Source organism: Ursus americanus, chromosome 10, assembly GCF_024610735.1.
Source record: "Ursus americanus isolate L20-20 chromosome 10, mUrsAme1.1.p, whole genome shotgun sequence".
In the NCBI taxonomy this organism is placed as follows: domain Eukaryota; kingdom Metazoa; phylum Chordata; class Mammalia; order Carnivora; family Ursidae; genus Ursus; species Ursus americanus.
This window is the reverse complement of record NC_142136.1, coordinates 7,048,384-7,120,472: the sequence shown is the minus strand read 5'-3', so window position 1 is coordinate 7,120,472 and position 72,089 is coordinate 7,048,384. Positions and strand designations below refer to the sequence as shown.

General features: G+C 36.9%; 1 long non-coding RNA gene across 1 annotated transcript; it reads right to left on the bottom strand.

Moving 5' to 3' along the window:
- Positions 1-31,109: 31,109 nt before the first annotated feature.
- On the bottom strand, positions 31,110-49,775 carry LOC123802235 (uncharacterized). Its single transcript, XR_006782465.2, has 3 exons — positions 49,468-49,775; positions 37,018-37,080; positions 31,110-34,845 (listed from the first exon to the last, which is right to left on the bottom strand). It is a non-coding gene; the product is annotated as an uncharacterized LOC123802235 (long non-coding RNA).
- Positions 49,776-72,089: the final 22,314 nt, after the last annotated feature.

The window sequence follows — 72,089 nt, the reverse complement described above, 5'->3', positions numbered from 1 at the left end:
TCAAGTTCAAGCTCAGTTGTTTCCTAACATGATGACTCAGCTTGCTTTCTTCCAGGACTACAGCACCCTTACATATGAAACTACTAATTACTTGATCACTGTTCACACCATTATGTCTGGTTTTCACAGTTAATCTACAGAGTAACTCAGGATTACTTAACCCTCCTGCTATTTTTTGTCTGTTTTCAATGGAGAACTTTTTGTTCTTTCAGATAGTTTTCTTTGTGTTTATTAGTAATTCAGGCCAATTCTCCTCTCAAGACAATCATTCACATTAAGTAAGAGATCTCTTTATCTACTAGAAGGAATGTCTCCAGTGGCAGTGTGACATACTCAGATCTGAGGAGACTGTCCTCCTCACTGACATACAGCTCCCATCCTGCCACCCCATTTCTCCCATTCGTGGGATTGTGCCACATGGCCCTGATTTTGCTGTCTTTTTTGAAATGCTCCCTTATCAGAATGAAGCATTTGTTCAGTAGATTTATGAGAGAGATTATAAGGTAAATATTTTGAGTTTTTGTAGGTCTGGACATATCTTTATTCTACCAATGTATTTGATTGATTGGCTGGATCTATAATTTTTTGGCTGGGAGTTATTTTCCTTCAGAATTTTTGTACTTGGCTTCTTTTTCTTCTAGCATTCAGAGATGCTGTTGAAAATCCAAAGCCATTTTGATAACCTGAGTCTTTCATGTAAATTCCCTTTTTTTCCTGTGGAAATTCTGTGGAAATGTCATTGGAGCAGGGGCCTGGATAATATGTTCTAGAGAGGATACGAGAGGTGGCTATATTCATCCCCTAAGGCTGCTTTAACTCATTACCTCAAACTTGGTAACCTAAAACAACACAACTTTATTATCTTACATAACAGGAAAAGAAAAGTCTGAAATGAATCTTAAAGGGCTAGAATCTAGGTGTTAACAGGGTTGGTCCCACCTGGAGGCTCTAGGGGACAATCCATTCCTTGTCTATTGCAGTTCCTGGTGGCTGCCAGCATTCTCTGGTTTGCAGCCACGTCACGCCAACCCCACTTCCATAGGCCCATGGCCGCCTCCTTTTCTGTGTCAGTCGCCCTAAACCACTCATTTAAAAGGACCTTGTGATTGCCTTGATTACGCTGGGACCGCATGGATGATCCAGGATGATGTTGGTACTTTAAAATCATTGATGGTATCTCCAAGGTCCTTTTTACCATGTAACCTATCAAATTCAGAGTTTCTGGGGAACCAGATGCTGACATAGTTGGAGGACAGTTATTCAGCCTAGCATACTGGCCAATCAGAAAACAGAGATAAATAAAGCAGACTTTTTCAGATGCATTGAATTCAGCTAGAATTTAACATGCCCCAGAAGGGTAGAACAGGGAACTAGAGCAAGAGGTTGGGGTTGACTTTGTGCATGGTGTTGAAATTTATTTAGAAGTTCATGAAAGGTGAATGAATGTTTTCTTTAAATTCAACAACAAAAGAATTATCTTTTTGGAAAAGGTGGGCAATGGCTAGTTTATGTCCCATGTATCCCTCTTAACATATATTATCATTAAAAATGAAGGACTCAAGGTTTTAAGGGAACAAACAATATTCATGATGATAATAACAATGAAAGCTGACATTTCTTGTTCCTTTCTCTATGAGAAACTCTGTGGGGACTGTTTTTCATAATTCTTTCATTCCGTTTTCTTGACAGTATCATTATTATCATCTCCACCCACCAGGTGATGGGTTACACAACTGGCCCAAGCTTATGCTTAGGTCCAAAGTCAGGGTTGGAATTCAGACTTCATTTCTTCTGAAGCCAGTTCTTTTCCTCATGGCTCCTTCCATTTGCTCTAGGGAATGTCTCAGAAATAAGGTGAGGATGAAAGTGTTGGTTCTACCAGATTTGAATCAAAAATACAATGCCGTTAACACAGAACGAAAGGCTTTTTAAAAAGAGTAAAACATAATTAAAATATACTAATTATAAATTTCACAATACCCGAGTTCTCCGTAAGCGTGTTTAATTGACAAAGGTCAAATATTACCACTCAGAGTGATTTCATCTTCAAATATTGAGAATTTTTGTGTGACCTCGGTCATTGTTTCCTAATTAGTGAAACTCCATATTTAAATTCCAGAGACTAGAATAACTTCTGTACTTTACAATTTCGAAAGGCTCTGCCAAAATGCATTTTGGCTGTGAAATGCAGCTTTGTTTTATTTCCCTTGGTGCAGGTAAGGAAAACACAAAAGCAATCCTCTTTACTCTATGATTATATGCTTCCCAATAGAAAATACATTAGGTTTTAATTATTCTTCTTCAACTATTCAAAGCAAGTTAATTAATTTGTGGAATTTAAAATTATAAATTCTAGAACAATACAAAGGCCTATAGCTTTGGTTGAGCTAAGAACAATGATGGGGTGGCTCCTAAGTTTAATTTTCTGTTTTATGATAAAGCAATCCTCACTTAGAGGGGAGGATAGTCTTTGCAGGACTGTTCAAATAAGTTCATCTGCTTTTGGTTTGGGGCCCCTTTTTTCTTTGCATTACTAATTCTCTCTTGTATGTAGTTCTGTATCCAAATGGCTGGATCAGATCACTGCATACTTGACAGAGACTCCTTCCTGAGCATAAAGCAGTGTGTTTCATGGTCTTTCTCCATGCACGTGAAGGATGGAGTGATTTCTCCCTCCACTCCCCCAGTCTGGTGTTACCCAGACTTGTGCCTTTATTTTCCTCTTATCATCACTCTACACATTTTTCTTGAGAGACTCCACCTTTTCCATGGCTTCAACTGTCACTTAAATCCTTTTTTTTAAATTTTAATGTTTTTTTTTATTATATTATGTTAGTCACCATACAATACATCCCTGGTTTCCGATGTAAAGTTCGATGATTCATTAGTTGCGTATAACAGCCAGTGCACCATGCAATACGTGCCCTCCTTACCACCCATCACCAGTCTATCCCATTCCCCGACCCCCCTCCCCTCTGAAGCCCTGTTTGTTTCCCAGAGTCCATAGTCTCTCATGCTTCATTCCCCCTTCTGATTACCCCCCTTTCTTTATTCTTAATCAATGCCTCCTTGCTGAGATTCGGGGCAATAGACCTGACTTCCTCTTGGGCATCATTACTAGGTGGTCCCTTTAGTATTTTAAATTCAACATCTTCACAAGCCAACAAGCCACTCTCTGCTCTTCACGCCAAACCTATGCATTCTCCTCTGTTCCCTTTCTCAGTAAATTGTCTCTCCACTTACCTGGGTCTCTAAGCCTCTTAGTGTTGGCCTAGAGGCCCATCTTTCTCAGGGATTCTCAATGTGGCTGCTCTTTAGAGTCACTTAGAGAGCTCTTAAATAATACTATAACCACACTCCCCAGCAGAGACTGACTTACTATTTCTGGGTGAGGCTAGGGTTTTCATGTTTCTTAAAGTTGATCAGGTAATTAATTGAAGTCAGGGTTAAGAGCCATTGCTCCCTCTCATCCAACTTTCATCAGTTGGACCTATCTATAGGTCCCAGGTTCACAGCTTTGACTGGGCCAGGCAGTTGTCTGGGACACCTGGAAAGTACTCACCTCTGAATCCCGCCTTTTTCCCACCCAAGGCTAAGAACTACCCCATTGACACTACCATGGATATTTGATCTCTGACAATTGTATTTTAACCCACATATGTTGCCTTGGTTCAGACACTTAGACATTCTCATACAGTTCCTGCAAGCAGGTCTCTCCAATCCTATATCCTCCCTGTTGCCAAAGAGATCTTCCTAAATCATCAGTCTGACTGTGGTCCTCCTTGTCCTAAAACCACCCAGAGAATCATTTGGCTTCTGTGACATCCCAGCAAGGTGTTTCTTATAAACCAATTTTACCAAAAAGAAAACTGATGCTCATAGATTTTTAATAACTTGCTCCTGATGGTAGAAGCAGAGAGCAGTAGGGCTGGTGTTTGAGCACAGGTGTAAATGACTCCAAATCCCACATTTCTTCTATAGTTGATATTGCTAATTAAACGCAATATCCCCACAAAGAAAATTTAAGTCTCTTGTGGCAAGAGCGTTTTCAATAAAATGGGTAGCTGGTAATAATAGAAAACAGAGTAACAATAATAATAACAGCAAAACACCAACCACCACAAAAGGCTTAATTGCATGCTTCTGTATAATTTAGATAAGTAATAAAACTATTAAGCATAAACTACTAACAAATGGCTTATACCACCTGGAGTAATTTTATTCAGCAGCATTCATCGTCGTCAGTTTAAGTGTTTCAACCAGACCAATTTTGCAAACAGTTCTTAGTGCTGTTGAACTGAAAGTGTTCAAAAAAAATATCTAGTCAATAAGATTAAGCGTCTCACACTCGAAGTGCACAAAAAAAGCAAACAAAGAAGTCAAACATCTGTGTCTCCAGATGACGAGAATTTAGAACCCTCCTCCTGTCTGGATTGCATAATGTTTAGAGTCTCAAATGACTTCAATATTGCTCTAAAGATTGTTATCATTATGCAGTAGTCTAATATAATGCTTCTGAATACAGAGCTTGAAAAGACTTTCTGAAGGAAACAGGGGTTATAAGGCCCTGTGTTGTAGGTCATAAAATTAAGATAAAGAATAATCTATCGCTGTCTATCTATCATCTATTTATCGCTCACCACGAAACCCCATACGGCATTTTTCATCCATTTAAAAACAACAAAAAAGAGAGAGAAAGAAGACGAAGAAAGAGAGAGAGATGTGATTCTTTATAACCCCAAATATGGCCACAGCAGCACCATAATATGCTTTCTTCCTGTGATCTCTTGAGCTGTGAACACTCAGAATCCATGTGGTGAACTTCTTCTGGGATTCACCACCACAGACCAGACACAGCTCTTGTGCCATTTAAAGGGGCTGGTTGTCCTGACTTGACCCCAGCCCTCTGGCCACAGTGGATTTCTCTAATAGTGTGCACCTGACACAAGCTAGGCCAGGGAAGGCTCTTCTCTTGGATGTGTTCAGGTGGATTTAAGAAAGAGCATTCATTTTTCTATGTGGCAAAGCCTTACATTGTGAGTCTTGGGAATCATCATTGTCAAGTTCCTCCACCTCCTCCCCGCCCCCCCCACTGAAGTACAGGAAGCCAGTCTACTATGAGAGAGAAGTTAGAGGTGCCCAGAAAAATCTGGCAGCTTTCTGATCTTTATTTTTTATTTTGTCTGACATACAACTGAATGCCTTTCTTCATTGATTTTGGTTGTTCAACACTCCTTGGATTTAATGAGGCAATATCCCCTATTTATCTATGTTAGTTTGACCCATATCTGTGTGAGAGAGATTTGTTCACTCACCCTGTTTAGTGGTTGCCTTGACTGTTGTGTATGGTTAGACTCTCTGGCCTAAAATCAAATTGTATGTACAGTAGATACAAACAGAAGTAAGAAGCCAAGTGTTTCCTGGCAAAATAATGGATTTGTGGTGATTTTCAAAACACTGAAAAGCCAGATAATAGCCTTGCAATCAAATGTCAGCTATAAGCATAGACTAACTGCACATGGGTCCTGGGACATGCTCTTAAAATCAAGAGAGCTCACATTTTCCTAGGAGAGGATGGAGTCATATGGCACAATGCATAATTTATGGAGAATGATAACTAAGAAACTAAAATGAAATTAGGTTTAAAATTAATAGATGGCTGGTGATCTATAAGAAAACTTGCCAAATTTTATCGACTTTCATATTTTTCTTTTACTTTTCTATTCTTCCTCTCTCAAAATTATAAAGGGGACAGCGTGCCCTGTTAGTTTTCTCTATGATCCCAGAGTCCTTTCCAACTTACCTCTTCTGTACCTCTCACCTAAATGCCACCACCTTCGTCACAGACTTGGCTTGTCCATTGAGCTTCACCGAACCCAGACCTGCTGTTCTCCCTACAAAGTGCCACGTCCCCAAGTCATCCTTCTTCCCTCTCAGTCAAAATGCTCATTACTTGAGACCCATTATATTTTTTATTAAACACACACATGCACACACATCCAAAGACAATGGCTTTTTAACCCAAATTAAAGGACCAATAATAAGGTCAGAAGTGCTGGTTGATTTAGCCTATCTACCATCCTCTTTCCCTCCTCAAATTCAAATAATATGACATGGACATTTTAAAAGAATGGCAAAATATAGCTTCATTAATGTATCCAAATCTTTTACCTTCACTTAATCAAAACAGTACTTAGTAGGGAGCATGTGAGAATGTAGTCTAGCCATGCCAAGGATTGGAAGATAAAAACTATCAATATTTCTTCTCCAAAATAATTCACAATTGTACAGGATCAAGAAGCAGAAAAGTCCTTCATGTAAGTCTTTTGAACATTTAGTGTGCTGTGTGCATGAAATTGTCCATGCAAGCATTTACCCAACAATACAAAAATGGTAAGCCCTTTAACAATAGATTAAGGAAGTTTGAGTGTGCTTCTATCTCCTGTGATAAATAGACTTTTAGGAGAGTTAACAGGTGCTAATTTTTGTAGATGTTATTTTTTCAGAGCAGTTTCTATTTATAGAAAAATTGAACCAACATCAGGGATTATCCATATGCCCCCTGACCTGAAGTCTGCACAGCTTCCCCCACTATACAGCATCTCCCAGCACAATGGCACATATGTTACAATTGATGAACCCACAGTGACACATCATTATCACCCAAGAGTACTTTACATTAGGCTTCACACTTGCTGGTGTACATTTTATGGGTTTCGACAAATGTATAGTGATATGAACCCACGGTGACAGTACCCACAACATCGTTTCACTGCCACCTCTGTGCCCTCCATTCATCCCTCCCCGCTGTCTAACCCCTGGAAACCAGTGACTTTTATTATTTCCATTTTTTTAACTTTTTCCAGAATGTCATAGAGTTGGAATCATGCAGAATGCAGGCTTTGCAGATTGGCTTTCTTTCATTAAGTGTTATGCATTTAAGGTTCTTCCCGTGTTTTGTCATGGCTTGATAGCTCATTTCTTTTTAGTGCTGAATAACTTTTCATCATGTGGCTGGACCACAGTTCATCTGTTCACCTATGGAAAGATCCTTAGTGGCTTCTAGTTTCGGTATCTATGAATGAAGCTGCCATATATATATACATGTATATATATATGTGCAGTTTTCTGTGGGAACACAAACTTTCAACTCATTTGGGTACCAGGGAGTGTGATTTCTGGATGGTATAGTAAGAGTATGTTGAGTTTTGTAAGAAATGGCCAAACGTCTCCCAATGTGCCGGCACCATTTTGCATTCCACCAGCCGTAAGCGAGAGTTCCTGTTGCTCCTTACGCTCTCCGGCATCTGGTATTTCGAGTGGTTGGAATTTGCCCATTCTGATAGGTATGAAGTAACTGATGCTGTTTTGCAGTAAATGATAAACATTTCATTTAACAACCGTTTATCGAATGACTATCATGTGCAACATGGCGGTGAAAAGTGTTAAATAAACACAAAATTCCATCTCTACTAATAAAAGCCTTGATTCCAGAACAGATGCTATATGGACAGAAAAAAATCCATTTGCAAGATGTTTTTGCTGTTGTTAAGGAACTTTTCTCTGAGTTGGAGAATTTATTTATGTGTTTGTTCATTTTGTTTATCTAGAGGACGCACGTCCGGGTGTGGGTGGATGTTTATACGTTAAGAATGATTTTATATGTTAAGAATGGGGAGATATTGAAGACCAAACTCCTTACTGGTAAATTATTATTTTTTGCTTTTCTCTTGGATGCTTCCGCCTCACATGAAGAAAGCAAATATACCAAAACTAACAGGCAGCCTAGCGACCCCAGCATCAAACCATAAAGCACAATACACCTCAGCTCAACATTACTTCTGTAATTAAACTGAAATAAATATCACTGCACCCTAATATAATTCAATTGAGTGTGATATTCACTTGTTGTTTGGGGTTTGCACAAGTCTGGAAAAGACACTATGTTTCCGCTAGGATTTCTTTATCTGGAGCTTCACTAAATGGGAACCTTTGAAAGAAAAAGTAGAAAATGCCTGCTTTCTGTCTTTATCATGTGCTACAATTTATGACAAAACACCCTCACCAAAAAAAAAAAAAAAATAGGTTACTCTGGATTCACCTTCATTTTGGACTATCAGACGCTATCTCAGCTCAGCACTGACTCTGTCCTTATGGCACAACGATGCTGCATCCAGCACCAGCGCGTCCAAAGAGTAGGGCAAAGGGCTTTGTTACTCATGGATGTTGTCAGTGCGCTGCCTCCGTCCTTGTCCTTCAGACTCCTTTGCCCTTCCTGCACCACCTGTCACCTCAGGCTCCTGGTATCTTTGCTGGGGTTCAGCTCTCTGACTCTGGAACCATTCTGCCTTTGTGCATGGCAAGGGCTGCTGAGGATTTTACATGGTCCCCAGGACTCCCCTTTACAGTGACTGACAACAGTAGGGGGAAGCTTCTCCAACTTCTTCATGTGCCCCAGCAGACCCTGCCCTGCAACACTAATGAGCAGGACTGAGCTAGATGACTCTCTGTGGCACATTTTCTTGACAAACTTTTTTGGCCTCCTCCCTTTTAAATTCCCATTTCCTCTCTCCCTTATCAGTTTTTCTTGGAATACTTCTGATTAAATCTTTCACATGGAAATCTTTCTCTCAGCGTGTGTTTCTGGGAAAGCCAACTTAAAATGGTTGCCCATAGGTTGGATCCTATGGCTGCATGTGAATTACACCTCTAACTGGTACAAATTAAGTAATAAAATTAACATTAATTCTTGTTATATTCCATTTATTAGCTCTAAATTATCATTCAAATCTTTCAATCTAATAACATTGCGTAGTCATATGTAGACCACTTGAAAATACCTTCGTTCTGGTCTTTCTGCTATCAGCCTTAAAGAGGTAAATAAAACATCTTTATTTGTACTTTGGATTTTTTTTGACTTATATACTTTAAAAATCTAACTGACTTCAATGCTGGTCTTATTTATTTATTCTAGAGGAACTTTAGAGCTAAGCAATCTCTAGGAGGATAGATATATAACCGTCAATATATATAATTTGAAAATTCAATCTGTCCAAACATACGATCAAAAATTGGTCATAAACTAGTAGTTCGTGCAATAAAAGTGAATAACTTGTGTGGAAAGGAATATTGCACATTGTAGTGGAGAAAACTAGCAAATACACTTTAATCATGTGCTCGAGGTTAATTAGTTCATAAATCATGTTGATATTATGGGTACTCTGATAAAATGTAGTGAAAAAAGCATTTTACCTTTGTGATTTTCTTTTAAAAACCTTATCTCCAGTATCATCATAGTAACAACAATTACCAGTTTCCTCCCAGAAAAAAGAAAAAAACCAAAAACAAATTGAGACACATTCTACAGACTACCTGATTAGTACCTTTGAGAACTTCAAGGTCACCAAAAACAAGACTAAGAAACTGTCTGTCACAGACCAGAGAAGCCCAAGGAGACATAATAACAGAATGTCATGTGGGATCCTGCAACAAAAATAGACATTAGTGGGAAAACTGGGGAGATCTGAAAATTAGCATTCAGTGTTATCGTTATCAGTGTTAATTTCTCAGTTTTGACAAATGTATCATTGTAATGGAAGATGATAACATTAGGAGAAATTGCTCACTTGTATCTGGGAATTCCATGAACTATATTTACAACTTTCTGTAAATCTAAAATGGCTCCAAGATAAGAAGCTATTTTAAAAATATGAGTAATGAATGCCACAGCTACACTATAAAAGGTCATTGCCATATTCTCCAATTGATCTTAACAAGAATAAAAATATAGGTTTATTTTAATGGGAATGTGAGCTGGAGAAAGGGGAAGATGTAGAGAAGGGTTGTGATAAATCCTAAATGAATAAGCAGCAGCCAGACTCTCGCCAGTTTGCCTAAATAAATGATGGTAGGAGACACAGCATGAGATGTTAGAAGGAAATTAAAATGGATGGCTACCAATTGTGAGGAATTGCGTATATTTGTTTCTGGAAAAAATTATGTTTAACTTTATGCTATAAGCAAGGTTAGAAATAAAACCCAAAGATAACCTAGAATTTACATTGAATTTCAACAGCATAAATATTTTAGTATCAGTGTGTTCCAAATATTGAATTTGTTATTTATCTGAAATTCAAATTTAACTGGGCATTCTTTATTTTATCTGGCAAACCTACATAGAGGGGACCCTCAGGGCTGGTGGCAGACTGCCTCTCTCAATACAATCATAACTAAAAGTAGTTTACCTTCTACTAGGAGAGAGAGCTATGTACTTAGTAACTTGAAAGCTTGATACAATGTCAAAGATTTCAACGTCGGAATTTAAAATACTGGGAAACCTTTCAGTGAGAACCTTTAATTAGAACCAAGGGAATTAAAAAGACCTTAATGGAATAAATGGTATTTGCACTGGGTTTCTAAAGGAAAGTAGAAGGAATGAAAATCGAGAGATAGGCATCTCAGGACATATCAACGATGTGGAAACATTACATAAATTCACACAAAATGTTTACTGATTATGAAGTAGGTAAAATTTTCTATTCTTGGGACTGGGAAAATTGCTTCTAGGAAAACAAAAAAAGAGAAGGAAAAGAAGAAAAAGAAGAAGGAAAAGAAGGAGAAAGCCCTATCTTCTAATGCTTAAATTCAAATAGGGTGAAGAGAACAAAAGAAACCCAAGAATTGATAAGTATAAAAAATGCAAAGTGTTTTACAAAGCATAAGAAAGGTAAGGAAGTTTCAGAACGATGGTTGACATAAAATGATCGCAGGTAAGGTAACATTCAAGCAGGCATTTGAAGGAAAAGGAGAGAAGTCATGGAGCTTTATCTAGAGAAGAAGGTCCAGACAGAGAAGAAAGCACAAGCAAGCGCTTGGGGGCAGGAGACCTGTGGGATGGATAGAGAGGTTGGTAGGGCTGGAGCAAGGTAAGTGAGGGGGAAGCAGGCAGGAGACAAGAAGAGTTAATGCATCAATCAGGTAAGTCCTTTCAATCCATCGCCTGGACCTCAGCTTTGTCTTTGAGAGGGAAAGTTCTGGGAGTTCACTGAACAGAGAAGTGGCATGATGCGATTCGGTTCGTAAAGAAATACTCATCACTCATAGAGTGATGAAAATGGAAGCTGAATAGCCAATGAGGAAACAACCCTGATATCTTCACTGTTGACAGCCAATAAGGATGCTGTTGTGATGTTTCCATGACAGTAGCCAACGAGAAATCTTCTGCCATGTTTCCACTGGGATCTCCCCATGAGGATGCAGTCCTGTTGTTTCCATGGAGAAGCAAGGGCTCAGATTGCGTGATTTAGGACCACCCAGCATTTGCTCATGGATCAGAAGTGAAAGGAGAAAACTAAAGAGATGACTTCAAAGCATGGAGTCATAAAATGGCAAGAGATGTGGGACATAATACATGATACCATGAAGGGAGTGAGTGACAGACCAGAGTGAGACAAAGGAGTGAAGGTTGTTACTGAATAATGGATGACTTTTACACAGTTGGGCTGAGAAGATTGGGGCTAGATTCTATAGGTCGTAGGGAATCACAGCAGATTCTCAACAGAGAGATGTCATGCTTATATATGACAGAATACATAAAAAATAATAAGATAAGTAACATAAGATAATGATATGATATAAATTGCCTCATCTTTTTTGGACTTAGTAGAAAAATTTGATTAAATCATGCTACTTTCTTCATGATATAATGATCTATACGTAGAACCCCTTGCTAATGTTATTTATCCATATGCACCACCCCCAGCCCACTTCCTCCCACCCCAAAACTCTCAGAAAAATTACCACATCCTTTTCTAAAACTTGGAGATGTCAAGATGACAGCATCCTTTCTCTCTCTTTCCCTGCCCCTCCCGTCTTCCTTTCTGTTGAGTATTCCATAGTATGACGTATAAAGGGGAATGTGTTCTTATACACTGGTTTGAGAATATTAAAATGTATGATTTTTGTGGAAGATAAAATGACATGATTTGCCAGAAAATAAAAATACACAGAAACTTTGGGGCGCTTGGGTGGCTCAGTTGGTTAAGCATGGCACTCTTGGTTTCAGGTTAGATCATGATCTCAGGGTCCTGAGATTGAGCCCCACTAAGGGCTCTGTGCTCAGGGGGAGTCTGCTTGAGATTTTTGCCCTTTTCCTCTGCCCCTCCCCTCTCTCTAAAATAAATAAATAAATAAATAAATAAATAAATAAATAAATAAATAAACAAACTCTTTTTTTTAAGTGCACATATACTTTGAATCAGAAAACTTAGTTTATAAGTGCATCTTATAGAAATAGGCTCAATTTTATATGAGTATATAAAAGAATGATTATTGCAGTATTATTTTTGATAACCAATAAAGTGAAACATGGAGGTGGTAGAAACTGGAGAGTGTTACTGATTTTAGTACAGGTTTAAATAAATGAGCTGAATCATTAACTACGTAGTGAGAGACTTGAATGGTTGCCCCAATACAATGATAAAAAATGTTAGTTGAGGGGCGCCTGAGTGGCTCAGTCGTTAAGCGTCTGCCTTCGGCTCAGGGTGTGATCCCGGCGTTCTGGGTTCGAGCCCCGCATCAGGCTCCTCCGCTGGAAGCCTGTTTCTTCCTCTCCCACTCCCCCTGTTTGTGTTCCCTCTCTCTCTGGCTGTCTCTATCTCTGTCAAATAAATAAATAATATCTTTTAAAAAAAAATGTTAGTTGAGAAGATAAGATCATTTTTTGTTAAAATAAAAAAAGAAAATATGCAAATACATGTTTGCCTGTGACATTTTTTCTTTATACAACTTTGTTTCTGTAATAGAGCGGTATGCTCAATTAGAAACAAAGAGATAATGCAATTAGGATAAGAGTGGATAATAGCAAAAACAAATAGTCAAAGTACTCTGATAATGAAAATAGGTATTTAACTGTGATCAAATTTATAAATTACTCATTACAAATACAACAAGCTAAAAATATTTTTGTCATGTTCAAAGAACTAAATGTGATTTTTTTCAATGTAAGGATTTAATCCCTTTGTGTATCAGAAGAAAGGAAAATGGCTGATACATTGAAAGAATCTTTCCTGTAATCTTTGCTTGTAGCAAACATTTTTAGGCATTGTGTTCACTAGTGATATTAGCTCTAGATAATAAATTATTACGGTTAAAGCAAATGCAGACGATTTTGCCAAAGGCAAAATACAATGTTTTCAACAAGAGTTATAGTTCCACACGGGCCATTGTGGTGAAACTTCATGGTATTACAAGAGCTGTTTTTAAAGTAATAACAAATATTAAGCACTTACAAAATGCTTACCCTTAATTGGAATGAGTTTTGCCTGAAGATAGAATATAATTTATGTAATGTTATTTTGCTTGTCACAATTAAATAAATACATAGCCTAAATATGTGATGATTAGAAATCACTTTGCTTCATAAGGTACATGATTTTGCAGGGGTTTCTTAAATATATATAACTGTCATTCTTGTCTCTTCTTAGAGAATTTGTATTTGGAGTATTTATAATGTTGACTGATAGTAAATAAATAAATAAATACGTACATAAGCAAATCTGTTAAAACAACATTGCCTTTTAAAAATCCAGTATGGGTTTCCATTTAAAATGTCTGTATCATCGAAGACCCTGTCTGTCATGCTACATAAAGCCAAAGAACAAATGTTCTGTCTCTTTTAGCAGTCTTTCCCTTTATTTTTACTGTTTTTTTCTGCCCCACATTTAATTTACTTTTGAGAGACGAGAAGAGAGTTTGCTTGTTTTCAGAGCCCCGTATTGGCGCTGGTTAATATCCTTTTATGTTGTAGTTACCATTTTTTGTTTACTCGTATGGGAAAAATAATCTCAGGGAAGCAGTAAGCTTGCCTTTCTCATAGTCAAAGTCTGCGGTATTTAAAGCTGTCCATGAGGGGCGCCTGGGTGGCACAGCGGTTAAGCGTCTGCCTTCGGCTCAGGGCGTGATCCCAGCATTTCGGGATCGAGCCCCACATCAGGCTCCTCCGCTATGAGCCTGCTTCTTCCTCTCCCACTCCCCCTGCTTGTGTTCCCTCTCTCGCTGGCTGTCTCTATCTCTGTCGAATAAATAAATAAAATAAAACTGTCCATGTAATACCAACCAAATTTGAACACAGAATAAAGAGGAATTGTACATATTTTTATAAAACAAGGCTTAAATACAAAACATGTAAATTATTTTAAAAAACAGTATGACGCTGGGAAGTATAATTCTATGGGCCTCTTGTTCTCCAAGAAGGGACTGGATAAGCTACTAGGAGGGCTTTTCAGTAAGGAATCAGCCTATGGTGACCTTCGTTCTGATCTGACATACTAGCTAAACGGATCCGTGCAATACATTCTCCTACTCATCTGTCTTAGCTATTGCTTCCAGACTAAAGAATTCAGTAAGAAATTAATTAGTAAGCAGAGAGCAGCTTTGTGTGTTATACTTAGTTTATACTAATCTTAAAATATATCCAGCTCCTTCCAAATTTACTGCTCTGCGTTAGTGGCAAATCACTAAATACTGTTATAAATCTTATAATGTCAATATATTTAAGAAAATGCTGTTTATGTATCTCATGTCTCCTGGAGGCAGCATCAATAATTATTCATGTATCAGATGGAGAGAAAGAGTAACGGGACTTTAAAATATTAATAGAAATACAGGAATAATCAAGAAAAAAGGAGGAAAATAAAAGTCACGTATCTGAACGCAGGGTTAGGCTGTGTCTACAGGCATGGTCTTTGCTGGTATCAACATAGGCTTAGATTTCAAATAGGAATGGGCCCTTGAAAACATTGAGACTGCATATCGGAGACTACTTCCCAACAATATTTTTTAAAAGGAAATACATCAGCTTAAAAATTAATACAATTGGATTTTAAAGTTCATAAATGTAATCAGGATTTGTTGAGATTCTTTATTTTTATTTATTAGTTTGAATATTAGGGGGGAAAAGAGCCTTAATGTATTTTGAATTCCAGCATGTCTTTTCATGAACTAAAAGTTAAACTGTAGATCTTTTCAATTTCTTTTTCCTTATTTTAGAACAGGCTGAACGGAAACAACTTTTGTCTTCTTTCGCGAAACCCCACAAAATTAATTCTCTGGCCTTGAGATTAGAGTGGCATCATTACAACCTTAAACCAATCAGGATTGTAGAAGGAGAAATTCTCCTCTCAATTTTTCACATTGTCTATTCAAATTTTTGATAGGTACTATAATAATATCTCATTAAGTAGCTTGATCACTGATTTACGATTTTCATTTACACACCATAGTGCATATTGCCTTATGTACTGAGAACATGGAAGTCTCCCGTCCTCGAGGAAGTCCTAATCAGAAGAGGAACATAAATCATCAGTCATGTTGTAGGCAACAGGCTGGAGTTAAGATGCAATATTTCTTGAAATGCTAGAGCATTCAGTGGCACTCTACTTGGCACTGTGATGTTAATCAACTCAAAATGTTTGCAGGTCTATGTTTTTCTCAGAGTGATATATAAATAGTAGTCCTTTTAATATTTCATTTGTAAATGAGGAAATGAAGACATAGACATACAACATAAATATATTTATAAATAAATATATAAATATCGTATAAATATATAAATATAAAAATAAACATAAAATATAAAAATATGTTGTATATTGTTTAAATACATGCTACTCACTTGTCCCCAAGTAGCACAGTTTCTAAATGACAGCAATGCAACCAAAGCTAAAGTCCTTCAAACACTAAAGTAACACTTTTATGTTTTAGGAAACACATAAAAATTGCAGAATCTCCTGCATTTTGAATGGCTTACTCTAGTCAATTGTATTGATTTCACTAAAGTAAAGAAGGAAAAATGTATTGTTTTAATCCCTTGAATCCTTCAAGTTTCTGTTTCTATTCTAGGTATTTTTCTCATATTTCTCTCCAGTGTAATTTTAAAAAATATTTTTTCGGGGCCAAGTGGTTATTATTTTGGAATCCGTGCCTCTATTTATGTTGGCAGATAAAGCAGAGGACACACGGACTTTTTCACTGAGTGACTTTGAGAGACTATGGTGCTTATTTCTACAGATGTAAAAACAGAAGGAATTGAATGAAGAACTATTCCGATTCTTCGTTAGTATGTCACAGTCAGCCTGTCCCTGGTGTAGATGGTGTGTGTTAAGAACTTGATATTTTCAAAATCTTCCCAGAAATGGTCTTTAGTCATTGACCATTATGATCTGAAGGCATCTCACACAGAGAAGACATGATCTTCAATGTGGCGAGTCAGAGAGAATGTGGAGATCTTTTATTAAATTTCAGACAAGTTGTGTGTGTGGGTGTGGGTGTGTTTAGTGTATAAGTGAAAACAGATGTCTGGTGAATACCTTTAGCAAGAAAGGGGGCCAGATAGATAGATAAAATAGATAGATAAGTCTTTTTCTTTCCTTTTTTGAAAATAAAATCACCTCAGATTTTTATTAAAAAAGAAAAAAAATACATGTTTCAAAACAGACGAAAGATAGGTCCAGTGAAGCACAAAGCACAGCTTTTCTTGGGCTGAGAGAGATAGGTATTTAAGAATATAAATTCAGGGGGAAGATGTATCTTTTCTATTTTGCCAGCACAATGGGAAAAGAAAAGAATCCTGATGGTGACATCATTTTATTTTCCTGTGACTCTTCCCTTGGCAAGCCCCGCCTCTCAGTACCTAGCCATCCGGGTGACTGAGCAGGCTGCTGGCATGAAGGTGACCTAGGTTCTGGAGGAATTTCAAGGCTCTGTTTCATGGGCAACTGGAGACTAGGAAGATTGCCGTGTTAACGTAATTGATATTCAAGAGAGTAGGTATATTCATGGCTTTTAGAAGGGTATTACTTGCTGTTAGACTGGGGGAGAATTCAACCTGAGAGCAGAATGTTGTCATCAGGAAGTACAGGCAGCCTTGATCGAAATAAGATCCAAAACAACCCAGATTGCTAAAGCCAATGCATATGTTCTTGTCGTATATTTTTTTGTAGAATATATTTTATGTTTCAACACTCTCAGCAAACATCGCGTGCAAGCCGCATACATTGATTCTGATTTTCCTTGCTGATTATATCTCCTCTTGGTAGTAAGTCAGACACTCAGGGAGATACTTGTTTTTCACATGAGGCTATAGCGTACTGAAATGACTACGACTATCAAGTCACATCCGGAACAAATCAATGGTAAATAGAGGCTTTGGGAGTAAAGGTGAAATGTGGAAAACATCAGACTGTGCTCCTTTCTAATCCTATATTTTCACTCCATCCTTCTCTGTGCCTGGCATGGTGTCCTGCTCAAGATTAAGGTTAAAGATATATATTTTGAACTGACTGAATAGGTATTCAATAAATTCATATAGAATGAAGGAATGAATGAATACATGAATAACTCTTTCCTTCTGTGTGGATCCAACCCTGGAAGTGAATATTTTGCTGCATAAGAAACGAAAGAAGATAGACACAAGGAACATTCTGTTGGAAAGATTTTATAAGGGCTAAGATGGCTTCATAGGTAAGAGGTATGAAATAGAACAATTTCCTTTCATGTCATTCACCCTTTATTCCACGCCATGGAAGTCTGATTAACAAAATAAGAAATTACCAATGTATCTGTTGTTATGTTGATAAACAAGATTATCAAAGTATGTCCTGAGAAATATTCTAATAAATATTCTTACCAATGACTTCTAAGAAATAGTTGATTGTTTGTCAAAAAACAGTATTACCGTATGACATGAGAAAAATAAAAAAATAAAAATAATTTTCAAAATGACTTTTAGAAATTAGAACTATTCCCCTGAAGAATTAATTGAAGACAGTACTGGAAAAAAAAATGGAAATGTGTTTGAGAATTGAAAAAAGTATGTCCCCATTGACAATCTATAGAGAAAATGGTTAGCAAGAAATATAAGGACCCTAGGTCATACAATTTTATGAGTCACTAAAATACTCCATCTATGGAAATCAAACAAAAATAATAGCAGATGATAGCAAAATGGAATATGGGATGAGAGTATCCATATTCTCTGTTTGGGTAGGGAATTTTCTGTCCTTGTTAGAAGAGATTGCAGAGGGCATTGAGGGTGGGGAAACTCGGAGGCCATGCCCTCGCCTCATTCCCTTCTCCAACCTTTAACTATGTCATCTTGGCTTTGCTGAAAGTTTCTATGCCTCAGTTTTCCCTTATGGACAATAGAAGTACATTAGCACTTATAATACATGGTTATAATATAGGTTTATTATTTATTCCCAGTAATAGAAATGTTTAGCACTGTGACTATGTTCGATGAGTAATTAAATGTCTATATTTTTACCATTTTGAAAAAACATAAGAAGATATTGATTAGGGAAACAAATGTTTTTTGAGAACACAGCAAATAGGATTAGACAAGTTAAATTAAGCTTTGAATTTATATTGAGGAATTGCAAAAATGTAACTCTGAAGCCAATAATTATGGTGATTATTTTTTCAAGAGTATAATATATGACTAAGATAATAGTGTTTTCTCTCTGTATCTACTCTAGAACAAACAATAAATAATCTTAAATATGAATCAGGGCAAATAGGTATTGAACACAAAGACTATTTTGATGACAGGTTGGTAGACATTATATAAACTTCATACTAAATTTTTAGAATATTTGTAATTATGGAAGTTAGATTTCTACATTTCTAAGAAAAAACATAGCAATAGCAGGTTAACAATAATATCTAACACTTAATCAGCAATGACTATATACCATAGATTCTTCTAAGCCCCTTACTTATATTGTCTGAAAGACAAGGGATGATCCAAAAGTTCTCTCTCTTGGGCTCATAACTCAGTTCACAGATTGTAATTCTCAGTGCTCTTCAGACAGTTCTGCAGTTCAAGGGAAATTGAAGAGAATTAAACATGGCTTACAGGAAAAGCACAGATATGTTTTCAGGTATGCACTCATAACAAGACAATGCAAGGAAATTCAAGACTGGGTAAAAATTACCAGTCTCAATTAACCAGCGAGACTGTGGATTATATGGCTGGAGAACCCAACTGGCTCCTTTCAAGTGAAATCCTGTGGTAATTTGCACAGTTTGCTTCAAAGAGGAATTCATTGAACATGGAGCAGTACGGTTCGGAGCTAAAGTAATAGTTACCATATTGCTTAATTCTATAGCTTGGACTCTTCTTGAAGCTCACATCCTCTTTATTAGAGGAGTAGTAAAAAGTTTGGAGCAAATACATATCTTATGAGGGGTTTTTTTTCCCCCTAAACTCTGGATTTGGGGAGTGTCCAATTTTTAAAACAATTAAGAAGGAGATTTAGGATGCATAAAGTACCTTTATATTGGGATCTAATTGCCCTTTCTCTTATAACTGTGATAGCGGGTGCTCTGGCTTCAAGCTGTTTATCTCCTTTTGCAATAAAACTTAAAGATACAAGGTTCCTAAAACTGAGAAAATCTCTGGGATTGAAAGTCAAATTCCTCTTTAAGTCTTCCCTGGCAAGCATATTTTATGTTGTTGTTCTTGTTTTTGTTGACCAAAATGATGAATATCAGATGAATTATTCCTTTTCTGCAAAGCAAAAATGTTTTTTATACTTATTATGACATTTAGAATGGAGTAAGAAAAAGCTGGGTTTCATGTGGAAGGCAACAGGTCATCTTTGCCTCCGTATTTTGGGGTACAGATTGATCATTAAATACTTTTTAGTACCTCTTGACTACGGGCATTTTATATCCTGGACTAAGAAACCTCACCATGAATCAAAGAAAGGAGGGGAGGGGTGAGAAGGGGAGTGAGGACAAGGAGGGGAAAGGGGGGGGGGAGAAAAGAAGACTAGAAGGAAACAACAGGCTGAAGCAAGAATTCACCTAATGGATTTAACAAGCATAACATAGAATTTGTTTCCAGCCATATGCCATATTTTGGGAAACTCATTCTGAAATAATTTCAGTGTTTTTTGGTGTCTTCCTTTCATTAATTCACAGCCATCTGTCACTCTATGGAAATGTGATGTGCATACCCTGATGAATGCCTCAGAGCAATTCTGATCATTCTGTACATTATTTTTATCAGTTGGATTTTGAAGTGGGATCATAATTGTTGTCATCATCTTGCTTTTTTGACCGATCGATGGATGCTTGATTCTGAAGTTTCAATTCATATAGGAAGACAACATGACTAAGTTTCTGTATGGATGATTTGCCCTCAGGCAGCCTCCGGGGCCTTTGGGAGACGGGCCTGTGCTCACCCCTACACCATGTCCCCCTCTGCTACTCAGTCCTGTTGTGACAAAGGCTTATGAACCGCTGTCATTAATTCCTTCTTTGGCAAACTCGAAGTCGGGGAATAACACTCACCTTCCTCCTTGAAAACAGAGTGTTTTTATCATTTGGGCAGGAATGTATTTTGCATATACTTGTAGCATTTGTTTAATTAAGTAGACTTGAAAAATATCACCTTCTGCAAATATAACCAAAAAGCTAATAAATCACTGCTGTCACTTCTTAACAAAATATTAGCTTAATAAAGGGCAGAGACTACACTCACTTTAATTTTATCTAATCATAAGCACACATTTATGGAAAAATAATTTATGTGTATTGTTCTACTGATTCCATGTACAGGAAATATATATCTTATTTTTCCAATTAATTGCTAGAGTCACGCTTTTCAAAGTTTTCTATGTACATGAATAACCTTGGGATCTGGGAAACATACAGATGCTGTTTCAGCAGGTTTGAGGCTGGAGGACAGAGATTCTCATTTCTAACAAGCTTCTTGGTGCTGCTGGAGCTGCTGGCTCACAGAATTATTTTTAGTAGCAAGGTGTTAGAGCACCCGAATGCATTACTACCCTTTTGAAGCTTCTTTTTATTTTTCACAGTTATCCTTAAATCCCCAAAATGTATTCAGGCAAAAGGGGCTTGTTTGTCATGAAGGACATAGTGCCAACTGCCAGCTTGCGTTTGTGCTGACCACTGCCTTGGCTGCTTGCTTCCCTGATGCTTGCCTCTGAAGGGCCCCCTCCATGGCCCCTGGACAGTTCGGTGGCTGCCACTCTTTCTGAGTCTGCTGCACCCAGTTTTCTCACTTCACACGCACATACTTACTGTCCTCCAGCACAAAGAACATTTCCAGGGTAAATGCTTGGAAAATGGCTCTCAGCCTTGGCCAGAGACTTCTTCAGACTTGTCCATACTCCTTCCCCGACTGCCACATACACCAAAGCACTTAGTTCCTTCTCTGGTCCCAGGTCTTCAGTACAAAGTAAATGTGGCAATAATAGCAGCCACAACAACGACAAGACCAACAGCAAGTACAAGGTCTTTAAGTGTTGCACAATGGTCCGCGGGCTCCCAGGAGGCAGCCATGTTTACTGAGTGGGTGCGGCAGCTCCAGCTTCCTTCTGGGTCGCTAGGAACCTAATGGCCTGAGTTCGTATAACAAACAACACGCAAACTGACATTTTCATTTGGACTGAAGATGGATTTGTCCTCAGTTTAAAAAAAGAGAGAGAGAAACAAACCTCTGCTGCTATTTTCTGAATCTTGAAGTACCTGTATGGAGGACTGATTGATTATGCAAGTTGTGCTCACATCACTATTACTATGTCAGTGCGTATCAGGGGTTATAGCAATTGACAGAGCAAAACCACCAATAAATAGGTATTATAGTCTTATTCTACCTTACCAATTGTTAAACCGAAAAGGTTACTTCCCTAATGTATTCCCAGTGAATTATTGGATCTGATACTGTGTTTACGTACTCTCTTACAGTAAGTTGATAGTGGATCTTGAATGACAGGAGTCTTTCATTCGTTCTAACCTAATGGGAGCATTCAATGGGAAAATCATTCCTCTCAGGGAGGAAGATTTAGTTTAATTGAGGCCGTGAGAGAGATTTATGACAAAATAGAATGTATCAACAATTAATTCTTAATAGATGACATACAGAAGTAAACTCTGGGTACTACTATAGACTTCTTTTTACCACTTTTAAGGCATTTGAAATCCTATCCAAAAGTTAAGGAAATCAAAAGTTGTTAAATGTAATGAAAATGCCCTGCGTGGTAAGCATAGTTCTTAATGTCCTTTCAGAAACAAAGAACATGTGAAAAAATATAGGCAGTCTCTATTTTATATCTGTCGGTCGTTAAATTATTTCATGCTGTAAATAGGAACCTGCCAAAGATTGTAATTGGGTTTAACGGGTACCAGATACTCCCTTTGTTATTATTATTTATTACAATTATATTTACTTTTCAACAAACATATTTACTATATCTCAGGAACTATTTACCTAGTTTTTCACCACACAAGGTAGTATGGGTGTGCACACACACAATGCAATTTATTGGAGGGAAAGTAAAATCCTTGATGTAAAGTAACCCTTTTACCCTTACTTTCTGAATCTGAAAATGTGTAAAAATGAATAAAATACAGATAGGGAAACTTGAATACCCTGCATTATGTAAGGGTGAAAGCAACAATATCAGATTTAGTGATGTGCATAGAGCTCAAATGCTGAGAATATTGGACTTCTTTTTTATTAGATGGAATAAGGGTTATTTAGCAGGAGAGACTATCCAAGAACCCCCGTCTGCATCACTAACAAAGCACCATGTGCCTGTGACGAAAGCTCTACAGCTGTGATCAATTCCAGCACTTACTACAATTCACAGACTTAGGCACATAGTAGATGGGATAAAAGGATCCTGAAATGTGTTATTCCCTCTGATCGTTAATCTGCTTGTTTAGTCGTGAAGATTTTGGTATTTACTACTGGTTTTTCACATACCTTCTCTTAATTCCTTACAAACATAGAGGAAAATGTCAAGTGGCTACAAAAGAACTATTTAATTTTTATATTGTCTGAGAGGAGTTTGGCCATGTTCTACTATTGAACTCTGGCAGAGTGTGCTTTGAACAACAATTTACATCGAAGCACAGATTTACTGAGTACCGTCAGCTATGACAAATTTGCATCGAGGCTCAGTCCTATTTCTTTGAATTCTGATGACTTTGCTCCCAAACAACCTAGAAGTACTTCTATTTGTGTTCTTTTATTGCCCTCCCTCTCCTCCCCCCTCTCCTCCCCTCCCTCCTCTCCCCTCCTTCCTTCTTCCCCTTCCTTTTTTGGTGCATTGAGTCTACAAGATAGATAAAGAATTTTCCATCCACATTTTATAGGTGACAGATGTAGCAAGAGATGTGTCTCATAAAAGGAGGTGAAAAGATGTTTTAATTTTAAAATAACACGCATCCAAGGCAAATAAAAGCACCAGAATATTCAGGATCCAGACAGACATGTAATACCGAAGTCGAAAAGTCATCGTGTGGCAAATGGAAATTATGAAAAGACCAGTAGTTCATGGAAAATCATAAACTTGAAGCTTTGTGAGTTTTGATTCAATGAGGTAGAAAACAGGAGGCCGCAGCAGAGCCTTCGTGAGTACTAAGGGTGGAGCCTAGGTGGCCCGTAAGCACCAAAGAGAATTGTTTGGTTTTGGTTCTAAGATGAAGTCAGGCAGCAACGGACTAGAAAAAGATTTCTATTTCATTTAGTTTTATTCTTCTCTTCCTGACATTCCTTCTAAGGAATATTGTGTCCCTAAGTTGGTCTCTTGTGCCAGTAACACAATGGAAAGAGGGGAATCAGTGTGAAAAGCGTTAGACAGGAAATGTGAAAGCAAAGAAGGGTAAAGCAGCGTGGGGTAAAGAAAAACCTAACACAGAGACATCCCAGTAGAGATTCATGCCTTAGATTGGAGGCATTAAAACAATTTTAAAAGACTGCTGAAAAAAAGGAGGATTAGGGCAAAACTGTGAAGCATACTTCTAATAAATTAAGTGGAATTGATAAAATAACACTGTGCATTAAAGAGATAAACAACTTGGAAGATAATCGTATGCTTTATTCTCTGAGAGCAACATTTTGGAGAGATAGGTTTCAGAAATCTCCCCAGCTCTGCTATGACCAGACCTTCCAGGCTAGGATTCGGCAATACAGTGAAGTGTTAGACAGGAGCTCTGACAGATGGAGGGACTGGAGGAATATGAGCTAAATGCTAGGGTAGAAAGGAGCACAACACACGAGCTCGAAAATAAAGCCTAAGGATAGAGGAACACTAAAACGTATTTATTTTTAATTTTTGTTTAATTTTGTTTAATTTTTTTTAAAAATTAAATTATTAAAAAAATCTTTTTTATTTTTTAAATTTTTTTTGTTTAATTTTTGTTTGCATAAATAACATGGGGGAGATAAACTGGCTAGAGAAATAAGCATAAAAGAATAGGAAAGAATGAAATTTTTAATGTACATGAGGCTTAAAAACCAGTTAATTTCTTCATTCATAATGGAGAATAAATCATTTGAAATGTGTTTATTATCTTTAATAATAAAAAACTTGCTAAGAGATTGTGTCCATGTTCGTGACTGGGACGCCATTGGATCAGGAGCACGGATAAAATTTAAGATGGCACCCAAAAACCCTCCGTAATCAAGATAAATAATATTTTAATGAACACTTTAAAAACTCAAAATTAATGAAAACTACCCATGCTAAACAAAACACAAAAATGTTAAACACACACTTGTCAGTATAAATATATTCTTTCTTTCTGACTCTCACTTTCTTAAATAGCCCCTCTCTGGGGTCTCTGAGGAGTACAGCTGATCTCATTTAGTTTGTTTGCTTGCTTTTGTTTTTGCTTTATTTTTTGTTTATTTATTTATTTATTTTATTTTGTTACGGAAGAGCAAACTGAAATTGTGTTCCATGAATGGTTTGGACAGGAAAGACTGAAGTTCCTATGTTTGATTTTTAAAAGCACAGACAACGTCCAGTTGTAGATGAAAGAAACATGATACAGTATCACTACATATCTATAAAACACTTTCATTATGATGTTCATTTTAAATAGTCATATAAATGATGTGTAAATGAGATTCATGGAAAATAAAATTATGCTATTTTTATAATCCTCATGATTTCACATGGAGTACTTTTGGGTACGGCATTGGGTTTCATTTAAGAACATATGAATCATCGGTTGTAGAAGCTGGAATATAATCAAATATAAAGGTACTAGAAAATTAAAACTAAAGATATAAACCAATAATTCCAGAAGGGTTGCATGTATCCTAAGAGGATCAAATATTATGGAAGACATATGGTGGGTACTTTCTCTTCATTAGTGTTAATGTGTTATTATCAGGTTTCTCCTCCTTGAACAGAGTTCAGCAAAATAACCTTCCAGCTTAGATTAATGAAACCTCATAAAAAATACAGCAGCTCCAAAGGAAGCAGACCAATTTGGTGAGAGAACCGATAAATATGATTCAAGTGTCCTTATTTTCCTACCACCCCCATTCAACTATCTAATCTTTTGGTCTTTGGTGGAGAAAATTCTTAAGTCCAAATGTTGGGAATGACCAAAAGTGTCATCTAGGTTTTTGCTACTCACATTGTGGTCCCAGGCCAACGGAATCACCATCATTTGGAGCTTAATGGAAATATACTCCATCTGGCTGTACCCAGAACCTCCAAACTCAGAGTCTGCATTTTAACATAATTCCCCTGGTAACTCTTTTGCGGAGAAGGACTATTTTGTTATCTAGTTGAAGCAAACAGCGTTTAGCTGTATTAAATACATCTCAGAAACTAGCAAAGAATTGAGTGTATGTGCATATAGGCATGTGAGCATAGGGGCGCGCATATGTTATTCCATTATTAGAGCAATGTGTGCAACTCTTTTTCCCATAATGGATTCCTAAACTATATAAATAATTATTGGGTGAGCAATGAGTAACACAAAATTATAATTTTCATCGTCAAAGAAAATAACCACATTTGTTAATAAGATTTACTAAATTCATGGTTTCTCTTTTTTGCCCTAGAGAAATGGAATACAATGTGATCCATTGTTAATCTTTTTAGTATTTCTAATGGAAACTAATATCGGACCAGGGTTAGATATCTGTAATAAAAAGAAGTCTAGTCACAGCAAATACAAAGAAAAAAAACTTTTTTTTTATTGTATTCCCCACAGACATGATAAAATTGGGCATCCTCAATGTTGGTGAGGAAAGATTTAATTGCTGTCGCTGTGAGTGTTATTAATCCAGTATTATAACAATGCAAATATTTGCCCAACCACATGAGTTCATTTTAATCGGAAAAGACCATAATGAGACAGAAGTTGTTCTATTCAACTCAAAGAGAAACAAAAACCAAAATTAGGAGAGAATTGTGATGATAATAGTACTGAAAATATCACTCGCAGGGAAGATGTGTTTCCTTCCAATTGTTGTTAGCAAAACTGGAATAATAGTAAGATGTCTTTACTAAAATAAATCACAGTTTATGTGTCATGTTAATCACTGAATTATAGAACTATTTGCATTGTAATGTGAAGTGATTTTTTTCCAAGTTACTATAATTGATTAATGGCAAGCATATACAAATACCATTTGCCACTTTTGTATAGATTATTGGAGAGTCAAATACAGCAACAATTAAGTTATTGACCAGCTGATTAAAGGAAACCTCAACCATCAAGTGGCTTTAGTTGACAAGATAAATCTGTAACTAAAATAAGAATTCCACCACAAGATGAACATGGTTAATTCAACAATTCAAAATCAATTATTGATTTACTTTTGATGTGTCACATTGCAGTGAAATACTGGGTCTAGAAGATTAGTCAGGATCTATTTAAGGAATTCATAATTTCTTACTTGTCCTGTCATCATGTTCTGTGCCTATATAGCAGATTCTTTACCACCATTATTGCTTTAAAGAAAATTTTATTTTAGTTAATTTACTGAAGACATAAATTCAGGAGCTTATAATTGGTGCCAAGGTGAATGAGTGTGGAGGGAGGATATTTAATCAATTAAGAGGAACAGAAATCCTTCAAATTGGTTGTAAGAGACTCCGGGATAGTCAGAGGGAGCTGTGCAGTGCCCTTTTCCATTATGTGTTTAAGAATTTTTCATGTTGGTTTTCATTGAATTATCTTGATTTGAGACTTTGCTAGACTAGCGTTTAACTGGAGTTTAGAATGAATACTCTCTGCTAACACATGCAAACTTTTTATGTACAAATATCTGTAAATGTATGCATATGTATGTATATTTCTTTCTTTCATCTTACAGATTTTTACAGAAGCAAATTATGAAATGTATCTTTCTCCACTCAGCGGTTTTCCAAAAATAGAAAATGGATCCTTTACTCCAAATTAAAACTTACTCATATAAAATTGAGAATTGTCATAAGATTGCTTTCAGCGCTGCCCTGCATTAAGGCATCATTCTTGCCCTTATTTTCCTATAGGTAACTCTGTTTTGGATAATCGAGTTCTACTTTTTTTTTTCTTCACCAAAATGTCATTTACATTGTATCCAGGTAGAATATAGACTTCTTGTCTTGCTGTTACAGCATGGAAAAAGTATTTAACTTGTGCTTGTCTGGAAAGTTTCTGGAAAAAGAATCATCCAAGAATTGCTAAAGATTGAGCATCTTTAGAAAATGACACTTTTCTAATATTTAATTAGAAATAAACTAAGGATTGGCTACATGAGGTTGAATTAAGTATTAAGGTACTATAGGAGTAATCCACAAGTAATGCTGGCATCACCTATACTTACCTAACAGTGGTTCTAATCCACTTTACTTCAAAGCCAAACTAACCCTTATCTTATGTACTTTGGAACATTTCAAATAAATCTCAATCATAGAGGTCAGATACCATACAGGCTAAATTATATATATATATATATATATATATATATATATATATATATATATATATATATATATATGTATATATATATATACATATATATATATATATGAATCTATAAGTATATTATGAAATATATAATATAGATCCTGAAATATATATTATGCTAAATATAAATATATTACATATATAAATATATTACATATATAAATTTACTAAATATGAATATATATTTATATATGTACATAGTTGTTTAATAGTTTCAGAATTTCAACTCAACATATGCAAAACAAGCTTATGCTAGTGCAAATCAATTACATCCACTTTCTTTTGGGCATTCATGTTTATTTTTCTGCCCATTGCATAGGATTCTTCTCCCACCCCACATCACTATTGGAAATGTTTCAGGGAAGCTATATGCTTAATTCTATTGTGCCTGCTAGATGTAGGGTCTTTGACACTGAAGCCCAAGCTTGTACTCTGTAGAGAACTCACAGTCTAGGGCAGGGTTATACAAGCCTTCCCTCTAAATCGTAGTGGCCTAGTTTGTCCAGGAATCAGTCATTTGCCAAGTAGAGAGTAGGGCGAACCTAAAAGAATGAGGCTTACAATCCATTTTATAGGATTGTGGCAAGGATTAATAATTGTAAAACTTTTTGACAATGTGGTACTGTTTTAGGAAAGAATTTCATACAGCCCAACAGCCTTCCCATTTGTAATGTTGAATCTCTGTAAGACTGGGCAGGATCCCAGGTCACAATTCTGTGATACCCGAATACGTTTTGTCACCAACTGGGGAATAATTCACTCTTGGTTGATCCCATGGTGGATGGTGTCCATTTATAGTTAAAAAGAACTTATTCTGATTTAGTAGTTATTGGTTTAAAGTGCATGATTTATTGTAGTTTGTTAGACCCATAGAATAACTTCTCTTGATTCTACTTAAATCTCTTCCCAGAGGAAAAGAAATTTAGTAAGAGCTGGAAGTGGACATTGGCCCTGGGTAGAGGCTCCTGTTTTCTAGGATGTTAGCATTATGCCAGACTCTGCTAACCTGGGTGGTCATTTTTAATGTGGACATTTTTCTAAGGAAGTAGACCGAAACCACTAAACATATTTGCTCCATGAGCTAAACCACAATAAAACAGAGGTCTCCTGTGTATAGCTTTCCTCACTCTTTGAATACAGCTCATTCTTATTTTATTTCCATAAGAAACAAATGCCCTTTAGAACGTTTCCCTTTGAAGTTTAAATGCAGTTGTGTAAGTGTGTGAATACATGTATGTCCAAAATGCAATTACATCCAAGAATCTGATTAAATGATGAAATGACCATTTCTCCAGGACAGTTAAGCGTCCTCTGAGGGTTTAAGCATGCCAAACCCCCAGACCCCAGCTGGATGATCCGTCATCACCCACCTATTGTAAATGTGAATGCATGAAATGGGAGAAAATATGGTGTCATAAATGAGTAATAGATTCCAAAAAAAGATAATACTGTGCTGGATATCTATTTGGAAGGAAGGGTTTCGTTTTTATGGTTTTGTGTTTTTCAACTTTAGCTGTTCAACATCACTTCAGAGACTTTCTATAAACTTGTCTTTCCTTTGTCTTCGTTTTTCTTCCTCCATGGATGGTAGCTTCTGTCCCCACCAAAAGAGAGAAGGGCCACTTATCGTTAGACCAAGAGCCCTCTGAGTCACATAGAGAGCTCAGCGAGGTGAAGGAGTTCCCCAGGGATCATGACTGGAAGGCTGAAGCCTTGATCTCATGCTTAGCCCTGTTCTTGTTCGAGGTGGGAGAACATCCCGTCACCATACCCCCAGTTCTGTTCTGTCTGAAGAAGAGTATGACTTTCTTAAAATTAGTAACCTATACACACCACCAATGCCAGAATTTCTCTGCATAACTCTGGGAGGTAAATAGAATCCCAAACATTATCTGGGTATCTATTCTCCACGTTACCTGGACAAGATATAAATATATTATAAATTAATTATATATACATATACTTTTTATTTCTCCAAGGACAGATGATATATTTAAGTTTGACATATTTCCCTAAAGTGCATGTACTGTCTTGGGTATGAAAGTTATATAAAATGTGAATTAAAGATAAATGTCTTATTACCTTTTTCTGTGAAATTGACGAAGTGCTCTCTCAGCTGCCTATTGTCCTAAATTGAAAGACGCTGGTTATGTTGCCCAGACCGTACACTGAGGGGAGCTTTCTCTGAAGCCGCACTGTGATGAGCAGGAACAGAGAGGTCTCTGCTTGCAGGACTGGATATACACATCAGCAGAACCGCAGATAGTGATGACTCCTCACTGATCATTTTATAACTCAGATGCATACTCACCTAAGACCTATATAATAGAAATTATGATTATTGCCTCGCATATAGTGAAAAGTTACACTTATATTTTATTGACTAAATATAAATACTATTGTAAATAACTCTAATTAGAATATAGGCTCACCAACCGCTTTTTAAATGACGTTTTATTCAATAGTGTACTGGACGCATGCATCTTTATAAACCCAATGTGCCCATGTATGGCGCACATATACAATGTTAAGGAATTAGACGTACTTCAATCATTCTACTTTAAAATAAATGTTGAAAGGAAGGGTCGATGAACTGGAAAGCTAAATCAATTTTAAAATAAATGCACATCTGCAAAACCGTAAATCAAATATTAAAATCCCCAATTGGTGTATTTTGTCAGAACCAAAAAATTCAATTTTCTTCATTGGTTCTCATCCACTGTGGAAGAATAGATAATTTGCATCCATCCTGATGGCAATAGCTGGGTTGTAATGGGTGATTCTGCATGCAGAATAAAGCACAGGACCAAATCAATTCCTAGTCGATAGAAAGTGACTCTGTTGGCAGTGGACACACATTCCGCCTGCAGACAGTGAAAGCAGTTCAGGGCCAAGGCTGTTTCATTACTAGCGATGATGGAGAATTGACCGGAGCACTACCTGTATAACACGGTCGCCGCTAGCAGATTGTCGTGCTGGGTTACTTCTTGACCTTTTATACATACGGTCAAGTGGAATGATTTTAAGTCACTTTAACATAGACACTTATAATTATCTTTGGGTTTCTACCACTTACAGGAGCTTAGGAGCAATTATTCTCCAATCATGTGACCTTTTGCAAAACTAATTTTTTCTCTACTTTAATCAATGCATAATCCTCAAAGCAGCTGTAAGTTTCAACCAATGATTCCTCCTTCTACCCATCATACTCGGCCCTCGTCACATTTCTAAGGTTACATCTGCGGCTCAATGATCCAAGGGAATAAATGTTGGAGAAGAGCAATGGAAGAGTCATAATAGTTCCACTTACTGAAAATAGTACTACTTCTCTCTAAATTAAGTGTGTAATTGGCAAGCCTTATTTATACTCTCATAGGGATTAGCTTTTATTGATCTAATTAGGATGAAGCTCTGAAATCACTTGCCAGTCAACCTGATGGAGCAGCAGCTGCACATTATTCTATTCTTCCCACAAAAAGTGACATCAGTGAGGGAAAATGCAGTAAAACATTCTAGACTTGGGCTCCGCCACCGAAGAAGCGCTTGTAACAACAGAGACCACGTCCTGATGGAAAGATCTCTCTAGAACTTCAATTTTAATTCCCACATAGGAGATGGGAAAAGAGGCTTTACGTTTTTGTTTTTGGTGACAAAGAGCATTGTGCTGCCCATGGGTGTTATGTAGGTTAAGCAGGAGGCCTCTTAAAGATCATATCATGCTCATTGGTCTTAAAAAACTTGACTTTTCCTGAAAAGATCGTGTCTTTTACATTTGCAGTTGATCCTCATATCTTTCTTTCCTTGTTTGTTTGGTTTTCCCATCAAAGGTACCCAAAAGAATCCCTAACAAATGTCTTATTTCCCATTTACAAGGCAATGTGGTAAATGATCAGTAAGACTGGAACTTAAACAATTAGGAAGAATGGGCAAAATGTCTTTTCTCTAATAAAATGGCTGCCGTGGACGATGGATTTGAGCATATCGACTCAGTTATTAGGCTCGGCCCTGGGAACGAGTGAGGCTGAGATCACTGATCAGACTCCGTCGCGATAACCTTGCTGATTTATCCCTTCGCACTGATGGACATTCATGGACACGGAGTCGATATTTTGAAGACGATTAGCGGAGAAAGTACTGGTCTTTCATTTTCAAGATAGCATCAGTTTTGAGCCATGAGTCAAAGACTTTAGCCCATTATGAGTAAAGCTGAAATCTGAAGTACAATTCGGTACCGCTAAGATGATGGAGTTAATTGGCTCAGGTTATAGAAAGTTGTTTGCATTTAAACGAAATGCAAAGAAAATACTCAGCTGGTAAGATCTTTAATGAGGACTCCTGGCATTTGAAAATGGAAAATCCAATACAAACATACATTTCCTTTTTATTACATTTCAAAATATATTTCTGCGTTCCTATTTCTAAGAGATATGAAATTTATTGGCAGTTAATATGATTAAAATATGAAAGCTGTTATATAACAATATGCCTATATTGCTCTAATGAAAGTTTGCTCTATGAAAGTTTCAATTTCATTTACATGCAAAATATTCTCTTTTCTTTTAATCATAGTGAAATTTTCTAATGTTTCCATGCTTTGGATAATATAAGACCAAGAAAAATTGTTTTTAAAAATGTACCTCCTTTAATAATGTAGCTTAGACAATCTTTCTTTTCGTCTCTCATGATCTCTTTCATCCCGTCTCTCTGTGTCTCCCTCTCTCCCTCCACACACAGCGCACACACATGAACATTCATTTGCCTAAATATATCTCTATATTGTGAACTTTGCTTTCATTTCTTAATTTTATTATAAAATGTACAGTTGAATCAACTGAACCCTTTCATTTAAGTTATTTAGATTTTTTTTTGACAAATAATCGTCGTGTTAGGCATCAACCAGATCTACACATTATTCTACGCTTCCAACAAGAAGTGACATCAGTGAGGGAAAATGCAGTATAACATTCTAGACTTAGGCTCTGCCACCAAAGAAGTGCTTGTAACAGCAGAGACCAAATCCTGCCGGAACGATTTCTCCAGAACTTCAATTTTAATTCCCATGTATGAGATGTCATATGATATGATGGCTCCTTAGAGGAAAATGAACCTCTAAAGAAACACTTGCAGTGCACTGTGATGAATGACAGTAGCATTACGGTGCCTAATTCTGCCTATGTCTTGTAGTCCCTTTCAGAGAGGAGTATTAGAGCTTCTTCAGGAAGAATCTGTAAGAGATTGTCAGCCAGGAAGTGGGGCAAGCCACTCAGGATGGGGGAAGAGCAAAATCGTCAGTGCCTTTACACAAGGAGATGGCCACATGGTGCATGGTGGTTGCCAAGGAAGATGACAAAAGAGAGGCATTGGGTCAGATCATGAAGGTCTTTAAATGCAATATTGAGGAGTATGAATTTTATTCAAAAAGTGATACATGATAGCAGAGGTCTTTTAATCAATGGAATGACGTGTTCAGATTTATTTCCTAGGGCAGTAAATTTGCCAGCAATTTGTATGGTGGACCAAAGTCTAGACCAGAAGACCTTTTATGAGGTTGTAGCAATCGTGCAAACAAGAGATGAGGAAGCCATGGTGTTTCTTTAGCTTTAGGTAAATATTGTGGTAATAGATTGAAGACATATATGTGTTTGTAATAATAGGATTTGCTAATAAATTTAATTTGAGATGGTAGGGAGACTTGATGGGCCATGGTATAGGAAGTGACAAAGAAGATACATGATGGACACCAAGTACGTTGGGGAAGGTAGGAATACACAGCGGACAAACTAAACATTCACGCTGGCAGCACACTCCAGGATTGATGTCCAGAAGGCCTGGAACTCAGCGCAGGTGCACGGACTAGAAATGGAGGCATGGCAATCATCAGAATGTCGAAGGGGCATAATGGAAGCCATAAAAGCAATTGTTATCATGAGGCAATGGTACCAAGTAGGGAGAGAAGAAAGGAGAAGTCAGGGAGTGCACTATGAGAGGCAAAGAAGGGAAGGGACACATTGAAAGTCAGAGGAGTGTTAGGAGAAGTAGGAAGAAGGAATGTGCCAGCAGCTTCCCGCTGTCAGCAATAAAGGAAAAACTAAAAATGGGCTCTTGTTTCTGGTGAGTAGTGACTTTAGGAGACAAATTTTAGTAGACAAGTGGTTCTCAACTAGGAGTGGTTTTGTGACCTACAGAGCATATGGCCATATGTGGAGACATTTTTGTTTGCCACAGGCTGGATGCTACTGTCATCTAGAAGATAGTGTCAGGGGGATGCTGTTGAACAGGAATTCACAATACAGCCCCCTGCCCCACAACAAAGAACTATCCAGTTCCAATGTTAATATAGGATGAGAGACTGCAGTTGCTGTGATAAGAGTCTAGATTCGTTCTTAGTAAGGTGGACCAAGAATTTGAGTTTAGGGGAGAGGCAGAATAAATAGCGACTCGTCTATCAAGACCAAACAAACAGTTGAGGAGCTAGAAGCAATTTTATACATAAGAGCCAATGGATATAGGGAAAAAATTAGCATAACGTACCATAATGCTGGGAAAATATAGGGTATGCAGAATGAAGCAGAATATCACCTATGAAATGCTCTCAGCTAAATCACATCATCACATAGGGAATTTGGATTAGCAGGACAACAATGTATGTCATACAAACAAGACTCAAAGCAATCTGCGTAAATTGGATCGAAAACAAAAGCAATATAGATATACATAAAAGTGGTAATGGTGAAGACAGCAAAGTTATAGCATGAGGACAAGATAACTTTCATGAAGAGAGAAGAAAATTATGTTGACATGTACCCTTTCACGGGTCAAAAATAAATCATGGAAATAGAGGTAGCAGGCTATAGCACCCAGAATAATGTAATCAAAGGTACATGGCATTGGTTTAGTCGTTAACCTAACAGAGGAAAATAGATGAGGACCACTGTGGGTTCTAGCAGGAGCTGCAGGATAAGCAGAGCTAGTGTGGACGCTCTTGGTTCTACCCACTTCCAAACAAGGGCCACTGGGACACATTCCTTATTCTCTTCAAGCAGTGTCTGGTTCCTGTTTGGATAAGAAAGCAAAGTTGCAAAGTTGTATTTCAACTGTCTCTTTCTAAGCTCTTCTCCCTTATTAATTCTGGAGACCTGTTGTTCCTGCTGATCTTTCTTTTTTTTTTTTTTTTTTAAAGATTTTATTTATTTATTTGACAGAGATAGAGACAGCCAGCAAGAGAGGGAACACAAGCAGGGGGAATGGGAGAGGAAGAAGCAGGCTCGCAGCAGAGGAGCCTGATGTGGGGCTCGATCCCATAACGCCGGGATAACGCCCTGAGCCGAAGGCAGACGCTTAACCGCTGTGCTACCCAGGCGCCCCTCCTGCTGATCTTTCAAGTCGCAAGGCACTGTCTTGAAACGCCCTCTGCTCCCACATATCCTGACCTCCAGTGCCATTCGAGGTCACTAAGGCTGGCTTCATTTTGGTGTTGATCTACTTAAAATGGCATTTTCTTATAACTCATGCTAAATCACAGTTTCAACCAAGAGTTGGAAAATATGGCCAGAAGATTTTTTTTTCTTTCCCAGACAGGGTATGATCTTTTCCCTTACAATAAACTGACATTTCTTGAGTACCATGCCCTCACTGTCCTTTGTCTCAGCTGAGGCCACTCATTTTACCTCATGCCAGGCTGTACTTTACTGCTTATACTCCCTGCCTTATCCCTGAATGCATTTGAATAATGAACACAGAGTTTCACCAAGCCCTTCTCAAATGCTAATGTGCGTTAAGAATCACCTGGTGATCTTGTTAGACTTGCAGATTCTGCTTCTGTAGGTCTGGGGTAGGCTGAGATTTTTCATTTCTAAGAATTCCAGGCAACAGCTGATAATTCTGGACCAACCAAGGACCAGTTTTGGAGTAGCAAGGATTTAACCTTGCAGAGAGTCTGCTAATTCTCTTGGGAGTCTGTTACTAGAATAAATCAATAATTTGAAAAAGGGATTAGAGCATTATTGCTCAGCCAGTGAAGACTATTTCTTCCCTTCTGTCTGTTGTTTTAGTTTAATTTTGCTTTTGCTTCTTTGGGGGGTGGGTGGGTGGGAATTACTCTATTCTGATCATTTTCATGCAATGAAATGCAGTGGTAGGACTTGGAGAGACAAATACTGGGTTCTCCATGACCTGTATGTCCTCTCAAATGTAGAACCAATTAAAATTCAAGTCAACTGGTGTTTTCAGCCCTCTTCCTCAAAGTGGGTATTTCTTATCATCTGAATATCCTGAGCTGAACATGAAAGCTCCCATTACTTCCTGGATCAACTGGCCTGCGCTGAGAATGTCTTCACAGCCCTTCATTCTTCTTTTGGCTCAGAAACTGTAACCTAACTAAGCCCCCTGTCTACTTCCCTTTTGCTCATGTATAATGCAGAGAGAAGAGTAGCTCTAGTCTGTAATTTTGAAGACATTTTTATCAATACACTTGTCTGTCTCTCACTCGAGAGAGCTAAGTGATACAGCTCACCTTAAATAAAAATAATCTTTATTATCTTGTAACACCCTCTGTTGCCCACCAAAGGAAAAAAAAAAAATAGCCTTGTGTATCTGGTGCCATGATTTTTAGCCAATTTCTATTCTGCAAGCACTACCCCTCCCAACCTGGTTCTCTGGGGAGAAAAATAGAAGAAAGAAAACTCTGATCAGAGACACATAGTAGCCAGGTAGAAAGCTCTGACTCGCGAGACTATTGCAGTCATCTGGGTAGAGAAGGCAGAATGCCAAGAGGATCATTAAAACATTATCAGAAAACGAAATTACATGACTTTCATGTGTTTTGAAAGTGACCTACATTATATCAGGGTTTATCCAAAATAAATACCTAATTCCATGTACTTCCTTTCTTACCTATACTTTTTCACTTACTAATCTAAATGCCTTAATTTGGTTTTACACTTGCTGTGTTTCTCTAAATTCAACTTTGATCTTTTAAAAACAGTGCATAAATTCAGGCCAATTTCTCTAACTCTCTCTGCCTTAACTCGTATCTCTGCTTTATCTCCAAATACTCTTTGATAATAAATGAAGGATTTCAGGACAAACTCTAAACCAATATTTATTGCATGTCTGCATTACGTTAGACACTTTTGTAACTGGTGAGGCAAGACAGTTAAAAGAAAGAAAGAAAGAAAAAGAAAGGAAGAAAGAAAGAAAAGGAAAAAAAGAAAAGTTCTTACTTACCTCCATGAGCTTTCCCTGTAGCTGAGGGAAACAGATCCATATTCTGTCAGATGGTATTAAGTGCTGTTAAGAGAAAGAAAACATTTACTGGATGTAGGGCATACCCAGGTTGAGGCAAGACCAGTAAGCAATGAGAGAGCAAGCCAAAGGGTAAAAAATTGAAAGAACCTCCATGCAGAGGAAACAGAAAATGCAAAGCACTGAGGGGAGGTGATGCTTGAGAAAGAGCAAAGAAGCTGACATGTCTGGAAGAGGTAGAGGGCAGGGCAGGAAGTCTCAGCATCTGGCCAGAGCCATCACCCACAAGGGCATATAGGTGAAGGGAAGTGGCCCTAAAATGGAATCTTGGCATTCCTCTATAAAACCAAAATATAAATAAAAATATAGAATAAACACAGACTTCATTATCTTAAAGGAATGACAGAGGTTTAGGCATCAAAACTTGCACAATAGAATAGTTGATGGTATGCACCTTTGATGACCACAGTCCTTTGGAGGAGAGTGCTTTCATTCTCATCTCAGCTGGAGGAATTGCAAAGGTTAACTGGTGGCATGATATACCATCAAAGTAACAAGCACTGTGGGACCTCTCCTAATATCACCTCCATTGACTGATGCCTAACGACTGGCCAGGCAGGTGGAACAAGTGAAAGGGGCCAATGCATTCTTTCCTTCTAAGTTAATAATTCCAGGTCTGAGTATAAGCCAAAAAAGCTTTAGACAGATACATGCTCCACATTATTTATTTTTTTTCTTTTAACATTCCATAGGCTGGAGGCGGTAAGCAGGGAAGAGAGTGAGGCCATAGTAGGAAGAAGACCAGGTCTGGGCAAAGACTATTGCCACCAGGGCTAGAAGTCATGGTAGGTACCAAGTAAGTATCGGGAAGTACCCAGTTGGAATTTAAATGAGCACTGTTCGCCTGTGCCAAGCAGACACCTATGGCATGCCCATCGCTGTAATTAAACTCTGAGGGTGCACTTAAACAGCAGTCACCATGCAGCCAGTCATTGTCCTGGAGGAGGAGGACTCTCATCTCCTACACCACATGGCCTGATTCAACATTCACTTCAGCCTCACAGTGTGGGCAGCCTCCCTCTCAAATCCAGGACCGTGAAAAGTACACAGAGCACAGTGGTGCCCTGCACATCTGGAGGCTTGTTGGTGGAGAGAAATGGAAATGCCTTGAGTGGCCAAATTGAACCAAAACAGACTAACTCAACGTTCAAACTTTCCCCTTGATCCTACTCTGTGCGTATTTGCTATAAACGGGATAGACTTGAGATTTTTAACACAGGGCTTCCAAACCTCTGGTCTTTCCATTATGCCACCTGATCCAAAAATAAATTCATAATTTTAAAAAATATTTATTTATTTATTTTGGAGAGAGAGCGAGCATGCCCGAGTGGGAGGGGCAGAGGGAGAGGGAGAGAGAACCTCAAGCAGATTCTATGCTGAGCGTGGAGCCGGATGCAGGGCTTGATCTCAGGACCCTGAGATTAGGACCTGAGCCGAAACCAAGAAATGGATGCTTAACAAACTGTGCCACCCAGGTGCCCCTAAATTAATAATTTTAAAAGTGATAATAAAGCTACAGAATATTTTATCCACAAAAATTGTATCTCTTTCAATAAATCTTATCTTTATACTTCCTCACTCACACATATAACAGTAATAAAATAATAGCAACAATAATAACCAGAATTTATTAAGCTTTTGATATGTGTTAGGCATTGTTCTAAGCATTTTACATGAATTCCTCATTTAGTCACACAACACACATCTCCTCTCCTCACTTTCTATGTCTCGGCCGCTTTAGGCTGCTTTAGGCTCCTAGAAAGTGCCAAATTCATTTCTGCCACAGGACTTTGCACTTGCTAGCCTCTCCCTCTGAAACAATAGCTCTGTTGAATTCATCATAAGGGGCTTTCTTTCATCCTCCTTACTTAAGTTACTCAACTCAAAACCTCCTAACCAAGAGGCCCCTCCTCCAGATGTCTAAAAATAGTCTCCTTCCTTCTGGTCAAGTATGACATTATTGTATTTCACGCATTTTTCACTGTCCCACTGACTGTCTGAAATAATGTTTTATTTACTATCGTGTGTTGTGTCATCTAGCTTACTCCACTAGAACATAAATATCTAGAGCCCAGGGACGAGTCTATCTTGTAACCAAGGGAAATGTAAGTCAAAACCACAATGAGGTACTCCATCACAGGTGCTAGGATGGCTAACATTAAAAAGGTAAGTATTGGTGAGGAAGTGAGAAATTAGATCCCTCCCACATGGCTAGTGGGAAAGTAAAATGGTGCAGCTGTTTTGGAATACAGTCTGGTACTTCCTCAAGAAGTTTAAATACAGACTAATCATGTGATTCAGAAATTTCACTTGTAGTTTTATTCCCAAGAGGAATGAAAACTTATTTTGGCACAAACACATGTGAATGGATGATTATAACAGCATTATCCACAACAGCCAAAAAGTACAAATGACCCAAATGTTCATCAACCGATGAGATAAATTAATGTGGTATTTCAGTGCAATGACATATGTGGCAATTCCGAAAAGTACTGACACATGCTAGAGCATGGACAGACCTTGAAAAAATTATCCTAAGTGAAAGAAGTCAGTTACGAAACATCATGTATTATATGATTTCATTGATTTGGAATGTCCAGAATTGTTAGACCCATAGAGACAGGAAACAGATTTGTAGTCTCTTTGGGTTGACGTGGGAGTGGTTGGTATGAATGGGACCACTGATGAGAATGGGGGTTCTTTGTGGGGTAATGAAAATGTTCTAAAATTGATTGTGGTGACAGTTGCACAACACTGTGAATATACTAAGGACCATTGGAATTGTACACAAAATGGGTGAATTATATGGTATATGAATTAAATCTCAAAAAAGGTGTAATAAAAAAGAGGGAACGGGGGTAAGTGGACTTCGTTCTTGATTCCTTCAGCCAAAGGTAGAACAATTTTCTATTTCTTTTTTATATTTGAATCTTCTCAAGGAGAGTTCCTTTCAAGGTGAGGCGTCAGTAAAATAATCTGAAATGTAGTTAGTAAGAAGGTTCCAATTAAACCATAATTAACTACTTCCTAACTTGATTCCAAGACAGTGAATTAAAAACACCCTTTTTGCTGCAAGCCGTAGATACATTCTTTTACACCATGTCTATTAATTTTCACAATATCTTTCAATCACTATCTGATTTCATCACGGCATGTTAGAATCTCTAAAATCCCATCCTGTCGGTAGAAACCATCCTTGTCCTGCAACAAAATATAGTCTGAACGGTGTGTTCTGTCTGCAGGTCGGTTTCATTGGACATCTTGAACTGCTTTCAAACACTTGAAGTCAAAGCTCCGAGTGCCCCTTTTGGAACTACTTTGTCCTTGATTTTTACAACCTTGTGCATTTGGACGGAAATAGAATCCATATGTTTTTGATTTATTTACACTGAAATCATCAAAACACCAGTCTTTCAGGGTGATTTGATATCCATGAAGACTATTGAGACTTTTTGATAATCCTTTAAAGTGTTTACATTTAAAAAAAAAATTAAAAAAAAAACAGGAAGTGTTGCTTTCCCCCCAAATAAACTAAAATGCTGGGAAGTTCATTTTTGATGTGTTCTAAACTTGTCCAAACAAGCTCTCTCTCACAGGTAGAGGGACGAGCAAGTTGCTGGTGACATGCTCACCGTAAGTGAAAGTGCTGAAGCTTTTTGATGAGCCATAAAGCATGAACAATTCAGAGCACCTTTTACAGCGCTCATGGGCTTTTGACCTTCTCATCCTAATGTAAAGTTCCGAAAGTATTAATTTCCATTACTGTGGATGCTGTTACTTGTCTAGTTTTATGTTTCCAGATTTGAATCCATTACTACTTACTCAACATTATTAAGCATTTTATTGTACTTTATTTGAAAAGTGCTCGGTAATCATTTTAAATTTATTTTTCACATGAGATGTAAATTTACTTCTTACATGAGGTGTAAAAAAAATTACCATGCATTTTATATATCACTGGTTCCATAAAAATGCTTTTTCCACTGGGTTATATTCAGAGTAGGTAAAATTAGTGCTAGTATTATAAAAGAAAAAAATAGTTTAGAGTTAAAATGCTGTATTTTAAAAGTTATCTTTCAGCCTGTTTTTTTTCTTTTTTCTTTTATGGTTAGGTCAGTTTTGCTCTTGATTAAATGTATTTTTAAAGATGCATTAAGAGATTCTTCATCTTCTCAAATTTTCTTCCTTTCCCCATTTTCCCAAAATGAAATACGTACTCCCGTATTTACTTACCCTGGTCCATATGGATCGGCTGCTATCATTCCATCCCAAGTGTCCGTTTGAGGATCAATTTTCCTTTTAAGAAGGTTACCTGATCCAACAATTAATAGCCTGGCTTCATACAATTATTTTTCCTACATAGACCATGTATGGAGAGCACCATGTGATACAAGGGTATTTTTCTGGATTGTGTTCTCAAGTCTTTTCCTGTTGAATAGCATCCAGAATTTATGGCACTTTTGACAATGTATATTTTTACATAGTTTAAATTCCATTTATAAAAAAGCAAGTGGATTTTTTTCTTTAGGTGATTGAAGTCTACATTGCATGTTCAAATGGATTAGATAGTCATGAGGTTGACCCAAATTGAAGTCAATCTAATTGTTACATAATGTTTTCTTTGAAGTGCTGTTGGAGATGCACTATTTAATGGAAAAGGACTTTTGTTACTTGAAAGTTATCAATAAGCTCAACACGCACACCAGTTAACCTTTGCCCTTATCTATGTATGACTAGAAAACATCACAATTCTTTCTCAAACCTACATGGAAACCTTACACTCTGAAGAGCAATCAATACATCACACTATTCTAAAATAATGATTACTTTGACCCTAAAAAGTTAGGTTCTTTATATATATATATATATATATATATATATATATATATATATATATATAATATATTAAATATATATATAAAAATATATATATATTTAATTAGGTAAGACCTATGATTATAGAAATGCATGGGATTTCAAAGCCTATTATACTTTGTTGTCATAGCCCAGCAAATATCTTCATTTAGATTAGAATGAAGAAGTGAATCCATTGTTTTTAAAGTGCTAAGTCCCTAAAATATATTAGGAGGATTTCATTGCAATGACCATTTTCAATTACTTAATTGCTCAAGTGTAGCTTTTTTCATCATTCCACACATATCGATGCAATGGATATTTATTTGTATTCACTGGTTTTCTATCTTATTTCTGTACCGTGAAGAGCATGAACTTCCAGTCATAATGATGTAGTGAGGTGAGAATGAATGGCTGGATGATTTTGGTCACTTTTTCTTTCCAAGTAGAATTTACAGTGTGAATTCAAATTGAGTTACTTAGGTTAAAAACAAACAAAACAAAGCAAAAGAGGACTTCATTTCTAAGCTGAGTAAAGAGTTCTTGTAGCCCAAAGAGTGGTATTTATCAGTTGCTGGGTATGCACACAGATAAAGGTGAAAAAATAATCTAAAATTATTTTAGTTTAAGGGTTTTTCAGAAAACAGCATGCCCACTTGTAGTTGAAAATCTCTCTCTCCTCTCTCTTTCTGTCCCTATATCTTTTTTCTTCTCCAAACATGTATTGATCAAATACATACATGATTATATGATGAGTGATGAAGCCCATGCCTATTTCTGAAGCCATTGAACAGTTATTCAGGAAGACTTAGTTTTAAAGCTGGGATTTCATTAATTTATCTGAATTTCCAACATGTATAATGAACAAATGATGTTAACTCGCTTTATATACAGAAGTACTTACAAGTGAAAAAGGCACATTTTGTTTTATTTCAAGTGTTAACTCACTTAGAAGTACTTGAGGAATGTGTTATTATTATAAAACTACATAAATATTTATAAAGTCTTAAACCTTTTTTTATAGTGTTTTTCTTAGGTCCAATATTAAATCAAAAGATAATTTTTACGTTATTTTCATCATGGAATACTGGGTGTAAATTAAAATAGCAAGAATGATGTTTTTATCTTGCCACAACCATGTATGTCCATATTTAAGAGCTTATCTAGTAATGAATTCTTAAACTGCTTTGTAGAAATAAGCTTTTCAATTCTGATAGCTTTGCCTCTTGCTGCCCTGCCTACACAAATGGATCCATATTTTCTGCAAGCTATTTGCAAATGTGCAAGCCATCTGCAGCTGAATGATTAGGGGAGTGCAGGAATATGTATCCTGTATTTGGTCCCCATTGGCCATTTATTTCTGTTTTATTGTTTTAATTATAAAGACTAATCTTCATTGTGACTGTTATATGGCATTTGCATGTTAAAAAGTACCCTCAAATATTCATGTACTTTTAAATTGCACTATAATTTTGAGAGATATTAATCTGAGATTAATTTTGGGTATCACTTAGTGTTGTTGGAATGGGTTTGTGCTGCATAGTGGTACTGGAAACTGGAAGTTACATTTCAATGTTAACTGACTGTTACATGACAAGTAAACAAGTTTAATTGTGTTATTCACCTCATTGACTTTAATGAGTCGATAATAGATGTAATAGGCACCTCAGGACCAGATGGCATAGGGTAAAAAGTCCCCATGAATACCATTTTTTCATCTCAAGTATCTGATAAATATGTTAACTTCCTGCGTTATGGCAATTGCTGAAATTTCTTAGCAGCTGGTCAGTTACCCTACACTGCAGGGGCCACCCGGCACTGTTGATAGCAGAAGTCTCAGCTTTATATTGGTAGAAAGAGGAAGAGTAAAATCTATGCCCTCTTTCAGAACTACAATACAATACCATAACTGAATAATTGTGTAAAATTATATCATTCAATTAAGGAAAAGTTTAGGGAATGGCTCTGAAAGGGATCGTGTAGTCAATCTGAGCATTAAGAAAAGCTTAAATATGAAAATGCCACTTTCAAAGGTATATGATTAGTTTGCCCTTTCTTAAATTTTTTCACCTGTTCTTTGCTACTTTCTTTAACACACACACACACACACACACACACACACACACACACACGAGTATAACTTGATGTTAATTGGCCAAGTGACAGTAGTAGCTACTGTGGACGGAACATTTTTAATTTGTAGCAGCGGATTCATCGTGCATTCTTATAGGTGTTCCTCTCTTCATATGCTTAATAAATTTCTTCTTTTTAAATAAAGAATCGAAGTATTTTCGCTTTGTGTAATATCGAAAAGCCTATTCTCAAGTTAGTGTTGGAATGTTGTCTTGGCAACCAAGGAAATGTTGTCAATAGTTTCAAATGTTATTATGTTCTTGGAAAAGCAAGTAAATACTCACCTTGTCAATTTAATAGTATATCAAAATAGAATTCCTATTTCTTCTGGGAAAACTTTAGACCCTAGAAAAGACACTAACCCACAGTCAAGACTCTACAGCACATGGAATATTACGGGTAAAATGAGAACAATCCATTAAAGTGTCTCACCAGCTTATCTTCATGACTGAAGTTGATTCTAATTTCTCATGTACTTAATGCTTAAAATTTTAGCTGCAGCTCAGTGTTAAGCCCTCTAGAACAATTCACACATGTGCTGGATTTGACAGCAGAATAGCAAAGCTGCCTCAGTGCCCACCTAAGAAAGGGTATCTTTGAAGATTGTATGTGTGAGAAGGTGCCCTCATATTAGTTGCTGCTCTCTTTTTGGTAAATGGGACTTTTATTCTCATGACTAATGGTAGATTAGAGCTGTTTATCCTTAGAAGGTTTAAAAAAAAAAAGGAGACTATTCTTCATATTTTATACTTTCACATTTGATAGTAGGCAATGAAACTCAACTCCTGGAAATGGCAGAACAGATAATTGAGAAAAATAAGAAAAAAAAAAACTGGATAATTTTCTTTTAATCTGTAGGAATATTTTGAGAAGCTTCCAAGATCCAACATAACTGAACTGCATTTGGAAAGTTTAAATCCTCGAGGGAAACCTGGTGATTCTGGGGGATACTGTAGAGACCTTGAAAAAAACAAAAGTAGAGTATTGACATCCTCAAGTACTGTAAGATACAAATGTAAGTTCAGGATACACCAAAATTCGAGGCAGTCTGGCAAAGCAACCTAAATTTAGCCTGTGATTTTAAAAAAAAAGCTCTACAATCATAGCAAGGGGAATAAGATAGAGAGCAGCTACGTTGATGACTGAGATGTTATTGCTTAAAATAAGATAATATTGAAATAAGATAACTGACACAGTCTCTCAGCTCCTAACAGGAAAAAATATCTTTCCAAAAGAAAATAAAACATTTCCTTTTCCAAACTATTACTCAGTTTTTTATTAGCAATGTACTGGGGTGCTTGGGTGACTCAGTCATTAAGCATCTGCCTCTGGCCCAGGGCGTGATCCCAGGGTCTTGGGATTGAGCCCCGCATCAGGCTCCCTGCTCCGCTGGGAGCCTGCTTCTTCCTCTCCCACTGCCCCTGCTTGTGTTCCCTCTCTCGCTGGCTGTGTCTATCTCTGTCAAATAAATAAATAAAATCTTAAAAACAACAACAAAAAACAATGTACTTTACCAGGGAAGCAAAGAGGAAAAAACAATTTTTTTTAAAGAGAAAAAAACAGAGTAAGTAAAGGCAGATAATGGACATACGACACTCAAATTAAAACAACTTTATCTAACATTTTCAACAAATTAATTAAAAATTAACAATTTCCACAGAGGAATAGAAATTAATAAAAAGGAACCATGGAAAATATACACCGGAATTATAAAATAGGTGCAACTGAAAATAAATATGATAAAGTATTCATAGATGACCTACTTCTCGGTAGGGGTTTTGTACGTAGCAAAGCAACTCCCTTGTTGCGATCTATTAAAAGTCAGTGCTCAACACGAGGTTTAAAAAAGAAAGAAAGACAAGAAAAGAAAACATAATAAATACATATAACAGTAGAGTAGATGCAACTAAAGAGAGAATGAGTAAACTAGATAGAATATCTGAAGAATTTATCTCCCCAAAATGAACAGATTAAAACATGGAGGTATAAAAAGATTTTAGAGACACAGGGATACAGGTAGAAAGCTTAATTATATATATCATTGGAGCTATTAAATACAAGAAAAAAAGAACAGAAAAGAGAGCATATTTCAAAAACAATGATACAAAATTTGCGGAACTAATGAGAGTTGTTAGGACGCTACTTAAAACCTCTACGATCTCTAAGCAGATATACATACACACAGGCACACATATATGGTACATCATAGTAAAACTGCTAAAAAGCAGGGATTATGACAAAAGCCTTAAAAAATTCATAAAATTAAGATGTGTTACATTCAAAGGAAAATGGTAAGAGCAAAACTAAAACAATGGAAGCTACAAGATAACACAGTTATATTTTCCAAGTATTTCAAACAAATAAACAAAACACAACAAAAAACTATCAACCTAGAATTCCATACCCATTTAAGAAAATAATCTTATTTACAGTTGCATCAAAAATAATAAAATATGTAAGAATAAACCTAACCAAAGAGGTGAAAAATCTGTACTCCGAAAACTATAAAACACTGATGAAAGAAATTGAAGATGACACAAAGAAATGAAAAGACATTTCATGTTCATGGTTTAGAAAAACAAATATTCTTAAAGCGTCCATATTACCCAAAGGAATCTACAGATTTAATACAATCTCTAGCAAAATACTAACAGTAGTTTTCACAGAACTAGAACAAACAATCCTAAAATTTATGGGGAACCACAAATGACCCTGAAGAGCCAAAGCAATTGCGTAAAGAAAAGGCAAAGCTGGAGGTATCACAATCCCAGGTTTCAAGTTATACTACAGAACTGTAGTAATCAATACAGTATGGTACTAGAACAAAAACAGACACATAGATCAATAGAATAGAATACAAAACCTGAAAATAAATATGCAATTATATGGTCAATTAAACAATTGGTATTGGGAAAACTGGTCAGCTACAACTTGACCATTTTCATACACCATACAAAAAAATAAATTCAAAATAGTTTAAAGACCTAAATGTGAGATCTGAAACCATAGAAATCTTTGAAGAGAGCACAGACAGTAATCTTTCTGACGTCAGCTGTAGCAGCTTCTTACTAGATATGTCTCCTGAGGCAAGGAACACAAACAAAAAAATAAACTATTGGGACTTCATCAAAATAAAAAGCTTCTACACAGCAAAAGAAACAACCAACAAAACTAAAAGGAAACCCTACTGAATGGGAGAAGATATTTGTAAATGACATATCTGATAAAGGGTTAACATCCAAAATACATAAGGAACTGATAGGACTCAACACTTAAACAAATAATCTAATTTAAAAATGGGCAGAAGGTATAAATAGACATTTTTCCAAAGAAGACATACAGATGGCCAACAGACACATGAAAAGATGGTCATCATCAGGGATATGTAAATCAAAACTGTACCTCACCTCACACCTGTCAGAAAGGCTAAAATCAAAAACACAAGAAACACATGTTGGCGAGGACATGGATAAAAAGGGATCCTCTTGAACTGTTGGTGGGAAAGCAAACTCGAGCAGTCACTGTGAAAAACAGTATGGAGTTCCTCAAAAAGGTAAAAATAGAATTACCATATGATCCAGTAATTCCAGTAGTGGGTATTTACTTTTAAATAGCTATACAAACAAAAACTGAGAGAAATCATCACCAGTAGAACCATACCAAAAGATACACAAAAAAACATGTTCTTCAAAATGACCCAATATGGAAACTCAGAGCTAAAGAATATAAGGAAGAGAAAAACATGTAAAACATATAAAAGCATATTGAATATTTTAAACAAAAATAAGGCATTGCTTTTTAAAACATGCATATTATCAAAATATGGACCAACAATAGTATATAAATCTAGTAATGGAAATGTGTAGAAATGGTTTTGAGTCCACATGGAATATTTACAAAAACGACCCTTTTCTAAACCTGTGATCCTCAAGGAGTGGCAATTTTTGTCCCCATCAGGGGACATTTGTCAATGACTAAAGACATTTTGATTGTCATGAAATGGTGGAGAATATTGTGCTACTGGTGTCTAGTGGGTAGAGAGCAGGGATCCCACTAAATAAGACCACCCCACAGCAAAGAACTATTTTATTTAAAATGTCAATAGTGCCATAGTTGAAACTCTCCATTCTAGACCATAAATTAAATTGTCATAAAATTCCACAAAATTGAAATCTCACAGAATATACACTATTAATAGTATGCAATTAAGCTTGAAAAAACAACATAAAGATAGCTGAAAAATCCCCACTTATTTGGAAATTACATACCATGCTTTTCAACAACCCACAAAGGAAAGAAAAGATGGAATGATGGGAATTGAAAATATTTAGAATTAAATATTATTTAAAACTTAGATTTCAAAACTTGGCACACACAAAGAAAACGGCATTAAAAGAAAATGTATAACAAGTAATGCACATAACTGAGAAAAAATACAGAATAAATCAATTAACTTCAAGAAGTTAAAAATAGAACAACAAACCTACTCAAAGAAAATAGAAGAAACAAGCCAATTTAAAAAACTTAATAGAATAAGAAAAATGTATGAATTCAAATCTATTTGTGATAAAAAAGTAATCATAGCTAAATAGAAAATTGAAGGAGTTTCCTTTATTAGATAGAATGTCTGCAATTAGAGATCAAAAAGTATTGGAAATACTGTTTAATAGGAGAGATGGCATAAATAATATCAGAAATAGGAAACAAAACAGCATCACAGATTCTATATATGAGATGATATTGTGACAAACTTTAAAGAAATAAATTTGAAAATTCATGTGAAGTGGACAGATTCCTAGAAAAATAATAGCATGTGTCAATATTAGTTCCCCATTTTTGTATAGTCATTCTGTGGTTTTGTAAGAGAATGTCCTTGTTTTTAACAGAAACATACTAAAATATGTAGTGATAAAGGCTATCAACTTTGCTGTTTACTCTCAGAAAAATATTGTGTATGTGTGTTTGCATCAGAAGGTGTAGCAAAATTTTAAAAACCTGGTAACATCGAATATGCTGCAACTGGAAAACTTCGCACTGCTAGTGGAATTGGAATAACAACTCAGGATAATGTGGGCTGATAGCTGCTAATACTGACAATATGCATGACATGACAGAGCAGCTACACAGCAAATGCAACATACATGCAACATACATATAACATACAAGGCATCCAAAAGTCTATTCCTGGCAACATTATTTGTAACAACCAAACACTAACATAAAACAACTCAAAAGTCCATCAGGAGTAGAGCGGATAAGTAGCAAGTGTACGGTTTAGAAAATGGGATTGTACAGCCATGAAAGTAAATGAACTATTGTTATATAAAATGACATTGATGAAAAGATGCAAGCACAAATGATTACCTACTTTATGACCCTGTTTACCTGAATTTGAAAACCAGACAAATTCAGTCTGTCCTGATAGAAGCCTGGAAAGTGGTGACAGATGGGTGGGGATCACGGTCACAAGGGGGCTTCTGGGGTGCCGGTCATGTTCCATTACTTGAGCTGGGGTAGTAGTTCTGCAATTGTGTTCAGTTTGAAATAATTATTTGAGCTAAAAGATCCCATTTTGTGCACTTTCCTGTTGCTTCATTCTTAAATAGAACCTGTTTGGAAGTAGAAAAAAAAAAAAGTACGTAGACAATTGGAAGCAGACTTCAGAGCTATTGTAACTGACTCTTAATGTATCCTCTTTCAACTTTACTGGGAGTGAATTGCATCTTCTAAACATTTAGTAGCAATGCTTCTTTGGAGTTAAAAGGTCATCATGATCCTACCCCCTGACTCTTAATGATTTGTATTCAAAACCAGGAAACTCAAGGAGATTGATCGTCCCTTATTTATGCTGGACCAAAATAGACTCAGTCAGTGTGAACAGCAGTCTCCTGCCACAGGAAACCTAATCATAGGTTTTCCTAATCCAGATATGAACAGTATGTTTTCAAAATTTGAGAGTCCCTTGCCCATCGGTTAACTAATTTAAAAACACTCTTCCCCAAAATTATTTGTAGGAATCCCAAATCTAAGCACTTACATGTGTAACTGAGCCTTAAAATCTAACACTTTAATTCCGATGCCCACTGAAGACAACATTCCCTTCAATTCAGTAATTCATCTCTAAATGTGCAATCCTATTGTCTCCAGCCTGAAATAAGCACTTTGCTAATGACCTTTGAATTGACATTCCAGGATTCCCAAATACCTTCTTTTTAATGTTCCTTTAGCAGTTAACTTCACCGGTGTAAATCTGCATACTCTGCAGACATCAATATGACAGAATGAGTTTTCTTTTGAGGAGCAATGCTATTCTTCTATTTTGCATTATACTGAGAATGAGTCTGTTCTGTGCATATGACAATCCAAACAGATGTTCACGTCAAATTTAGTGCCCTGTAGCCCTAAGCACTTTACTTTTTGGGATGCCTTTAAAATATGTGATTGTTCTTAAAATGGTTTGAGAATATTCTTCTTCAGCATTTAAAGGAAATAGAAATAGTAAAATAACATAAAAAGGTACATTTAAATAATGGGAAACTCTTTTGGACACCTAAAAATAATTTGGTGGCCTATCAGGGCAGTATCATTAGGCTTCAGTAAGAATAGTCATTTTAGAATGACAGTTAATATGTGAAGAGAAAAAAAAAGTAGAAAACAAACCAAACACCCACAAAAGTCCAACATGAATTTTTATATGATAATGTAAAATTCTCAGAAAATGCACATTTCTATGAAATCATCACCATAAACTTAGTTATGAGAGTAAATGGGAAGAAAACGGGTGAAAATAAAATTGTGATTTTTGTCTTTCCCTTAGGAGAATGTTAAACTCCATTCACGAAAAAGCAATAAATAGTAGTCTGAATGAACTTGTATTGCAAGCTCCTGTCGAGAAAAGAAATAATAAGATAAAAATGAAAAAGTGCACTAATTTCCTACCAAGTTAAAACTTGTAATTCTTTTATTGGCTAAGCATTTATCCAAGGCAAGAAACTCTACGAAGGAAAAGCATGGAATAGTAATTAGTTTCTCACATTTATATTCATAAAGATTATGATAAAAAAATACTTGTAATTATGCTGCTAGTATTATAGAATAATCTACTGATAGCTAAATAGATCCAAAAAGAATTATCAAAGAAAACGAAGCCATGTTAGAAGTCCCTTAAGGAAATTACACTCTTAAGTACCCATAAACAATATGTGTACATATGCATTTTTACAAAACATTAAGTGTGCATTACAACTACTCACAGATACAAATGTATATTAAGGAATATTGTAAAAGGTTTAAAGAAGTTTTGAAAGGTTTTATACAAATAAAGCCCATGGGGGGAAAAATGTATGTTTAAAAAAACAGTGTCTTAAAACCTCCTAAAATAGGAGAAAACCTATTTTGGTAGATCGAGAGAGGTATGTTTCTGACGGGATATGTCAACCGTAAAGGCCCAGTGGGGATAGAAAGTAAGCTATGGTCAGAAGTGAAAGTAAGGTTTGCCTCTCTGTTTTGTCCTACAACCTCTCTCCTTTTGTTGAGATAATTGATTTGATGATGCAAGTTTGAGAGATCTATTAATATTATTTAGTATTTATCTTAATACTGTTAACACTAGTTTAGGGCCCACTCTGCGTAGAATGATGAGTTAAATCCTGAGGTTAGGGGCACCTGGGTGGCTCAGTCAGTTAAGTTCCAGACTCTTGATTTAGGCTCAGGTCATGATCTTTGGTAGTGAGATGGAGCTCTGCGCTCAGTGAGGAGTCTGCTTGGGATTTCTCTCACTCCCTCTCTCTCTCTCTCTCTCTCTCTGCCCCTACCCCCACTCGCACTGGTTCTTTCTCTCTCTCAAATAAATAAATAAATAAATAAATAAATAAATAAATAAAATCTTTGGAGAAAATCTTGAGTTTCTCTAAATAGGGAAACATAAGGAAACTCCATGGACGTTAGGTGATGAGGTGAAAAAGTAGAGCAGTGGAGCGTGTGGGCCCGGATGTGTCAGATACGATTTCAGACCCTGACACTTCCATTCAGTAGCTGTTGGCTTTTAGACTCATTAGCCTCTCTCCACCTCGGTTTTGTCATCTGTGTAATGGAGACGGATGGTGGCAAGGCACAGGTGTGATTCTGTAAGGGCGTCAAGTTCAGAAAATTCTAGATAATCCTCTGGAGGATTTTAACTAAACTCCTTGGTATTTTCATGCATGCAAGCGTAAGGAGGTGGCGCTCGGCACCCCCTCTGTCACTGCGCTCACGTGGTTCCTAGACTACTGGTCGAGCTGAACCTCGTGACTTCTGGTAGACACAGGGCAAGGGTCTGAGAATCCAGACCATCTCCCCCTATATACAGCAAAGACACTGAGTTCTCAAACTTTCTAGTTCCCTCAAAACTTACCCTATATAGGGCGCCTGGGTGGCTCCGTCGGTTAAGAATCTTCCCTCAGCTCAGGTCATGATCCCAGGGTCCTGGGATCTAGCCCCACGTGGGGCTCTCTGCTCAGCCTCTCCTCCCTCTGCTACTCCCCCTGTTTGTGCTCTGTTTCTTTCTCTCTCTCTGACAAAGACATAAAATCTTCAAAACAAAACAAATCAAAACAAAAAACTTAGTCTATATATTCACATGACTTTACTATTTATGCAATTTTTCCCCAGGGTCAAATAGCTTGATTGTTCATTACAGGAACTACCCATCAATTCGTCCTCCGTGGAAAGCACTGGAAGTTTGTACCTTACGATTCTTTGACTCTCTTCCTGCAAAATCTTCACCTCTGCCCTGACCCAGCCTCTCCTGCCGTCCCTACCAACAAGGCTATACTCAGCAGGTGTAAGAGATATGACTCTGGGGGATACAGGTGAAATGTTTAGGGTTGTGAATTCTTTGTTGGAGAGGTATCCATGCGGTTTCATGGTAGCATAGCACAATTTTCCAGTTTTAATGTGTTTTGAATAAAATGATATTGATTTAGAGCTTTGTAAGAGTTCTGAAATACATTCAAAGGCAGACCGCTTTTTAGGATCAGGGACAATTTCATATAAAATCGTTTACTAGACTTGAAAAAAAAATACAAAGTTGTATTATCAGCCAAAGAAATAAGATAAATGTGTGTGACTCAGGGGCATTTGGGTGGGCTTTAGAACTTTGCAGGAAGGACATGCTTGTAAAACTGTAGATAAAAATTCATCAATAGGGTGATGGCACATGAGGTCCCCCATGGGACTCCCTCCAGTGTCCTGCACTTCATGTGTGCACAGGATGCTGACACCAGCAAAACTTCAAAGCTGCCTAGGGGGCAATTTTGGTTTGGAATCATTCTGTTCTTCCCACATGAATCTCCACTGTAAAACCAAAACTTTCACACAGGAAACCAAACATTTATATTCTACATTTTTGTTCCTTTTATTGCATTTTGAGGGAGCATTACCTCAGTTTATGTCGATTTATATAGTACATTAAATGCTGTAAATTACCACAAAGTGAAACAACATATCACACAGTGATGTTGGAACCATAAATCATGACTATTTCCTGCTGCAAACAGATGTTCTTATTTTTAGACCCATGTCAAGATTCATTTTGTTCTTCCAGATTGTTGAGCCAAACTTTAAATTTTCTTATTATCAAAATGAACTCTTATATTCACGCTGTCATTTATAAGCCGAGCAAAATGAGTCGCTCAGGCATTCAAGGTAAATCAAATCGCATCCATCACTCTTCCACCATTGGCTTCAAATGCATCAGAATTTCAACCATTGAAGATGTAACCGTGATAGACTTTCAGTGATGATCTTATTCGACATCATTAAGTAAAGACGACATTGTAACTTCTGTTGAAAGATCATTATATATGATTTAAACAGTGATGGTTTTGCCAGAAGTATCACAGTGTGTGTCCGAAAAATCTGGCTTCGTGTCTCTTTGCCTTCGGGAACAGTGTGTCATTGGTCAGAACGAAGCACGAAGCACGAGAGGATCGGACGTGCCTGTGGATGTTTGCTGTTTGCTCCTTAGATTCTTCAGTCTGTTTTTCTCACCATCCCTTCCTCTGCCCCTGCACAGAAAACTGGAGCTGCATTTATGTGACTCACTGTGGAGCTCAGCAATTGGCAGATCTGCAAATAGATAAGGATTTTATGCCTCCAGGCAAGGGCTGGCTAGAGGAGGAGTGTTTGCAAAATGTCAAAGGTGTTTGTTTAGAGATCATCTGAGGAAGAGCAGAAAGCAACAGAAATCCTGAGAGGGGAAAATCAAAGGCATAATTGAGGCAGGAAAATGTGTCGGAAGCTTGCAACACTGTATCAAAAAGTGAATTGCACTTCTAAGAAGCAAAGCTGTTGCTGCAAAATAATCGATCGGTAGCTGAGTCAACAGAGAATTTAATAGGGATATTTTCGGGTTTTCTTTTTTGTTTTCCAGGTTGATGAGCATGAGACTAAGTGGAGTATGTTTGAGAGAGAGTTAAGTGTTTAATTCATAATCTGCTCTGAGTAGAAAAACTCAGGAACCTACCTGATAACCTAATTTGTTATGCATTCAGAGTAAAAGCTACTCCGAGAATTTAATACTAAATATTGTGAGGTAAACTATGAGAAGGTACAGCTTTCACTCATCAGGTCCATGGTCAAAAACTTCAGTTACACGCAAACATGAGTTTCAAAATATTAGAAAATATTTTGTGAAAAATCCTTCAGTTTTCCTTTTTCATTTATGACGTCAGCTCCATCAGATCTGTCTCTGTGCTCTTCTACTTCCTGTTGACTTTCTTCTCGAATTTTTCTTTGCTGCTCTCTCTTTCCAGTTCCTTAATTTCTGTTTTGCTCTACAAAAGATAATCCTTTCACATACTTTCCAGATACCGGAGTTAATAAGCCCAAAGCACCTCCTTCTCCCTTTACATCAAAATAAGGGAAGAGATGTTTTCAGGATAATTGTGGAAATTTATAAACCAAGTAACCAGGGCCAAATACTTTTAAGCGCAAGGAGGATAATGGGTGCATCAAACTTTTGTCAGCAGAAAACTGCATTGTGACTTTTAGGAATTCATAAAACAAAGACAACCTTTTGAATTTCAAAAATGCTAATTATTATTGGTATGATTATTAGCAAGTGTTGCTCATGTAAATTATTTTTCAGAGGATAAGCTCTGAAGATAATACGAGTCACAGAAAAATGTAATGGTCTTAGCAGTAATGAATGACCATTATTCAATTTAACTTGCCTACTACGTGCATGTCTGTCATCCTGAGATTTATATTAATGGATATTAAACAGAAGAATTCATCAAGAGGCAGTTTGAATATGATTGAGTTTGCTTCCACTGCCATTGAAAATTATTTCAAAGAGACTTCAAGAGATATATTTACCTCATCTTGAAACAGAACATTAAAAACGTCTAGAATCATTAAGTCTCTCCACGTACCATGGTGTCCCTAAAATGCCTGGGAAAAGCTTAGCACATCAGTCACTGAGGGAATTGACAAGAATTCCCAATTTAACTAAATTACAACCAGAAAGGACTTAACATCTTATGATTTGATGTTGTATATTGTACAGAAGGTGAGATTAAAAAAATAATAATCATTTTGTTTACTTGGAAGAAATGTTCAAGTCTTGTTATTTTTCATGGAAATTTCAAGAGTAAATGTGTTAATTCTACAACAGCAACTCAGAAACTGATCAAATGAAAGGTAAAGAATAAATAATGACAGGTGTGGTTTCCCTCATTTATAATAAAAATACTTTCTCTCACTGAATGAGTGTTAAATTGTCTGTGTTGTGTAACTTTCTTTTGTGATTGGCTGTCCTGTTTACATGAAACTCACCACCACATCAAAAAACATGTAAGCACTCATATTCAGTTTCATAAAGATAAAATTAAGTAGATAATCAATTACATCCAAGAATGTGTGCCAAAAAAATCATTGTTTCATGAATAGTAAACAAGAATTAAACATTGTTAATAATTGTAAACAGAGCACCACCAATCAGGAATTCTCTCCAATTTTCGAGTAGACTTCTTATTTTCTAAAACTTAATATTGTTGACACAAAGAGATTCCTGTGTTGCAAAGCTCACAGATCATGGAATCTGTAAATAAAAATATATTTGTCGGGTACTTACTGATATCATTTTTGTCTACAAGGAGCATATAATTTAGCCAGGATGACAAAAACAACAAAGGAGAAGCACAGCACAATAAAATACGAATGTGTTGTGAAATGCTGGGTGGCACAGCACCTACTGAGAAATTTGCAGCTGTTACTGAGGGAGGCAAGATGATCAGATGCCCCTGGAGGTGTGAGACTTGAACTGCCAAAAGACAGATAGGATTCTGGTAAAGAGCAGGGACTGAAAGTACAGGGACAGAGGAAGTTTAACCGACCTTAGTGTCAAAAGCATAGTACGGATTAATGACTTGGTGAGAAACAACTAGATCATGGAAATCTTAACTACATTTTTTACAAGTTTATAGAGAACTTACAAAATTATTACAGAATTAGAAGGGTAGAGTAGCTTTTACCCCCAGGCTAAATGGGTACTAGACATTTTAAATCTTTGATATGGCAATTGGTGAGAACCAGAGTATCAGGATCTCATTTAGTGTATGAAGAATGATAAAATTTCCATAACTAACCTACGTGTGGAGGAGAATATAAGGGCTGAAGATCTCTAAACACTTTAAGTTCCCAGTAAATGAATAAAATATAAATGGCGCTAAGTAGCCTATTTCAAAAGTCATTTCTGTAATTCTCTTCTTCCTTAGTATTTTAAGTTTTCAAATTATTTGCAGTTCTTTCTCAGGGTAGGGTCACCATGAAACCAATCTCTCTGGGCATGAATTACACATATAGAAATTATTTCATGAAAAAAATCACTTCTAAAGTGGTATTATTAGAAAGTATTAGGAAAATGGATTGGTTTAAGAACAATTTGGTCCTGACAAAGTAATCTTTGATTTTAGCTTCTTGCCTCCGGGGTTTCCTAGACATTTCATCAATTCCAAAAAACAAAGGAATTAATTGAGTAGCTACTGGACTGTGCTTAGACCTAAGTATTTCCTTTTTATTGTCTTATTTCTTTTATATTAGTAATAAGTTAATCATATTAGTATGAGTTAAAGGGATTATTTGAAATCAGAAAGTGACATGTTAGTATTCTATTAAAGCAATACAAATGGAATAATAGAATTATATTGTATCTTATTATTTTAGATTCTTTTGAGTAAGTTGCTGTTCTTATTCTTTCTGAAACTTCTGGACTGAATGTGTACATACAAAAAATCCAAATCTTTCATCACTAACTACAATAGGGTGATATTGCTATTTGTTCTTTCCTTTTTATGTGTAGCCTAAATATCCCCAGTTCTCCCCAGACTGTGTATACCAATTTTGGTATATTAACATTATTAACACATGGTTTTCTTTAACTCATAAAGAAATATTTGCATCTTTGAATTTCTTTCCCTCAACCAGACATTCCCCATTATTTCTGGGAGACCAAAGGTGTCTTATGACCACTTCATCCCCCATTCTTCTCACTGCTGTGGATCCTAATTATGCCAAATGATGCTGCATTCAGCTCTCCTTGTGATACAAATATACCACAGTCAATTAAAACAATGGGCAAGTACTTCTCACCACCAAGCTTTGCTGTGATGTTTGGTTCACAGATCCCACTAGGTCATCTTTAGCATAATTTATTCCCTCCTAGTTTCTCTTCAATAAAACTAAATAATAATAAGATAAATAAGCCCAGTGATTTTAGGAATAGACACAATAATTACTTTGTACCTACCCACACATACATGCTTAGCTCTTTTTAACCCCTAGACAGTGTCTTAATATCATATTCTGGCCTGCCAATCTTCCTTCTCTTGGAGTAACAGAACCTTTCCCCAGGCATAGGGATTTAAGTTAGGCTAAACCAGGGTGGAAGTTATCAGTCTCAAAGCCCAAACCCTAGTTCAATCTGAGTTAGGAATCATACACTTTATTGATTATACTCAAATATCCAGAGGTGATTACAGCTTTTTGAAAGTGAATTAGCTCCTACTAGTTTTTGAGACATTGGTTAAATTTGTCAAGCTACAAATGTTCTTCATACTGGAGTAAAATTATATCTGTGCCAACTTTGTGACCTCTGTAACTCATCTGTTCTTTGCTCCCTGTTATATATTTAGCAAACCAACCATGGCTATGTTCTGTTTGTTTTTTCAATATCCAACCTGAAAAACGTAGGTTTGGACTTCAGGGTCTACATGATCTCTCCTTGACAATGTTATTGTGGACAATGTAGCGTCTCACCTTATAATTCATTGCATTCATTCAAGAATCGTTTACTAATCATCTATCACATTAGATCGGTTATAGTTGAGGCACTGTTCCGTTTCAGTCCCAGTGGATCCATGATTTTCATGTTACAATTTGAGCCAAGGGCATATGGCATCATAACATCATGGAGAGTGGAGAAGAGGCATCTATTCACTCAGTCATTCATCTCTTCACTCTTGGCCAGGCACATTCTATGTTCTGGACATGATTACAGGAATTTGCATGTTTTGAGAACAGAAAGGAGAAGCATGAGAAGAAGGGACCTGGGAGACAGTGAAGCCACATGATTAGAAGTAACTGAAATAGTATTTCCACCAATTTAAGGTAGTTTTGTAGGCCTACTGATCCATTCATGAGTTCCCAATGATGGAGTGGGTGAATGAAGCAGACACAATTATTCTGCTTATTTCATAGGTGAACAAACCAAAGTGTAGTGTGTTTTTGTAATTTTCCCAAAGGCTGGCATGGTAGTGGAGCTCTGATTTGAAGCAAGGGTTATCTGACTCCAGAGAATTCTATCTGAACTAATGAACATATGAATGAATGACTTAAAAATAATTCTGTACTGGACATAACAGATTGCAAATTCATTCATACGGTGAGCAGATAAATATTCTAGAATAGAGGTTGATAAACAGAAATCTAGATAGTATTTTAAGCACTGTGGGCTCTCTGTTCTTTGTGACAATTATTCACCTCTTTGGTAACTACTCAAGTCCACCTTTCCAACAGGAAGAGAGGTATACACAATCAGAAAACACATGAGTGTGGCTATGTTTCAATAAACGTTTATTTACAAAAACAGTTGGCTGCCAAGATGAATTTAGGAAACGCTAGTCAGATAAGGAGGAAAAGTAATGCTAAGAATAGATTGTGAAATGCTTTACAGGTTACCATGGAAGCTCAGAGCAGATGTCTTTAAACCAGATAGCCCTCCCATTTTTAGGACTTCCTTTAACCAGCTCAATAGGACCCTATTTCCTTAAAGTATGTGATTCAGGTCTTCTGTTCAGAAATTTTTGGAATAAAATGATTGTATATACTCCTAGCCCTCACTTATCCAGACGAATAAGAATTTTGTAATGTCATGTATTTTTTTTTTCTCTATCCAGATCAAAAGTCATTTGAGTTGGGTGTATTTCTATGTTATTCCAGCCCAAGTGTTGATCAAGCATCACTTTCTATAGTGAATATACCTAATATACAATATCCCATCAAGAACCATGGCAAACTCAGACTGTTTTGAGACTATAAAATGATTTACTGCGGTTCAGGCCCTGACCGTATATTGACACTTAGTTCATGAGAAGTCAGGTGTAGTAATATAGCCCTGGAGCCCTTTGGGATGGTGGCCTCAGTGACAGCAAGACAAAGGAGTACTTACCCTATATGAAGCCCTCACCTTTGAGGCCCATCAGTTATAAATAGCCCAGTTGCTGTTTCAGTACCTGGCCGGCAGCCAGGAGACGGAGGAAAACAGATTGAGGTGAGCCCCGGGGAGACCATCAAGGTGGGCAGAGGGCTATCTAAGATGAAGGAGACAAAGAAACATAAACAAGGGCATTTAGGTGATGAAAGCAGGAGGAAGACCTTATGTGGTTATTATTCTATTAGATTTCTTGGTAATCCCAGTTTCTCTTCAACTCTACCACCATCCCTCACACCCACTGACAAAACTAACAAGAAGAGTTAGAGGACATAAGATATGAAGCGTATAGTAATTATATAACATGCTTTGGCAATGGATCCCACCTTCTGTTTTTGGAATAGTAGCCGGGGGATGTAGAGGAGAAGAAAGGAAACAGACAACCAGACATACAGTGGATCCGGAGGGCACAGGAAATGCTTAGTCAGTGCACATATGTTGCTGAATTTATGGGATATCTTTAAAAAGTAGCTAAGCCTTCCCCACATGCTACTCTAATATGGATACCAGTGTAGGACATACACAATTGTGCTTCTTAAAAACAATTGTTTTAAGCAGTTTTCTATTTTATCAAGACCAAAGCAAAAGGACTTGCAGTACTCTTGAGGGTACAGATGTATTTAAACCTTTCTTTGATGTTCTTTTGTAGCTTAACTGTACAATGCATGAAAAAATATGGAGAAATAGAAACATTTTTACTTGTCTGTATGAATAAATGAAAACCAACTTGTTGTGTATGCACCTTAGTTACTGCTTCTTCCCAAATTAAATATTTTAAGATCAATCAGTTAACAGCTTTCTTTGTGGACAAAATACAGTACTGGATTCTATGGAGATATATGAGGAAATATGAAGACATCCTTCACAGAGTTTATAATATAGTGGTTTAGGATGTTTCTACCTTCAAACAATAACAAAATGATCAAATGTATAGCATGGTTGATCTTGTGCTCCTCGCCCGTGAGTTGAAGAATTAGCCAAGGCAATTCCAAAGAGAAGGTTTAACACCTTAGATGATATTGCTGGCTCATTGACAATTTTTAAAATTCATAGTGCTTAGCACTTAAGCAGTTGAGATGTGTTTATTTACCATTACAAGAATGACAATTCAGAAGTTATTACTCCTTAGAGACTAACTGGTATTATTCAGAGATTTCCCAAACAGCAGTAATTCCTTTTCCTCTACATGGCAAATAATTTATTTTCTTGTTGAGTGGTAGTATCGAGGTATTCATTTAACTGATTCAAAATAATGCATGGTGTTGTACATACAAAACTATTTCTACTTCTGAAGTTTTTTCCAATGTACTGTGTCATCTGTAGTTAGTGTGAAATTCTCACTTTATAGTTTAGAAATAAAAGTGTTAATATTAACTGATCTACCCATATTTACAGAATTTACTAATAGTAAAGAAAATACTGCATCTAACATTTTCTAATTTCTTTTGCAGAATTTTTCTACCAAGTATATAAAGCAACATTTTTTACATAGTGACTAGGTGTTTTAGCATGTAATTTAGTAGTTAATTTTCCAAATTTCTCAGAAATAGACTATACAATAGACCATCCTAATTCTCAATAATAGGTGAAGTTATACATCAGGTTGCAACTATAGGTCTACATAAAATATACTTATAATCGCAGAAAGGACTACATTTATGTAAGATTTCAATTCATATGTATGACCAGAAAAATATACAATAATGCTTCTTGTACTCTAAATCTTTTTTTTTTTTCTTTTTGTTTGGTATGAATAGCACTCTGTATATCCTGCTTTCCTTTTTTTATATCTTTACAACCATCCAGTGTGACCTTTTTTGACTGGTTATAATTTCATTTACATTAGAACCTTTCCAAACAAACAAAGACTGGTACATATAAATCTAACAAAATATGTATAACATCTGTATGAGGAAAACTACAAAACGCTGATAAATGAAATAAAAAAATAAATGCATAAAAGTCCCAACCAATTATTTTGCAGTTATCAGCAAAGTGATTCCAATGTTTAGATGGAGGGGGCAAAAATTAAATAAAATTAAATAAAAAAACAATAGCCAACACAATATTGAAGGAGTAGAACAAAGTTGGAGAACTGATACCCTACTTCGTGACTTACTACTTCAAAGCCACAGTAATAAAGACAATGCGGTACTGGTGAAAGAATTGACAGATCAAAGGAACAGAATAAAGAGCCTGGAACTTGACCTCCATAAATGTACTCAACTGACCTTTGACAAAGTAGCAAAGGCAATACAATGGAGAAAATACAGTCTTTTCAACAAATGGTGCTGTAACAATTGGACATCCACGTGCAAGCAAACAAACAAACAAAATGTAGACACATACCTCTACCCTTCACAAAAATTAACTCAAAATGGATCACAGACCTAAATAGAAAATGGAAGATTATGAAATTACTAGGATATAACATAGGAGGAAACCCAAATGACCTTGGGTATGACAATGAATTTTTAGATACAACAACAAAGTCACAAAAAAAGATTAATTGATGAGTTGGACTTCATTAAATTAAAAATTATGCTCTGTAAAAGACTTCAACGAATGAAAAGATAAACCACTGGCTGAGAGAAAATATTTGCAAAAGACTCTAAAGAACTGCTATCCAAAATATACAAATAACTTAAAACTCAATGATAAAAAATGATGAGATTTTTAAAAATGGACCCAAGCTCCAGATACCCCACCACAGAAGAGACAAAGATGGCAAATAAGTATATGAAAAGGTGCTCCATGACATAAGTCACCAGGGAAATTCAAATTAAAACAACTACGAAGGACTACTATACATCTGTTAGAATGGCCAAAATCCGGAACGCTGATAACACCAAATGCTGGCAAGCACGTGGAGCAATAGGAACTCTCATTCGTTGCTCCCGAGAATGCAAAATGGTATGAGGAGATATTTTGGGAGTTTTGTACAAAACTCGACGTGCTCTTACCATATGATCCAGCCATCATGCTCTTTGGTATTTGCCCAACAGAGTTGAAAATACACAAAATATCCACACAAACACCTGCACATAAATGTTTATAGCAGCTTTATTCATAATTGTCCAAACTTGGAAGCAAGCAGGATGTCCGTCAGTAAGTGAATGGAGAAATGAACTGTGCTACATCCAGAAGATGGAATATTATTCAGCACTAAAATGCCAGGAGCCATCAAGCCATGAGAAGACATGGAAGAAGCTTAAATGCATATTACTAAGTGCATGAAGCCAAAGTGAAAGGCTACATATGGTATGACTCCGAATATGTGACATTATGGAAAAAGTAAAATGATGGAGACAGTAAAAAGATCAGTAGTTTCAGAGACCAGAAATAAGAAAAAAAATAGGAAAATCTGGTGTAGAAAATATTATAGTAATCTAAATACCTAAAATAAGATAACAATAAGCATTTCTACCGGCCACAGTTGAGCAAAAATTAGTGGTGAAATTAAAAAAAAATGTAAAAATAATAGCAGAACAGCATAAGTATGAATATTTTATCTTGAAACTATTTACAGTCATAATACAGCTCAAGAGTCAACTACAACAGGATAACTAGATAGAATAGGAAATACAGTGTATATTTTTTGCTGTATTTTTATTGTTAGCATATTTTATTATAAGTAATATATTTTATCATTAGCATTCATTGTAGTTATTGTGTTAGCTTAAAGTTGGCTGAAAAAGAGTAACGGCACTGGTGGAAGTATATGGTGTTGCTTCCAATTAGCAGGATAAAATGGCGAGTGTATAGGAACAAAGATGATCTTGCACTGTGTCAATATTTCCAGCCAATGCAGCAGACAGGTTTGGGATTTGGATTAGGAAACGTAAGTGTGAAACAGAAATGCAGCAAGGATAGGGAGGGATTAGCCATTTGCCAGGTGTTTTCCAATAGAAACAAAGAAGGGTTGTCATTATAAAAAAAAAGACAATTAAAGACACGCTTTGTATAAGGCCTTGGAACTCACCTGGGAGCACTGCACAGCCAGGAAATATGTGCTTGCTGTGGAGGAAAGGGACATGGCATATTTTCCAATAAAATGCGTGCGACCTTTATTATGCAAAGGAACACCGTCTGTGCAAACTGCTCAACAGCTGTACCAACTTCAAGCACTTGGTAGGAAAGTCTGAAGAAAAAAAAACAAAACAGCTGGACATGGTCACATTCTCTCCCCTAAATTGATACAACGAAGATTCTAGGTTGGGTGGGAGAAGTGGGAAGAAATGGGGAGAAATAAAACAAAGATTGATTGGGCTAGAAGTGAGACAGGAAAGAGGAGAACACACACATAAGGAGTCCAGCAGGGCGGAGAGGTAGGTTTCGGAGGAAACGACCAGGACGCGTCAGAGGAGACGCTTCCGGTCTACAGTCCCCGGATGTGGGAAGCACAGACTGGAGATCAGAGGGAATGCGTGGATGGGAAACCAAGTGGAGGGAAGAGCTGGACCGTCTGAAGAACCTCCTTTCCCAACAGGCTGAATACCGGAGGAGATAAATCAAAAAGAGACACGGGGAAAAAACGAAGTTTAATTCAAGGGCACAGAGGTTAAAGGAAAGCAGTTCAAAAGGATACTTGAAAGACTTCTCATAAATACAAGGAAGGAATAATGTGCATCAGAGGAAGCACTAGAGAGTGTGTTCCGTTCACCTTCCATTATGAGCAAGTAAGTGAATAAATTCATCATAGTGACCAAAGGTTAAAACAAACTATAGTTTAAAAAAAGAAAAAGAAACAAAGGAAGAAAGGAAACAACGTAAGAAAGGGAGGGGAGTGGGAGGAGGGGCAGAGGAGGAGAATTACAATAACAGTTTGGGTAAACAGGTGTGCTTTGTTTGGCTTTAGGTGTTCTGGGCCACACTTTCCTCACATGTTCGGTGAGCAGATGGGACTTGAGGGCGGCTGAGGTCTCCCTGTCCTCCAGCCTTCTGGGGGTTTGCCCTTCCATTCTGGCCACACGCAATAGCAGAGACAGAGAAGGGCAAAGTCACAGCTTCTGAGTCTGTGGAAGGACATACTCAAGCAGAAGAGCATTTCACTTTGAAATACAAGGATTCAGAGAGAAATGAAAGAAATCTCTTTAGTGCTAAGGTTTAGGGCTCTTTCCAGTGAAAAATAAGTGAATATATCTGTACAAGAGTTGAATTTATGATACAGAATGGACATTTGAAAGATTAGAAATCTGCTGGGGGATTTTATGACTGGGGAGGACATTTCACCAGTCTTTTAGAAAAATCCAAGTTTAAGTTTGAATCTAAGCAAAATCAAATGATAATGTCAAGTGCTCTAAAATCACTCTGTTAGTATGTACCATAGAAGAAGGCATACCGAAATATACATGTTAATTGTCTGAAGTAGAATCACAGCAAGTTGAAGTATACAGAAGACTTGATAGGATATATAAGGAATTGAGAATTGTCAACTCTAAAGAGAAAAATACCACTTTTTCTTATCATCATATTGCCATAGCTAAAACTAATTTCACACAATCCTGAAAATTTGGAAGTCATATGGAGGATGTAAAAAAACTTCTGTTAGAACAGGAAGACATTTAAATTTTTAATATAATCAATGAAAGAGAAAACTTGCTTTCATTTTAAGATGTCACTGGTTGCATAACTGGGTAAAACATGCCATTAAATATAAGAAAAGAAGTGGCAAAATAGATTCCTTGTTTTTGTATTTAGTGACATACTTTGCTTTAAAGCAAAGAACAAGAAACTGAAATAGGAGTAGCAGAAAAAAGCAGGGAGGGGAGAAATGCGAGAAGACGACGGAACCAGAGGCGGCATAATAATACAGGGACAGATTTGCAGGAATAGCTTCCCTGTCCAGATAGCGGATATTACAGGGAAAGGAACAAAAGGATGGTGGCCAGGGCTTAAGAGATGTAAGGAGGAGGAGAAGATGTGGGTAACAGAGCACAAGAATCTACAGTGTGGAAGGAAATGATGTGAATTGGTATCACAGCATCACTCAAAACCTTTAAGGGCAAGCTGGTGAATATAGGGAAGTTCCACCCAATTGTGATGGCCTCATTGCAAAAAAATTTGAGGAAGACCTGAACCAACCACACGTTCTGCTTGCAGAGGCACATGAGAGAAAGGGCATGCTAAAACAAGCACCACAGTAAAACAAGAACGGCTAGTAGTACAGCCTCAAAAGGGAAGATGGAATGCAAACTGAAGCTGTAGATCATGAGCCTTATTAACCATATAGAATGGTACTTCTCACAGTTCCACGTGCATCCACATACCTGGCAAACTATGTCACAGTGTAAATTCTTTGACCCCCACTATGAACTCATTGGTATTATAGACACCGCGTTATCGCAGCTGTGGCTGTGGTTAGATGCTCAAATTGCTCATCTTTGGCTAGCTGGAAACCCATCGTGATATCCTCTGTCCTTTGACATGACCTCGTTAGATTTGAAGTCCGGGGGGGGGGGGCTCTCTTGCTTTCTGGCACATTTCCTGGAAGCATCACACAGATTTTCTGCCCCGGACTGGGTTCACCTTTCCTTTTCTTTTTGGTAGGGAATACCCAGAGTGCACATTTCTGCCGGACTGTCATTGACTCTAGTTCTTTAACAGTTCTCAGAGCTAATAAAGACATAATTTAGAAAGAAAAAAAGAGTTCTTCATGGTATTTCCAACTGAATGGACTCTTTTGACTTGGTTCTTGAAGTCACTTAAATAATTATTTTCTCTGTGTGGGTATGTCACCTACTCTACATGTGGCTGAGTGCATTCATTAAGTTTGATAGCAAATTTTAGTGGCTATCCATTTTATTTTGGATTTAATAATTTTTGTATTATAGAAGAGTTGTATGGTATGGTCAAAATAATAAAACAAGAATCTTCCAAAAAAAAAAAAAATAGAATCTTCAGAGCAGTCCTGCTTCAATTCCTATTAACTCAACCCTCTTCTCCATAACAAACTTAAATTCCTTATCCTGGCACTCATAGCCAAGTTGGCACTGGTTAGCATTCCAGACTCATCCCCTATAACTCCATAACATAAGCTCTGGCTAAATTGGACTATGCATGACTTCAAATGTGCCAAGAAGATATCCTGCTTTGTGATACTTCTTCAATGCTGATCCTTTATTTCTGGAATGCAGTTCCTGCTTCTGTCAACTTAAACTCTGTTCTTTCTCCAAAGGCCATGATCCTTAACTCTTGGAAGACTCTTAGCACCATTTAAATCCTTTTTTATGACCTATGTATTTCTTTTAAAAAGTGTTGAGATGGGTTATAACAATGATAGTCTGTAATAGAGTGATGAGTAAAAAGTAGAGAAAAGCAGAAAAGAGGTGAGAGTAATAGAAACACAATATTTTAGCAAAAACAAGAAATTGTTTTCACGTGTGTATTCTGCCTTCTCAGATTGCAAGCACTCAGGTTGCAGGACATAGCACACGCAGACAGTCTATGTTTGATAAATAAATAATGACTAAATGTCGTGGCATATTCCCAACATCTAGGGCACTTTGAACATAGGTTCCAAATTTCCTTTTTGATTTTCTAGTACATCAAGAGCTGTAAATAGTTACATTTTAGGTGACATCTAAACCACTTTAGAACACAGGTTGTCAGAATGTGTGCAGAAATTTCTTGAACGGCTTTTTAAATAATATAGTCCCATCGTGTTATTTATGGTGTCTTCAGTTGATTTCCTAGAACAACACCCTAAGAAGGACAGTGGTGTGCATAGGTTTCCCTGGGGGATGGTTTCAGGAGCTACACCGGTAAGCGAGGAAGAAAAGCAGCTGTGTTGGACGAGGTAAAGGCTGACCCACCGTGGGAAAGCAATGGTAGCCCCTCCTATTCTATAATAAGCTCGAGAATTGGCATGCTTGATCAGAGTTACGGGCAACGAGACATGAGCGTGGGATGTGGACATCCCATATCAGCCAGCCACCGGGTGTGAGCCAACCCGTGAGAGAGGGCTTGCCCCAGTCTCAGCAGTTCCCTACAGCCAAAGGGCAATTGCCAGTGAAGGACTGAGCTGTGAGTCCTCAGGAAGCCGTATTCCAAGCACAAGAGCTTTGGAAGCATCAGCTCTGAGGAGGGCATGAGGGCAAAACACAGTGGTATCCACTATATCTAATGATTTTTCGTCGTGATGTTTGAGAAACAGAACAATTTCATGGAATAATTTTTCTTAAGTGCAACATTGAAAGACAAAATGTCCAGGTAGTTTGAGATGAACACTCTCTAGGTTTCAAATATATGCACATGACTATTTCTACTGGTGTTGATTATGTATGATTTTTAAAATTAGAAAGAAAAAGGCAAGAAAATGAATGGATGGCACTATAGCATTCTTATCATTATTATTGGCATTGTTTGTTTTTACTATTTGGAAATACACATAAGTTGCTGGAAAAAGACCCTTTAGAATAAGAGTCCTTATGCCCCATTACGAGGAAACGGCTCTAAAATTCAAATAAAAACAAATTAATTTTCTCACAGATGTTTTGTGTTATAAATAACCCAACACGTTAGAAAAGCATTATTTTAAAAGGCTTTTGAATTCTTTGGGGAGAAAAAGCATAACAAGCTTATTTTGAAACTGTTAAATATTAATTTCCTATCTCATCTTTCTTTTTTTGAAAATAAAGTACAATAACTTGCCATGTTCTTGTCCTAATGTCTAATTTATTTAAACTTGTTTCTTATCGCATCCTCTGGTGAAATAGAAATGTTTGTATACACGTGGAAAGTAGCTGAAGAGCCATAGGACTGCGGTGACCCTCAGAATGGGCTTTGGAGTCACGTGGCATTGCCTTTCCTAGAGCTCTTAAAAATAGGCACCCATCTGTTCAGAACAAGCTTAATAAAATTCTGCCTGGGTGTAGAATATATTCCTCACGTTTTGGGTTCTCTGAACTCTCCTTATAAAGAAAAAGATCTTGATGTCCTATGGAGTCTAAAAAAAAAAAAAGAGAAAGAAAGAAAAATCCTTTGGCCTTAATTTGTATTTAATTTATTAGTGTACAAGGAGGTGTTAGTTTGTTGTAAAATGTTTTTAAGTAGATGTTTATTGCCAAAATATATTTCTCACTAGATTACTTCAGTCTAAAGTAGGCCACCTTCTGGTTTAAATTAAGGAGGAGGTATCCTTTGATTTCTTTTTCATTTTTTAAATTTTGGATTTCAATTTAAACTGTGATTTCTGGGATCAAGGTCATAAAGTTTATTCACCAAAAAGGAGCATATCACTGGGAATCCAATTAATGTGGTAGAGGGCAACTTTGTTAGCATGACACCTAAAAGGAGTATCTGTGTGTGTGTGTGTGTGTGTGTGTGTGTGTTTTCTTAATACTTGATCATCACCCAGCCTGTGTTCTCCATTCTTAAAGTCTCACTTCTTACTTTCATGTTTTTTTTCCAACGCACCCAAGGCAGGTGCTGGGGTAGTACTGGTGCAGGGGCTCATAGTCCCTGGAAATTGCAAGATGGCACGTCGTGCAGCACTCTCTACGATATTGGCACTTGTGAATTAAACATCGGAGTAAATACACTTCACATACTCTTTCAAGTGTGGTTATGTGTGTGTTTTAACCTGACATGAAGTAAAAATACGTTTTTTCATAGCAAATAGTTTTCACTGTCATGAAAAACTTATAAAATATAAACAAGGACAAATGGCTATTTAATCAACCTCGTCAATGGTCAATTTTGAGTTTTAAGTGCAAAAACTGTAAGGTAGAGATTTTCAGTCTCATAAAGTGGCTAATACATCTCATCATGATAATCGTGAACAGGCTTACTTCGTTCTAATATTTCCTTATGAATATATTCATATCGGCCTAACTGCAAATGAATAAATAAAATCGAGAATACGTGTTGTGTGCTGCAGATCTTGAAACCCTAGGACCATGTTCAGTCTTATCTACTGTCTTTCATTAACAAAAGTGTCTATCTGATCACCGTTTTTATTAGCGTATTTGAATGGCATATTGATCCTCATTCGATATAAATTACAATATAATCACATAACAGACTTGAGTATAACCGATTGCAAGCAAATGAGGAGCACATGAGACAGAACATGTGGATTTCAGTGCTCAGACCTTATGAACACTTGCACATGTTCAGGAAAGCCCACTGGATAAAATTTATGTATTGCTAATGATTTTTATTGGCCCCTTGGCCCAAAGTAGTGGCAAGCTGCCCAGGAATTTGAAGGAATCCTGTTTTCGGTTAGTAGTCAGAATGCAAAGAGTAATAAAACTCAGAAAAGGCCTGGTGAAAGCTTAAATACATTTATCCAGGTACAATGAGTCCAGCCAACCTTATGGCTGTGAGTCCCTTTGCTTTTTCTTTCCCCCGAGGTTATGGAATTTTACTCCATCAGGGTATCCTAGTTCGAGGATCATTTTAACAAAGTCTTGGAAAGCACTGTGCAATCCATTTGTGTGTGTGTTGGTACTGTGTGCCTGCACAACGTCATAAAATGGCTAATATGATCCACAGCCTTCTTCTTCCTGCTGAATGAATAATCTCTTCTATTCCTGATGGACTTCAGGCAAACCACTTTGCTTATATTAAAAGCAGGCATTTGGATAATCCAAGAGTTACATAGAATTGTCCACATGATCTGTCTCTTTAAAGGTAAGGGCAAATTTCCGGCTGAATTGTATCCACACAACCACAGGAAAAAGATGATACAGTTAAAGGTAACACAACCCCCCCCCCTTTTTCAGGCCCTTTATTTGTACTTCTCGTTATTTACTAAAAACTTAGTTTTCTTGGGACTATTTCAATTTTGCAATTTATAACATGCATTATGTTTCGCTCTGATTCAAACAATTAATGGGAGTGTGGGTGTGTGATTGGGAAATTTGAATAGTGGCTGGACAGCTGATAATATTTTTAGAGAGATAACGATATAGTGATGTTAGAAAATAGAGTTGTATTAAGAAATATGTAATAATGTATATAAAAATGAAACTATATGTATTTGGGATATTTGCTTTAAAATAATCAACTGCAGAGGTCAGAAGAGAGAGGAATGGTTGTGGGTATGGACAAAACAAGATTAATTATGAGTGGATGTGTTAGTCTGGGGCCTCCAAAGAGCCAGAACTCTTGGGATATTAAAGATACATATGTAAGAAGAGATTTATTATAGGAACTAGCTCACGTGATTATGGACCAGGAAGTCCTGCCATCTGCCCCCTGCAAGCTGGAGAACCGGGAAAGCTTATGGTGTCATTTAGCTTGCATCCAAAGGCCTGAGCACCAAGGGGGCTGATAGTGTAATCTATAATCTGAGTCCGAAGGCCCAAGAGCCAAAAGTGCTGATATCTGAGACTGGAAGAAGCTGGACTTCCCAGTCAAGCAGAGAGCAAATTCTTCCGTCCTCTGCCTTTTGTCCCATTCAGGCCCTCTAGGGATTGGATGATGCCCACCCACTTTGGTGAGGGTGATCTTCTTGACTCAGTCTGTTGACTCAAATGCTCATCTTGCAAAATCAGCATCACAGACACACCCAGAAATAATGTTTTACCACCTACTTGGGTCTCTCTAAGCTTCATCAAGTTGGCACCAAAAATGAACCATCACACTGGACAAGTGTTGGAGCTGAGTAATAGCTACATAGAGATTATTATGCCACGCCCCTTATTTGGGGTATGTTTAAAATTTTCATAGTGATAGTTGTATTTTTCTTTACTTTTTTTTTTTTCAGTCTATTTGTAAGACCAGGAGAAGAATTATTTTGTCTGTAAGTTTTGCTACAAGGCAGGTGTCCAGAAGTTTAAATCAACGCCTGAGATAGCTTAGAGGTTTCTAATCTAAACTGGGCTGGCTTCCAAATACACAAGCTACTCCAGCGGATAGGGCAGCTGTTTCTGAGTACAAGTTATACACGGGTTATGAGAGGAAGAGCCGATTATCTATTTTTCTAGAGATGTGTGAGCGGATTCAGGTCCGTAACTAGCAGTTATAAAAGTAGAGGAAGCAGTGTCCAAGTACAAAGAAAAGGCTGCTATCAAAAGCTAGGTGGGGAGGACTAGATTATAGCAAAACTTGAACGTAAGAACAGGGCTCACATTTCAGTTAGGGGAAATATAAGGCACTCAGATATTCAGGCACACAGTAGTCAGAATCGAGTGAGAGGTCAGTACCCTTCATACTGTCTGGATAAGTATAATGGTGAGACCAGGGCAACGTAACCCAGTTCCCTAGTGGTGGTAATTGTCTCGATATACTGTCAGGTATAGTTGAGATT